This window comes from Triticum aestivum, chromosome 1B (assembly GCF_018294505.1).
Source record: "Triticum aestivum cultivar Chinese Spring chromosome 1B, IWGSC CS RefSeq v2.1, whole genome shotgun sequence".
In the NCBI taxonomy this organism is placed as follows: Eukaryota; Viridiplantae; Streptophyta; class Magnoliopsida; order Poales; family Poaceae; genus Triticum; species Triticum aestivum.
The window spans coordinates 693,539,540-693,611,628 of record NC_057795.1 but is presented as its reverse complement, the minus strand read 5'-3'; the positions used below and the strand labels follow the sequence as shown (position 1 = coordinate 693,611,628).

The 72,089-nt window shown below is 42.6% G+C and overlaps 2 protein-coding genes and 1 non-coding gene across 4 annotated transcripts; 1 reads left to right on the top strand and 2 right to left on the bottom strand.

The window, feature by feature from the left end:
- Nucleotides 1-47,217: 47,217 nt before the first annotated feature.
- On the top strand, nt 47,218-48,796 carry LOC123101807 (uncharacterized). The gene is made up of 4 exons (XM_044523093.1): nt 47,218-47,354; nt 47,458-47,634; nt 47,822-48,018; nt 48,348-48,796. Exons 2-4 carry the CDS (start codon nt 47,497-47,499, stop codon nt 48,484-48,486), a joined length of 474 nt encoding a protein of 157 aa, XP_044379028.1. The 5' UTR covers nt 47,218-47,354; nt 47,458-47,496; the 3' UTR covers nt 48,487-48,796.
- A 6,908-nt stretch (nt 48,797-55,704) lies between these two features.
- Nucleotides 55,705-55,812, bottom strand: LOC123150749 (U6 spliceosomal RNA). Its single transcript, XR_006475332.1, has one exon. It is a non-coding gene; the product is annotated as a U6 spliceosomal RNA (small nuclear RNA).
- A 4,592-nt stretch (nt 55,813-60,404) lies between these two features.
- LOC123101789 (uncharacterized) lies at nt 60,405-64,912 on the bottom strand. Of its 2 annotated transcripts, none has more exons than XM_044523083.1 (8): nt 64,525-64,912; nt 63,831-63,917; nt 63,567-63,627; nt 62,069-62,654; nt 61,856-61,971; nt 61,662-61,751; nt 61,334-61,554; nt 60,405-61,069 (listed from the first exon to the last, which is right to left on the bottom strand). In XM_044523083.1, the coding sequence occupies exons 2-8, from the start codon at nt 63,872-63,874 to the stop codon at nt 60,748-60,750; spliced, it is 1,440 nt and encodes a 479-aa protein (XP_044379018.1). In that variant the 5' UTR covers nt 63,875-63,917; nt 64,525-64,912; the 3' UTR covers nt 60,405-60,747. The 2 variants fall into 2 exon arrangements, with proteins under 2 accessions (XP_044379018.1, XP_044379023.1); XM_044523088.1 differs by having other exon boundaries at nt 63,831-63,914.
- Nucleotides 64,913-72,089: the final 7,177 nt, after the last annotated feature.

The window sequence follows — 72,089 nt, the reverse complement described above, 5'->3', positions numbered from 1 at the left end:
AGAGACTTAATGACAGAAATAGTACTTACAGACAGTAGCAAAAGACCGTTAATTTATCGAGGGCCTTTTGATTGAAGAACTCGAAGAACTCCTCAAATGGAACAGGCAACAGATCAGTTCCAACGAGGTCGTGCTCCTCTTTAATGTTCAGATACAAAGTATTCGTCCCCCAGACTCTCTGCAGGTTTTCATGTACCAATTATGGAATCTTCGCATCATCGTTGTTAGAGATTTTTCATCTTTGACGAGAGGCTTCCCGTACTCGTATCTGTGTAGGTACACCTCCATGAAATCAGGAAGTTGATCGTCAGGCAGGTAATCTGCAAGATTGCCATAACCGGTCACCGTCCCCAGAGCATTAGCGACGATGTCGCTGCTAGACACATTGAGCGGGGGGCACAATTGGTTTGCTTGTTCGCCGAGCTGGTCAATTTTTTTCGCAGCTGCTCGTTCTCTTGACCTTTGATGTCTGACAGTACTTCCCGACTGCTCCGCTTGGAGATATGTCTGTTTAGTAATGCGCTCATAGTTGGTTCTCGGCGGAGACTTTGCCGGTTTCCTCTGGGCATCGAGAGTGCGCTTTGCTTTCACCGGATCTACCTTCTCCTTCGGAGGTAGATGTCTCTTTGCTTTCAACCCTTCAAAGAAGTCGTCCACTTCGTGAAGGAAATATGCCCTAGAGGCAATAATAAAGTTATTGTTTATTTCCTCATATCATGATAAATGTTTATTATTCATGCTAGAATTGTATTAACCGGAAACATGATACATGTGTGAATACATAGACAAACATAAAGTCACTAGTATGCCTCTACCTGACTAGCTCATTAATCAAAGATGGTTATGTTTCCTAACCATAGACATGTGTTGTCATTTGATTAATGGGATCACATCATTAGGAGAATGATGTGATTGACATGACCCATTCCGTTAGCCTAGCACTTGATCGTTTAGTATATTGCTATTGCTTTCTTCATGACTTATACAAAGTTCCTGCAACTATGAGATTGTGCAACTCCCGTTTACCAGAAGAACACTTTGTGTGCTACCAAACATCACAACGTAACTGGGTGATTATAAAGGTGCTCTACAGGTGTTTCCGAAGGTACATGTTGGGTTGGCATAATTCGAGATTAGGTTTTGTCACTCCGATTGTCGGAGAGGTATCTCTGGACCCTCTCGGTAATACTCATCACCTAAGCCTTGCAAGCATTGTAACTAATGAGTTAGTTATAAGATGATGTATTACAGAACGAGTAAAGAGACTTGCCGGTAACGAGATTGAACTAGGTATTGGATACCGATGATCAAATCTCGGGCAAGTAACATACCGATGACAAAGGGAACAACGTATGTTGTTATGCGGTTTGACTGATAAAGATCTCCGTAGAATATGTAGGAACCAATATGGGCATCCAGGTCCCGCTATTGGTTATTGACCGAGAATGGTTCTAGGTCATGTCTACATAGTTCTCGAACCCGTAGGGTCCGCACGCTTAACGTTACGATGACAGTTTTATTATGAGTTTATAAGTTTTGATGTACCGAAGTTTGTTCGGAGTCCCGGCTGTGATCACGGAAATGACGAGGAGTCTCGAAATGGTCGAGACATAAAGATTGATATATTGGAAGCCTATGTTTGGACATCGGAATGGTTCCGGGTGAAATCGGGATTTTACCGGAACACCGGGGGGTTACCGGAACCCTCCCGGGGGATAATGGGCCTTAGTGGGCCAAGAGGGAGAAGAGGAGGGCCGGCCAGGGCAGGCCACGCGCCCGCTCCCCCCCTAGTCCGAATAGGACAAGGAAGGGGGGGCGGCGCCCCCCTTTCCTCTTTCCCCTCCCCCTTTCCTTCTCCACCAAGGCAAGAGGGGGGAGTCCTACTCCCGGTGGGAGTAGGACTCCTCCAGGCGCACCCCTAGGGGGCCGGCCGCACCTCCCCCCTCCCTCCTTTATACACGGGGGCGGGGGGCACCCCATAGACACACAAGTTGATCTACGGGTCGTTCCTTAGCCGTGTGCGGTGCCCCCCTCCACCATATTCCACCTCGGTCATATCGTCGCGGAGTTTAGGCGAAGCCCTGCGCCGGTAGAACATCATCATCGTCACCACCCCGTCGTGCTGACGGAACTCATCTCCGGAGCTCGGCTGGATCGGAGGCCGGAGATCGTCATCGAGCTGAACGTGTGCTGAACTCGGAGGCTCCGTACGTTCGGTGCTTGGATCGGTCGGATCGTCAAGACATACGACTACATCAACCGCGTTGTGCTAACGCTTCCGCTTACGGTCTATGAGGGTACATGGACGAACACTCTCCCCTCTCGTTGCTATGCCATCACCATGATCTTGCGTGTGCGTAGGATTTTTTTTTGAAATTACTACGTTCCCCAACAGTGGCATCCGAGCCTAGGTTTTATGCGTTGATGTTATATGCACGAGTAGAACACAAGTGAGTTGTGGGCGATACAAGTCATACTGCTTACCAGCATGTTATACTTTGGTTCGGCGGTATTGTGAGATGAAGCGGCCCGGACCGACATTACGCGTACGCTTACGCGAGACTGGTTTCACCGTTACGAGCACTCGTGCTTAAAGGTGGCTGGCGGGTGTCTGTCTCTCTCACTTTAGCTGAATCGAGTGTGGCTACGCCCGGTCCTTGCGAAGGTTAAAACAGCACCAACTTGACGAACTATCGTTGTGGTTTTTGATGCATAGGTAAGAGCGGTTCTTGCTAAGCCCGTAGCAGCCACGTAAAATTTGCAACAACAAAGTAGAGGACATCTAACTTGTTTTTGCAGGGCATGTTGTGATGTGATATGGTCAAGACGTGATTCTATATTTAATTGTATGAGATGATCATGTTTTGTAACCGAAGTTATCGGCAACTGGCAGGAGCCATATGGTTGTCGCTTTATTGTATGAAATGCAAATGCCCTGTAATTGCTTTACTTTATCACTAAGCGGTAGCGATAGTCGTAGAAGCAATAGATGGCGTAACGACAACGATGCTACGATGGAGATCAACGTGTCGCGCCGGTGACGATGGTGATCACGACGGTGCTTCGGAGATGGAGATCACAAGCACAAGATGATGATGGCCATATCATATCACTTATATTGATTGCATGTGATGTTTATCCTTTATGCATCTTATCTTACTTTGATTGACGGTAGCATTTTAAGATGATCTCTCACTAAAATTATCAAGAAGTCTTCTCCCTGAGTATGCACCGTTGCCAAAGTTCGTCGTGCCCAGACACCACATGATGATCGGGTGTGATAAGCTCTACGTCCATCTACAACGGGTGCAAGCCAGTTTTGCACACGCGGAATACTCAGGTTAAACTTGACGAGCCTAGCATATGCAGATATGGCCTCGGAACACGGAGACCGAAAGGTCGAATGTGAATCATATAGTAGATATGATCAACATAGTGATGTTCACCATTGAAAACTACTCCATCTCACGTGATGATCGGTCATGGTTTAGTTGATTTGGATCACGTGATCACTTAGATGACTAGAGAGATGTCTGTCTAAGTGGGAGTTCTTAAGTAATATGATTAATTGAACTTAAATTTATCATGAACTTAGTACCTGATAGTATTTTGCTTGTCTATGTTTGTTTGTAGATAGATGGCTCATGCTGTTGTTCCGTTGAATTTTAATGCGTTCCTTGAGAAAGCAAAGTTGAAAGATGATGGTAGCAATTACACGGACTGGGTCCGTAACCTGAGGATTATCCTCATTGCTGCATAGAAAAGTTACGTCCTGGAAGCACCGCTGGGTGCCAGGCCTGCTGCTGATGCAACTGACGACGTTAAGAACGTCTGGCAGAGCAAAGCTGATGACTACTCTATAGTTCAGTGTGCCATGCTTTACGGCTTAGAACCGGGTCTTCAACGACGTTTTGAACTTCATGGAGCATATGAGATGTTCCAGGAGTTGAAGTTAATATTTCAAGCAAATGCCCGGATTGAGAGATATGAAGTCTCCAATAAGTTCTATAGCTGCAAGATGGAGGAGAATAGTTCTGTCAGTGAGCATATACTCAAAATGTCTGGGTATAATAATCACTTGATTCAACTGGGAGTTAATCTTCCGGATGATAGCGTCATTGACAGAATTCTCCAATCACTGCCACCAAGCTACAAGAGCTTGGTGATGAACTATAATATGCAAGGGATGAACAAGACTATTCCCGAGCTCTTCGCAATGCTAAAAGTTGCGGAGGTAGAAATCAAGAAGGAGCATCAAGTGTTGATGGTCAACAAGACCACTAGTTTCAAGAAAAAGGGCAAAGGGAAGAAGAAGGGGAACTTCAAAAAGAATGGCAAGCAAGTTGCTGCTCAAGAGAAGAAACCCAAGTCTGGACCTAAGCCTGAAACTGAGTGCTTCTACTGCAAGCAGACTGGTCACTGGAAGCGGAACTGCCCCAAGTATTTGGCGGATAAGAAGGACGGCAAAGTAAACAAAGGTATATGTGATATACATGTTATTGATGTGTACCTAACTAGAGCTCGTAGTAGCACCTGGGTATTTGATACTGGTTCTATTGCTAATATTTGCAACTCGAAACAGGGACTACGGAATAAGCGAGCACTGGCCAAGGACGAGGTGACGATGTGCGTGGGAAACGGTTCCAAAGTCGATGTGATCGCGGTCGGCACGCTACCTCTACATCTACCTTCGGGATTAGTTTTAGACCTGAATAATTGTTATTTGGTGCCAGCGTTGAGCATGAACATTATATCTAGATCTTGTTTGATGCGAGACGGTTATTCATTTAAATCAGAGAATAATGGTTGTTCTATTTATATGAGTAATATCTTTTATGGTCATGCACCCTTGAAGAGTGGTCTATTCTTATTAAATCTCGATAGTAGTGATAAACATATTCATAGTGTTGAAACCAAAAGATGCAGAGTTGATAATGATAGTGCAACGTATTTGTGGCACTGCCGTTTGGGTCATATCGGAGTAAAGCGCATGAAGAAACTCCATACGGATGGACTTTTGGAATCACTTGATTATGAATCACTTGGTACTTGCGAACCGTGCCTTATGGGCAAGATGACTAAAACGCCGTTCTCCGGAACTATGGAGCGAGCAACTGATTTGTTGGAAATCATACATACTGATGTTTGTGGCCCAATGAATGTTGAGGCTCGCGGCGGGTATCGTTATTTTCTCACCTTCACAGATGATTTGAGCAGATATGGGTATATCTACTTGATGAAGCACAAGTCTGAAACATTTGAAAAGTTCAAAGAATTTCAGAGTGAAGTGGAAAATCATCGTAACAAGAAAATAAAGTTTGTATGATCTGATCGTGGAGGAGAATATTTGAGTTACGAGTTTGGCTTACACTTGAAACAATGTGGAATAGTTTCGCAACTCACGCCACCTGGAACACCACAACAAAATGGTGTGTCCGAACGTCGTAATCGTACTTTACTAGATATGGTGCGATCCATGATGTCTCTTACCGATTTACCGCTATCATTTTGGGGTTATGCTTTAGAGATGGCCGCATTCACGTTAAATAGGGCACCATCAAAATCCGTTGAGACGACGCCTTATGAACTGTGGTTTGGCAAGAAACCAAAGTTGTCGTTTCTTAAAGTTTGGGGCTGCGATGCTTATGTGAAGAAACTTCAACCAGATAAGCTCGAACCTAAAATCAGAGAAATGTGTCTTCATAGGATACCCAAAAGAGACTGTTGGGTACACCTTCTATCACAGATCCGAAGGCAAGACATTCGTTGCTAAGAATGGATCCTTTCTAGAGAAGGAGTTTCTCTCGAAAGAAGTGAGTGGGAGGAAAGTAGAACTTGATGAGATAATTGTATCTACTCCCTTATTGGAAAGTAGTTCATCACAAGAACCGGTTCCTGTGACAACTACACCAATTAGTGAGGAAGCTAATGATAATGATCATGAAACTTCATATCAAGTTTCTACTGAACCTCGTAGGTCTACCAGAGTAAGATCCGCACCAGAGTGGTACGGTAATCCTATTCTGGAAGTCATGTTACTTGACCATGATGAACCTACGAACTATGAGGAAGCGATGATGAGCCCGGATTCCGCAAAATGGCTAGAAGCCATGAAATCTGAGATGGGATCCATGTATGAAAACAAAGTATGGACTTTGGTTGACTTGCCCGATGATCGGCAAGCCATTGAGAATAAATGGATCTTTAAGAAGAAGACTGACACTGATGGTAATGTAACTGTCTATAAAGCTCGACTTGTTGCAAAAGGTTTTCGACAAGTTCAAGGGGTTGACTATGATGAGACTTTCTCACCCGTAGCGATGCTTAAGTCCGTCTGAATCATGTTAGCTATTGTTGCATTTCATGATTATGAAATTTGGCAAATGGATGTCAAGACTGCATTCTTGAATGGATTTCTAGAAGAAGAGTTGTATATGATGCAGCCAGAAGGTTTTGTTGATCCAAAAGGTGCTGACAAAGTGTGCAAGCTCCAGCGTTCCATTTATGGACTGGTGCAAGCATCTCGGAGTTGGAATAAACGCTTTGATAGTGTGATCAAAGCATATGGTTTTATACAGACTTTTGGAGAAGCATGTATTTACAAGAAAGTGAGTGGGAGCTCTGTAGCATTTCTGATATTATATGTAGATGACATATTGCTAATTGGAAATGATATAGAATTTCTGGATGGCATAAAGGGATACTTGAATAAAAGTTTTTCAATGAAAGACCTCGGTGAACCTGCTTACATATTGGGCATCAAGATCTATAGAGATAGATCAAGACGCGTAATAGGACTTTCACAAAGCACATACCTTGACAAAATTTTGAAAAAGTTCAAAATGGATCAGGCAAAGAAAGGATTCTTGCCTGTGCTACAAGGTGTGAAGTTGAGTCAAACTCAATGCCCGACCACAGCAGAAGATAGAGAGAAAATGAAAAATGTTCCCTATGCTTCAGCCATAGGCTCTATCATGTATGCAATGTTGTGTACCAGACCTGACGTATGCTTAGCAGTAAGCTTGGCAGGAAGGTACCAAAGTAATCCAGGAGTGGATCACTGGACAGCGGTCAAGAACATCCTGAAATACCTGAAAAGGACTAAGGATATGTTTCTCGTATATGGAGGTGACAAAGAGCTAGTCGTAAACGGTTACGTCGATGCAAGCTTTGACACTGATCTGGACGATTCTAAATCGCAAACCGGATACGTGTTTTTATTAAACGGTGGAGCTGTAAGTTGGTGCAGTTCTAAACAAAGCGTCGTAGCGGGATCTACATGTGAAGCGGAGTACATAGCTGCTTCGGAAGCAGCAAATGAAGGAGTCTGGATGAAGGAGTTCATTTCCGATCTAGGTGTCATACCTAGTGCATCTGGACCAATGAAGATCTTCTGTGACAATACTGGTGCAATTGCCTTGGCAAAGGAATCCAGATTTCACAAGAGGACCAGGCACATCAAGAGACGCTTCAATTCCATTCGGGACCAAGTCCAAGTGGGAGACATAGAGATTTGCAAGATACATACGGATCTGAATGTTGCAGACCCGTTGACTAAGCCTCTCTCACGAGCAAAACATGATCAGCACCAAGACTCCATGGGTGTTAGAATCATTACTATGTAATCTAGATTATTGACTCTAGTGCAAGTGGGAGACTGAAGGAAATATGCCCTAGAGGCAATAATAAAGTTATTATTTATTTCCTCATATCATGATAAATGTTCATTATTCATGCTAGAATTGTATTAACCGGAAACATGATACATGTGTGAATACATAGACAAACATAAAGTCACTAGTATGCCTCTACCTGACTAGCTCATTAATCAAAGATGGTTATGTTTCCTAACCATAGACATGTGTTGTCATTTGATTAATGGGATCACATCATTAGGAGAATGATGTGATTGACATGACCCATTCCGTTAGCCTAGCACTTGATCGTTTAGTATATTGCTATTGCTTTCTTCATGACTTATACAAAGTTCCTGCAACTATGAGATTGTGCAACTCCCGTTTACCGGAAGATCACTTTGTGTGCTACCAAACGTCACAACGTAACTGGGTGATTATAAAGGTGCTCTACAGGTGTTTCCGAAGGTACATGTTGGGTTGGCATAATTTGAGATTAGGTTTTGTCACTCCGATTGTCGGAGAGGTATCTCTGGGCCCTCTCGGTAATACTCATCACCTAAGCCTTGAAAGCATTGTAACTAATGAGTTAGTTATAAGATGATGTATTATAGAATGAGTAAAGAGACTTGCCAGTAACGAGATTGAACTAGGTATTGGATACCGACGATCAAATCTCGGGCAAGTAACATACCGATGACAAAGGGAACAACGTATGTTGTTATGCGGTTTGACCGATAAAGATCTTCGTAGAATATGTAGGAACCAATATGGGCATCCAGGTCCCGATATTGGTTATTGACCAAGAATGGTTCTAGGTCATGTCTACATAGTTCTCGAATCCGTAGGGTCCGCACGCTTAACGTTACGATGACAGTTTTATTATGAGTTTATAAGTTTTGATGTACCGAAGTTTGTTCGGAGTCCCGGATGTGATCACGGACATGACGAGGAGTCTCGAAATGGTCGAGACATAAAGATTGATATATTGGAAGCCTATGTTTGGACATCGGAATTGTTCCGGGTGAAATCGGGATTTTACCGGAACACCGGGGGGTTACCGGAACACTCCCGGGGGATAATGGGCCTTAGTGGGCCAAGAGGGAGAAGAGGAGGGCCGGCCAGGGCAGGCCGCGCGCCCCCTCCCCCCCTAGTCCGAATAGGACAAGGAAGGGGGGGCGGCGCCCCCCTTTCCTCTTTCCCCTCCCCCCTTTCCTTCTCCACCAAGGCAAGAGGGGGGAGTCCTACTCCCGGTGGGAGTAGGACTCCTCCAGGCGCACCCCTAGGGGGCCGGCCGCACCTCCCCCCCTCCCTCCTTTATATACGGGGGCGGAGGGCACCCCATAGACACACAAGTTGATCTACGGATCGTTCCTTAGCCGTGTGCGGTGCCCCCCTCCACCATATTCCACCTCGGTCATATCGTCGCGGAGTTTAGGCGAAGCCCTGCGGCAGTAGAACATCATCGTCGTCACCACGCCGTCGTGCTGACGGAACTCATCTCCAGAGCTCGGCTGGATCGGAGGCCGGAGATCGTCATCGAGCTGAACGTGTGCTGAACTCGGAGGCTCCGTACGTTCGGTGCTTCGATCGGTCGGATCGTGAAGACGTACGACTACATCAACCGCATTGTGCTAACGCTTCCGCTTATGGTATACGAGGGTGCGTGGACGAACACTCTCCCCTCTCGTTGCTATGCCATCACCATGATCTTGCGTGTGCGTAGGAATTTTTTTTGAAATTACTACGTTCCCCAACACTTCGGCCTGCACGATCTTCGCGTTTTCCTCCTTGGTCCTCTTGTACGGTAACTTCTCTAGAGGCTTGAGAGAAGGACCGTATCTATATTGCCTCCCGCCTCTAGCTGTACTGCTAGACGCCGGAGCAGACGGAGTGGCTGCGGCGTCTGTCTTCTTTCGTGCTTTCTTACGAGGCGGAGGAGAAGGACTAAGATGCGCCGGAGCTGCCGGAGCAGCGGCGGGTCTCTTCCACCCTTGCTGACGAGGCGGAGAAGGAGGATGCTGGCTGCTCGGGTGCACCGGCGCAGGCAGAGAAGGAGGCGGAGTGCCGCCACGCGCCGGAGAAGGAGCCGGCCGAGTGCCCTGATCGTCACTCGTCGGAGGAGGAGGCGGTGGAGGAGGCGGAGTTCCCTGACTCGCCGGAGGAGGAGGAGGAGGCGGAGGCGTCCAGTTCGGAAAGTTGATGAGATCCTTCCGCCATAGGCATGGAGTCTTCAGAGCAGAACCCAGTCGAGTCTCCCCTTCACCGGTAGGGTGGTCAAGCCGGAGGTCCTCAAATCCCTCTGTGATTTCATCCACCATCACCCTAGCATATCCTTCTGGAATCGGCCGGTAGTGAAAAGTTGCGCCAGATTTAGTAGGATAAACAGAGCCAACAGCCGCCTTGACCTTCAAATTCATCCATTGCGCCATAAGGTGGCAATTTTCAGCCTCTGTGATATCATCCACGAGATAGCTGGCAGGAGCCATCAAGGCATGCTCCGGCTGAAGCAGCTCGGTGGAAGCCACGCTGCTTCTCCGCTGAGATGGCGGGGTAGCTTCGGGGGAAGCTTCGGTAGGTCGTTTGCTGCGATCTGCTTCTCGTTCCTCTATCACTTGTACCCTTGCATGCAGCGCCTGCAGTTCGGTCTGCTGCACTTTCTTCCTCCTCTCCTGGCATTTGTAACCGCCAGCGTCCGGAAACCCAGCCTTCCACGAAACGGAGCCTGGCGTGCCTCGTGTCCGTCCAGGGTGCTTAGGATTCCCGAGGGCCATTGTGAGCTCGTCGTTCTCTCTGTCTGGAAAGAACGTCCCTTGCTGCGCTGCTTCGATATATTGCTGAAGCCTCTTGACTGGTATGTCCAATTGCTCGTCCGTCCAAATGCACTTCCCTGATACAGGGTCCAAGGTTCCACCAGCCCCGAAGAACCAAGTCCGGCAACGGTCTGGCCAGTTCATTGTCTCTGGTTCGATCCCTTTATCAAGCAGATCATTCTCAACCTTGGCCCACTTAGGCCGGGCTATGAGGTAGACACCTGACCCCATGCGATGGTGAAGCTTCTTCTTCGCGGCATTTTTCTTGTTTGTCGCCGACATCTTTTTACTCTTTTGCAATGTCTTGTGGGCCACAAATGTGGGCCAGTCATCTCTGATCTTCTCATATTTTCCCTTGAATTCTGGGGTCTCTTTTTTATCGACAAACTTATTCAGGTCTTTCTTCCAATTCCTGAATAGGTCTGCCATCTTCTTAAGAGCAAAAGACTTGATTAATTGCTCAACTGGCTTCTCCGGATCATCCTCTAGCGGTAGGGTGAAATTTGACTTCAGCTCAGTCCAAAGATCATTTTTCTGCATATCATTGACATAAGACACCTCAGGGTCGTTCTTAGGCTTATACCATTGCTGGATGCTAATCGGGATCTTGTCCCTAACCAGAACCCCGCACTGAGCAACAAATGCCTTCTTTGTCCGGATGGGTTCAATCGGTTGGCCGTCCCGCGCGATTTCTATGATCTCAAACTTTTCATCCGAGCTCAACTTTTTCTTCGGGCCTTGTCTCTTTACCGAAGTTGTGCTCGATCCAGAGGGCTAGAAAAAAGAACAAAGACGAGAGTTAATTAATATGTGTACATACCAAAACAATGAATGCATCAATTAGCTAGTCAGCACAGGCTTAACTAATATATATACCTGGCCGGACTCGGTTCGGTGATCACCGGAGCCGTCCTCACGGTCTACTTCTTCACCCTCTCCTTCTTGCACCGGCATTGGGTCATCGGAGCCATCATAATCATAGCCAGCTGCTTCTTCACCCTCTCCTTCCAGACCATCGGTGTCGTTGAGAAACATCAATGAGCAGACGGCATCACTTCCTTCTGCGATTATGTCCCTCAACAACGCTTCTTGTGCTTCGTCTCGGGGCGGGGTGTCCATAGTTTCTACAATTATTTACAACATGGCAATTATTATTCAAACATGACAGATATGGATATATTAGTGGCAAACGTAGAACTAGCTAGCTAATCACAATAAGCAATCATATTAATTAGTGGCCTCGACGCTACTTCTCTAGGGTTTCGGGTGGCCTCGACAACGCTTCAAGGGTTAGGGGTGGCCTCGATAACGCTTCAAGGAGGGGGTAATATCGACCCCCCCACGTGTTGAAGCTATCGGGAGGGGGTATATCGACAACAACGACATACGTACATGGGAAAATAATATGCTTGTTTTTTCCTTCTTAAAAATACATGAAGCTATCGGGAGGGGGTATATCGACAACAACAACGACGACACTACATCTATGTCCCACAAGTGACGTGGGCATCGACGCCCGCGTCACATGTGGGACGTGGATGTAGTGTCCGACACCGACGGCCACATGTATCTCACACCGACGATACTTGCTATTTAATTAGGGTTTCCTCTACCGCTTGGCGACCCTCGACGACCCTCGTTCTCGATAAAAGAAAGAGGAAGAAGAAGAAAAAAAAGAGGAGAATAAACTCCTCTATTCTTTCTTCTCCTCTTTCTTTTTCTTCTTCCTCTTCTTTTTTTATCCTCTTCTTCCTCTCAGGGTCAAGGGGTCGAGGATCGCCGAGGGGTCGGGAGGTTGCCTAGTGTCAAAGGATTCAACAAAACCATGTCTTCATCATTAGGCGAAAGTAACAGGTGCATGATGGTATGAAGCTCTCCAAAGTTATTTTGGAACAGAGTCCCAGATAGGATAATTCGCTTTTTGGTACAAAGTTCAGCAAGAACCTTCCGAATATCGTTATTTGGAAGGCCTTTGCTGAAATTCGTACAAAAAGGCAAATTATCCTATCCGGGACTCCATTCCAGAATAACTTTGGAGGACTTCGTACCATCATGCCCTCGTTACTTCCGGCTAATGATGAAGCCATGGATTTCTTCAATACTTTGACACTAGGAAACCTCTCTCGACCCCTCGGCGATCCTCGACCCCTCGAACCCTCGACGACCCTAGAACCCTCGACCCCTAGTCGACCCTGGAACCCTCGACCCTTGATCCATCGACCCTATAGAACCCTCGAACCCTCGACCCTGAAACCCTCGACCCTTGACCCCTTAACGACCCTTGACCCTCTACCCTAGTTCCCGACCCTCGACCCCTCGGCGATCCTCGACACCCTCGTTCCCGATAAAAATTAAGAAGAAGAAGAAGAAGAAAAAGAGGAGAAAAAAAACGGAGAAGAAGCTCCTCTATTCCTTCTTCTTCTCCTCTTTTTTTCTTCTTCTTCCTCTTCTTCCTCTCCTCGTCTTCTCCTTCTTTCTCTACTTATTTTTCGTTTTGCTCTCCTTCTTTTTCTTCTTCTTCCTTCTTCTTCCTTCCTCTTTTCTTCCTTTTCCTTATTTTACTTTTTCCTCTCCACTAACATAAAATGCACTAACCTAAAATGCAACAAACATAAAAGGCACTAAATCGATCAACTAACCTAAAATCAGTGATAAAATGCACTAACCTAAAATCGATATCTACTAACAACTTAAAAAAAATAATACATATATGAAAAAAATGCATATATGAAAAAAACATCATCATATCATCAAGAGAAAAAAATAGTATTTTTTCTAAAAATCTATCTTTTGCATATATACATCAACATATATATACACAGAGAACATATATATACATACATATATACATTTTTATAAAAATGCAAAAAACAAAAAATCTAAAAAAAGGACATATAAACAGATATACACACATACATATACTCATACAAATACATATAATCTTAAGGAAAAAACATATATATGTTTGCAAAAAAAAGGGGGAAGAGGGGGGCGGTGCCGGCCCTGACCACAGCGAGGCAGAGGCGACGGCGGCGCGGGGCAGCTGGGGCGCGGTGAGGCAGAGGCGACGGCGAGGCAGAGGCGGGGCGGCGACGGCGTCGGGGCGCGACGCGGGGCGCTGATGGCGTCGGGGCGGCGCGGGGAGACCGCGACGGCGCGCGGTGGCGCGCGGCGAAGGCGTCGGGACGGCGCGGGGTGGCGACGGCGTCGGGGCGGCGCGGGGCTGCTGGGGCGCGGCGAGGCAGAGGCGACGGCAAGGCAGAGGCGAGGCAGCGACGGCGTCGGGGTGCGACGCGGGGCGGTGACAGCGTCGGGGCGGCACGGGGAGACCGCGACGGCGCGGGGTGGCGCGCGGCAACGGCATCGGGGCGGCGCGGGGTGGCGACGGCGTCGGGGCGGCGCGGGACAGCGTCGGAGGCAGGGCGACGATGGCGACGGCGAGGCGCAGAGGGGCAGCCTGGCGGCGTCGTCGGGGCGGGATCGAAGAACTGAACGAAATTTTTCACAAGTCTTGCTTATATAGACGGCGCATTGGTCCCGGTTCGTGGCACAAGCCGGGACTAATGCCCCCCTTTAGTCCCGGTTGGTGCCACCAACCGGGACCAAAGGCCTCTTTTCAGCAGCGGCCTTTGGTCCCGGTTGGTGGCACCAACTGGGACTAAAGGGGGGCATTGGTCCCGGTTGGTGCCACCAACCAGGACCAATGCCACCTTTAGTCCCAGTTGGTGCAACCAACCGGGACCAAAGGCCTTGTGCGGCCCCGCGCCCAAATGTTTAGTCCCACCTCGCTAGTTGAGAGGGAGCCGCACCTGTTTATAAGGTGCGGTGCGCCTTCTCTCTCGAGCTCCTCTCTAAAGCAGGCTTTCGGGCCTAACCGTGCAATGTGTGTCTGTGGGCCTACTGGGCCTCCCGCGGGCCTGAATCCTGGCCCATGGTAGGGTTTCTAGTCGTATTCAGGCCGTGGGGGCCCAGTAGGTGGCACTTTTTTTTGTTTTTTTGTTGCTTTATTTAGTTTATTTTGTTTCTACTTACAACAAAATACTTATTGTTGCTATATTTATTTATTTTTTCCAGTTTTTTTGTTTTGTTTTCTACATTATTTATTTTCTTTTGTTTTTTGCTTTATTTTTTAATTCTTTTTGCTTTTAGTTTTAGAAAAATTATAGACTTTTAGTTAGTGCCATTAGTTTTCAAATTTGAAAACACTTTTTTTGTTTTTTTTTTGTTGCTTTATTTATTTTATTTTGTTTCTACTTACAAAAAAATACTTATTGTTGCTATTTTTTATTTTTATTCCAGTTTTTTGTTTTGTTTTCTGCATTATTTATTTTCTTTTGGTTTTTTGCTTTATTTTTTTATTCTTTTTGCTTTTAGGTCAGCAAAATTATAAACTTTCTGTTAGTGCCATTAGTTTTAGAAAAATTATAAACTTTCTGTTAGTGCCATTAGTTTTCAAATTTGAATATTTAAAATTTGAATTCTTTGAAAATTCGACGTAAATTCATAGCTTTCAAATGAACTCTAAAAAAGTTGGCATAGCATGTGCATGTACAAAACGGATAATGGTATCATACTCGTCTGTTACAAAGTTGGCATGGTATCATCATAATAGTTGCGGGAGAAAGTCTTCACTTTTTCTTCACTTGTGTCATTTGCTTATTGCGCTGTAACCATGGATAATCTTCATCGTTTATCAGGATGCTTGGGTCAGCCTTGACTTTGAAGGGAGGAATTTCATGAAACTTTTCATACTCTTCAGACATGTCTGTCTTGCCCTCCACTCCCAGGATGTCCCTTTTTCCTGAAAGAACTGTGTGGCGCTTTGGCTCATCGTATGATGTATTCGCTTCCTTATCTTTTCTTTTCGTCGGTCTGGTAGACATGTCCTTCACATAGATCACCTGTGCCACATCATTGGCTAGGACGAACGGTTCATCAGTGTACCCAAGATTTTTCAGATCCACTGTTGTCATTCCGTACTGTGGGTCTACCTGTACCCCGCCTCCTGACAGATTGACCCATTTGCACTTAAACAAACGGACCTTAAAATCTACTCCGTAGTCAAGTTCCCATATGTCCACTATGTAACCATAATATGTGTCCTTTCCCCTGTCGGTTGCTGCATCAAAGCGGACACCGCTGTTTTGGTTGGTGCTCTTTTGATCTTGGTCAATCGTGTAAAATGTATTTCCATTTATCTCGTATCCTTTCCAAATCATTACAGTCGAAGATGGTCCCCTGGACAACAAGTACAGCTCATCACAAACAGTGATGTCACCTCTGAGACGTGTTTCCAACCAAACAGTGTTGTCACCTCTGAGATGTTTCCAACCAACTGCTGAAAGTCCTGATGTGTTCACATGTAATCCAGTCGTCGCACTGCTCCGGGTGTTTGGAGCACAGACTGTTCTTGTGTTCATCGACGTACGGGGTCACCAAGGTAGAGTCCTGTAGAACTGTGTAGTGTGCTTGAGACCAAGAATATCCGTCCCTGCATATTATTGAGTCCCTTCCAAGCGTGCCTTTTCCAGTTAGTCTCCCCTCATACCGCGATTTAGGGAGACCTACCTTCTTAAGGCCAGGAATGAAGTCAACACAAAACCCGATGACATCCTTTGTTTGATGGCCCATGGAGATGCTTCCTTCTAGCCTAGCGCGGTTACTGACGTATTTCTTTAGGACTCCCATGAACCTCTCAAAAGGGAACATATTGTGTAGAAATACGGGCCCCAGAATGACAATCTCGTGACTAGATGAACTAGGACGTGCGTCATGATATTGAAGAAGGATGGTGGGAACACCAGCTCGAAACTGACAAGACATTGCGCCACATCACTCCTTAGCGTTGGTACGATTTCTGGATCGATCACCTTCTGAGATATTGCATTGAGGAATGCACATAGCTTCACAATGGCTAATCGGACGTTTTCCGTTAGAAGCCCCCTCAATGCAACCGGAAGCAGTTGCGTCATAATCACGTGGCAGTCATGAGACTTTAGGTTCTGGAACTTTTTCTCTGGCATATTTATTATTCCCTTTATATTTGACGAGAAGCCAGTCGGGACCTTCATACTGAGCAGGCATTCAAAGAAGATTTCTTTCTCTTCTTTCGTAAGAGCGTAGCTGGCAGGACCTTCATACTGCTTCGGAGGCATGCCCTCTTTTTCGTGCAAGCGTTGTAGGTCCTCCCGTGCCTCAGGTGTATCTTTTGTCTTCCCATACACGCCCAAGAAGCCTAGCAGGTTCACGCAAAGGTTCTTTGTCACGTGCATCACGTCGATTGAAGAGTAGACCTCTAGGTCTTTCCAGTAGGGTAGGTCCCAAAATATAGATTTCTTCTTCCACATGGGTGCGTGATTCTCAGCGTCATTCGGAACAGCTAGTCCGCCGGGACCCTTTCCAAAGATTACGTGTAAAACATTGACCATAGCAAGTACGTGATCACCGGTACGCATGGCGGGCTTCTTTCGGTGATCTGCCTCGCCTTTGAAATGCTTGCCTTTCTTTCTACATTTATGGTTGGTCGGAAGAAATCGACGATGGCCCAGGTACACATTCTTCCTGCAGCTTCCCAGGTATATACTATCGGTGTCAAGTAAACAGTGCGTGCATGCGTGGTATCCCTTGTTTGTATGTCCTGAAAGGTTACTGAGAGCGGGCCAATCGTTGATGGTCATGAACAGCGACGCCTTTAGGTCAAATTCCTCCTTTTTGTGCTCATCCCACGTACGTACACCGTTTCCATTCCACAGCTGTAAAAGTTCTTCAACTAATGGCCTTAGGTACACATCAATGTCGTTTTCGGGTTGCTTAGGGCCTTGGATGAGAACTGGCATCATAATGAACTTTCGCTTCATGCACATCCAAGGAGGAAGGTTATACATACATAGAGTCACGGGCCAGGTGCTGTGATTGCTGCTCTGCTCCCCGAAAGGATTAATGCCATCCGCGCTTAAAGCAACCCATACGTTCCTTGGGTCCTTTGCAAACTCATCCCAGTACTTACTCTCGATTTTTCTCCACTGTGACCCGGCAGCGGGTGCTCTCAACTTCCTGTCTTTCTTACGGTCCTCACTATGCCATCGCATCAACTTGGCATGTTCTCCATTTCTGAACAAACGTTTCAACCGTGGTATTATAGGAGCATACCACATCACCTTCGCAGGAACCCTCTTCTTGGGAGGCTCGCCGTCAACATCACCAGGGTCATCTCGTCTGATCTTATACCGCAATGCACCACATACCGGGCATGCGCTCAGATCCTTGTATGCACCGCGGTAGAGGATGCAGTCATTAGGGCATGCATGTATCTTCTGCTCCTCCAATCCTGGAGGGCATACGACCTTCTTTGCTGCGTATGTACTGTCCGGCAATTCGTTATGCTTTGGAAGCTTCTTCTTCAGTATTTTCAGTAGCTTCTCAAATAATTTATCAGGCACAGGATTCTCTGCCTTCCACTGCAGCAATTCCAGTACGGTACCGAGCTTTGTGTTGACATCTTCGCAATTGGGGTACAACCCTTTTTTGTGATCCTCTAACATGTGATCGAACTTCAGCTTCTCCTTTTGACTTTCACATTGCGTCCTTGTATCGACAATGACCCGGCGGAGATCATCATCATCGGGCACATCGTCTGGTTCCTCTTGATCTTCAGCAGCTTCGCCTGTTGCAGCATCACCATGCACATCGTCTGGTTCCTCTTGATCTTCAGCAGCTTCGCCCGTTGCAGCATCATCATGCACATCGTCTGGTTCCTCTTGATGTTCAGTAGCATCACCGTATTCAGGGGCACATAGTTGTCATCGTACTCTTCTTCTTCGCCGTCTTCCATCATAACCCCTATTTCTTCGTGCCTCGTCCAAACATTATAGTGTGGCATGAAACCCTTGTAAAGTAGGTGGGTGTGAAGGATTTTTCGGTCAGAGTAAGACTTCGTATTCACACATATAGGGCATGGACAACACATAAAACCATTCTTCTTGTTTGCCTCAGCCACTTCGAGAAAATCATGCACGCCCTTAATGTACTCGGAGGTGTGTCTGTCACCGTACATCCATTGCCGGTTCATCTGCGTGCATTATATATAATTAAGTGTGTCAAAAATCATTACAGAACATCATGAATAGATAATAAAGTGACCAAATTAATAGAAGTTCATCATCACATAAAAACCAAAGTACATACATAGTTCTCATCTAACAACATAAAGCTCTGCAGAGCATCTAAATTAATTAAACCATACATTGAAACTATGTAAAACATTTCAATGCAAAAACAAATGCGATCATAATCGCAACCAAGGTAACAACTGATCCAACAGCATAATGATACCAAGCCTCGGTATGAATGGCATATTTTCTAATCTTTCTAATCTTCAAGCGCATTGCATCCTTCTTGATCTTGTGATCATCGACGACATCCGCAACATGCAACTCCAATATCATCTTCTCCTCCTCAAGTTTTTTTATTTTTTCCTTCAAGAAATTGTTTTCTTCTTCAACTAAATTTAACCTCTCGACAATAGGGTCGGTTGGAATTTCTGGTTCAACAACCTCCTAGATAAATAAAATCTATGTCGCGTTGGTCGGCATAATTTTCATAAACAATAAATGAACCAATAGTTATGAAAAGATAATATATACCACATCCGAATCATAGACAGGACGAGGGCCGATGGGGGCGGAGACCAAAACCATCGCACTATATAAGATGCAATAATAAAAGTAAGAAAATAATACAAGTATCTATCTAAACATACAAGTAAGAATATTTTTCCTTTCAGAAAGAAGATAAGAACAAGAGGCTCACCACGGTGGTGCCGGCGATGAGATCGGCGCGGGTGATCGACGGTGGTGAAGACGGGGGCGGAGCGTGACGGACCGCTAAACCTAGACAAATATTGAGGAAAATGGAGCTTGGAGGTCGAGCTTGGAGAGGAGAAAGCTTAAGTAGTGTGGCTCGGGCATTCCATCGAACACCTTGTGTGCATAGGAGGTGAGCTAGAGCACCACCAAGCCCTCTCCCCTCGGCTAAGACAAAAAACATAGCAGTGTGCTCTGCTCTTACGCGGGGGGTATATATAGGCATCACTATTGGTCCCGGTTCGTGGCATGAACCGGGACTAGAGGGAAGCCATTGGTCCCGGTTCATGCCACCAACCGGGACCAATGATGGTGGGCCAGGAGCGAGGCCCATTGGTCCCGATTTGTCCCACCAACCGGGACCAAAAGGGCCAGACGAACCGGGACCAATGGCCCACATGGCCCGGCCGGCCCCCTGGGCTCACGAACCGGGACAAATACCTCCATTGGTCCCGGTTCATGGTAGAACCGGGACTAATGGGCTGAGCAGGCCTGGGTCATTGCCCCCTTTTCTACTAGTGCAGATCCAGAGCGTCCAGGGTACTTCAAGGGGTATAATTCTAAGCACGCCTAGACTCACAAAACATGCTTATGGGATCTGCCTTACTTCAAAGACCTCCTTTGCCCGCACAACATCGACGTGATGCACACTGAGAAGAATATCGCCGAGGCACTTTTTGGTACATTGTTCGGAATAGATGGGAAGTCAAAGGATAATACTAAGGCTAGAGTCGATCTGGAGGCGCTATGTGATAGGCCGTTACAAAACATGAAAGAACCAAAAGGAAAGCAGAACTGGACGAAGCCAAAGGCATGGTTCAATCTTGGAAGGCCAGCTATGAGGGAAATTATCTTGTGGGTGAAAATGCAGTTGATGTTCCCCGATGGGTATGTAACGAATCTAAAGAGGGGAGCGAGTCTTGATAAATTGAAGATATTTGGTCTCAGGAGTCATGATTGGCACATATGGATTGAGCGGGTAATGTCGGTGATGTTGCGTGGCTTCATCCCTGGGGATGAATGGCTAGTACTGGCAGAACTCAGCTATTTCTTCCGTGTTCTTTGTGCGAAAGAACTATCTCCTGGCGTGCTAGAAGAAATGGAAGAGTTGGCGCCGGAGTTGATCTGCAAGTTAGAGAAGATCTTTCCATCGGGCTTCTTTAATCCAATGCAACATTTGATTTTGCATCTCCCGACCGAGGCAAGATTGGGGGAGCCCATGCAAAATCGTTGGTGCTACCCAACTGAGAGGATGCAGAAGACGCTTCGAGAAAAATGTAAAAATAAACGTAGAATTGAAGCATCGATGGTTGAGGCATTCATCACTGAGGAGGCGGCAAACTTCGTGACAGCACACTATGAAGCCAAAAATCGTCATTTGCATAATCCGAAGCCTCGGTACAATGCTGACGAGCCTAAAAAGGGTGGATCCAACCTCAGCCTATTCAAAGGGAATCTCACACCAGCCAGTGTTTCAAATCCAGTATCTTTGGATAACGAAGAATGGCGGACCATTTCGTTGTATATCTTCAACAACATGATAGAAGTGCGGCCGTACATCGAGTAAGTTCTCGGTACATTGTTTCGCAACTTCTATGTCATTTGAACTGCTCTTATTCCTGGATATTTCATACAGTCAATACATAGCCCTATTCTCGTATGGAGCGGTGATCCAAAAGGATTCCATCGAAGAGTATGAGCTTCTCGCAAAGCAAGGAGGCGGCTATCCTGGTTTCATCTCTTGGTTCAAACAAACGGTAATTTCAATTAGACAATTTCATTTCATTCGCTAATTTGTGCATAATACAACAATCCTTTCATATTAAACTTGTAGGCTAATTCAGAGTCTATGGACGCCGAATTGAGACAAGTCGCTAATGGTTTTGACTATAAGGTTCGTTCATTTGACAAATACGACATCAACGGGTATCGCTTTCGTACCTATGGCAAAGAGCTATCTATGGTCGACCGAAAGTCTACAAATTGTTGTGTATCTACTATCGGTGAAGGAGGTACCGAGTATTATGGGAGAGTTGAAGCAATTTATGAACTTCTATTCTATGGTGAAAACCCACCGAATGTCGTAGTCTTCAAATGTTATTGGTTTCAGTCGAAGGAGACTAGAAGGACTCATGAACATATAGGGCTAGTTGAAATCAACCAAAGCACCCATTTAGATGTTCCTGATGTCTATATTACGGCTCAACAGGCAACCCAAGTATTCTATCTACCGTGGGCCTGCCAAACTAATCCAAATCTGAAAGGTTGGGATGTCGTTTATGAAGTGCCGCCACGTGCTAGACTATCTCCCCCAAAGGAAGAGGATTATGAACCTCACATTAACCCAGACACATATGAAGGAGAATTCTTCCAAGAGACACGTCTTTCCAAAAAGCGTTTCAAGAACCGCTATACTTCACCCCAAAACATTGAAGTAGACAGCAACAGTGAATCACACATCACCCCAGAGGAGGAACAAGAAGAGGTTACTGCTGCGGATGACCTATCGATGCTTGATCGATTACATAAAGGTGGCCTTTCACATGTTGATGCCACTTAACCCTATGAGCCTGTCATTGATTATAGTGATGATGATGATTATGCATTTATTGATGATACTGATCGAGATTATTAGTAGTGTCAGGTATTCAATTTTTTTATGTTGTACTTGATGATGATACACTTAAGTGATATACATATTATTATTCATGTCGGTATTTTTTTATGTTGTACTAATTTCGTTTACTCTTTGTCATGGAAGGTGTTGAAAGATGGAAGGGGAGCCGACTGAGGCCAAGGACAAACGTGCCCAAATTGAAGGTGTGCCACACCATCAAGGTAGCTCCAGCTTATATCAGTTCGGGCGGAACTGGGTATGTGGTTTGCTTCATGATTAATGCAATTCATTCATCATGCTAGCTTGAGCCCTTTAATTACTAATTTACTTTGTTTCTCTCTTTCAGGCATGCTACAATAAGACGGATAAGGTGCCAGAGGGGTACGACCTGTATGCCATGGCCCACACTGCCTCTTACAAGCAAGTCAAGGGGAAGGCGAGGAAAGGGGAGGAGTTTAACCCGAGCCAGATTCCCATTGATCCAGAGCAGGTGATGATATCTGGTGGCAGGAGGTCCCATGGCTCCATAGCCATTGATCCAGAGATTCCTCCTGAGACCACGGTGAGTTTAATTTGAATGGACGTTACTTGCTAGTCTTAACATTTGAGTGTCATCATGCTAACGAAACATTGGAAATGATCTTTGGTGCAGCTTAACTCCACACAAGCATCACACGATCCTTCTCCAGCTACTGGCACGAGCCAGCCCGCTCCTACACCTCCATGATCAAGGTAAGTTTCTCTAGTTTTTTGCTTAACAAATGCATAAAGACCTAGACTTAGCTTTATTTCCTCCAATATGCTTACCTTAATGACCTAGAGTTAGCTTATTTTCCTCCAAAATTACTTAATAAGCTTACTGACCTCCAAAACCAGCCATTTTACCTAAGTTAGCTCTAAATCGATCCATACTTAGCTTTGTTTCCTCCAAAATGACCTAAGTTAGTTATAATATGCTTAGTTAACTAGGTTTGCTCAATAATGACATGTACTTAGCTTACTTATATAAAAAAACGGCATAATTAGCTTAGTTAGCTCATAAACGATCCATTTTACCTAAGTTAGCTCTAAAATGACCCATTTTACCTTAGTTAGCTCATAAATGATCCATTTTACCCAAGTTAGCTTTAAAATGACCCATTTTACATAGATTATCTCCAAAATGATCCATTTTACCTAGATTATCTCCAAAATGATCCATTTTACCTACGTTAGCTCTAAAATGACCCATTTACCTACGTTAGCTCCAAAATGACCCATTTTACCTACGTTAGCTCCAAAATGACCCATCTTACCTACGTTAGCTCTAAAATGACCCATTTTACCTACGTTAGCTCTAAAATGACCCATTTTACCTACGTTAGCTCCAAAATGACCCATTTTACCTACGTTAGCTCCAAAATGACCCATTTTACCTACGTTAGCTCCAAAATGACCCATCTTACCTATGTTAGCTCTAAAATGGTGCATTTTACCTAAGTTAGCTCATAAATGATCCATTTCACCTAAGTTACCTCACAAACGATGGCGTGCTTCTTCTTCTAGTCTTCTTCTTCTAGTCACCTTTTCCTAACTTTCTTATTTTCCATTTTGCAGATTTCATTCACTTCTCAGAAGCTAGCTTGCTATGATGGAGTGCTTGTTTTTTACTTCATTCTCTTCTAGTATTCTTCTAGCTTGCTACGATGGAACTTGCTATCTTGATGAAACTTTGCATTGTAATATGTTGTGCAACTTCCTAATGGTTGCAACTTATGTGTATGTGCAACTTGCTATGTATGAATGGATGGAACTATATATGTATGTGAACCGGCTTTTGGAAGGGGTGGAGGCACCTACCTCGAAAGACAGGGACCTCCTTTTAAAAATGTATGGAATTGCGCTCGGAAACGCACAGGCTTTGCTTTTTGAAATCACAAAAATGGTAGAATTATACGATGAAACTTATGTGCTGGATATGTCATATGTTTGCTATTAAATAGCCCTATGAAATATATCTATATATGTCATATATATTTGCTGTGAAAATTGTTGGATTTAAAAAAACAGAAAAAAGAGCCAATATGCAGGCTCTTTGCCGTCCGCCACCGACGGCAATGGGCTCTTTGCCAACAGCCGCGGACGGCAAATAAGACACGGGACAGCCAACTGTGCTTCCTAGGAGCTGGCCCATTTAGTCAGTTTGCCTACAGTGGCAGACGGCAAAGATTGTCCTGCCTTTGCCGTCAGCGGCCGCCGCAAAGTCCTGCCGTGTAGTGACGTCTAGCTGACATCATACGGCGGACGGCAAAGGCAGGACAAATTTTGCCGTCAGCGGCGGACGGCAAAGTCCTGCCGTTAGCCACCTAACGGACTAACAGCAAAAATTTTGCCGTCTGTGTTCTTTGCCGTCCGCTGCTGATGGCAAAGGCCCCTTTGCCGTCAGCCACCAAAAGCAGGCAGCAAAGTAGCTCTTTACCGGACCTTTCTTTGCCGTCCACTTTTCCCGTCCGTGGCGGACGGCAAAGACCTTTGCCATCCGCCATTCATGCCTTTGTCGTCCGCCGTGGCAGACGGCAAAGTAGCCGATTCCTGTAGTGTTGTAGGAATTGCAATAATGTCAACTTTCCTCTCTATGTGCTTAAAATCTTGAAGTTATGCTTGTTTTACCTTCCTATGCAAGTTGATTATTGTTCCCATAAGTTGTTTGCTCACAAAATCCCTATGCATAGGAAGTGGGTTATATTTAAATGTGCTAGTCATATTCTTCATGATGCTCTATTTATGTTTCAATTCTTATGTTTTATGTGAGCAACATTGAAATCGTCATGCCTAGCTAGGGGCGTTAAACGTTAGCGCTTGTTGGGAGGCAACCCAATTTTACTTTTTTTCTTGATTTTTGGTTCTGTTTAGGAATAAATAATCCATCTAGCTTCTGTTTAGATGTGGTTTTATGTTTTAATTAGTGTTTGTGCCAAGTAGAACCTTTGGGAAGACTTGGCTGAAGTCTTTATGATCATGCTGTAAAAAAACAGAAACTTTAGCGCTCACGATATTAGCTTCAACTTTTTACTGGAGAGTGATATTTAGTTGATTATTTTTGCAGATGATTACTAGTAAAATTCCTCAGGTCCACCAGTTTATTTTAGAATTTTTGGAGTTCCAGAAGTTTGCGTTAGTTACAGATTACTACAGACTGTTCTGTTTTTGACAGATTCTGTTTTCCGTGTGTTGTTTGCTTATTTTGATGAATCTATGGCTAGTAAAATAGTTTATAAACCATAGAGAAGTTGGAATACAGTAGGTTTAACACCAATATAAATAAAGAATGAGTTCATTACAGTACCTTGAAGTGGTGTTTTGTTTTCTTTCGCTAACGGAGCTCATGAGATTTTCTGTTAAGTTTTGTGTTGTGAAGTTTTCAAGTTTTGGGTAAAGATTCGATGGACTATGGAATAAGGAGTGGCAAGAGCCTAAGATTGGGGATGACCAAGGCACCCCAAGGTAATATTCAAGGATAACCAAGAGCCTAAGCTTGGGGATGCCCCGGAAGGCATCCCCTCTTTCGTCTACTTCCATCGGTAACTTTACTTGGAGCTATATTTTTATTCACCACATGATATGTGTTTTGCTTGGAGCGTCATTTTATTTTCTTTAGCTTTGCTTGATGTTTGAATAAAATACAAAGATATGAAATCCTTAAATGGGAGAGTCTTCACATAAGTTGAATAATTATCCGACTACTCATTGATCTTCACTTATATCTTTCGGAGTAGTTTTGTTATTGCTCTAGTACTTCACTTATATCTTTTTAGAGCACGGCGGTGGTTTTATTTTGAAGAAATATATGAACTCTCATGCTTCACTTAGATTATTTTGAGAGTATTAAATAGCATGGTAATTTGCTTAAATAATCCTAATATGCTTGGTATTCAAGATTAGTAAAAAAATTCTTATGAGTGTGTTGAATACTAAGAAAAGTTTGAAGCTTGATAATTGTTTTGAGATATAAAGATGGTGATATTAGAGTCATGCTAGTTGAGTAGTTGTGAATTTGAGAAATACTTGTGTTAAAGTTTGTGATTCTTGTAGCATGCACGTATGGTGAACCGTTATGTGATGAAGTCGGAGCATAATTTATTTATTGATTGTCTTCCTTATGAGTGGCGGTCGGGGACGAGCGATGGTCTTTTCCTACCAATCTATCCCCCTAGGAGCATGCGCGTAATACTCTGCTTTGATAACTTGTAGATTTTTGCAATAAGTATATGAGTTCTTTATGACTAATGTTGAGTCCATGGATTATACGCACTCTTCTTCCTTCCACCATTGCTAGCCTCTCTAATACCGCGCACTTTTCGCTGGTATCATACACCCACCATATTCCTTCCTCAAAACAGCCACCATACCTACCTATCATGGCATTTCCATAGCCATTCCGAGATATATTGCCATGCAACAACCAACGTTCCGTTTATTATGACACGCTTCATCATTGTCATATTGCTTAGCATGATCATGTAGTTGACATCGTATTTGTGGCAGAGCCACCATTCATAATTCTTTCATACATGTCACTCTTGATTCATTGCATATCCCGGTACACCGCCGGAGGCATTCATATAGAGTCATATTTTGTTCTAAGTATCGAGTTTTAACTGTTGAGTTGTAATAAAATAAAAGTGTGACGATCATCATTTTTAGAGCATTGTCCCAAGTGAGGAAAGTATGATGGAGACTATGATTCCCCCACAAGTCGGGATGAGACTCTGGACGAAAAAAAAGAGAAAAAAAGAGGCCATAAAAAAGGCCCAAACAAAAAAACAAAAAAAGAGAAAAAGAGAGAAGGGACAATGCTACTATCCTTTTACCACACTTGTGATTCAAAGTAGCACCATGATCTTCATGATAGAGAGTCTCCTATGTTGTCACTTTCATATACTAGTGGGTATTTTACATTATAGAACTTGGATTGTATATTCCAATGATGGGCTTCCTCAAAATGCCCTAGGTCTTCGTGAGCAAGCGAGTTGGATGCACACCCACTTAGTTCCTTTTTGAGCTTTCATATACTTATTGGTCTAGTGCATCCGTTGCATGGAAATCCCTACTCACTCACATTGATATCTATTGATGGGCATCTCCATAGCCCGTTGATACGCCTAGTTGATGTGAGACTATCTTCTCCTTTTTGTCTTCTCCACAACCACCATTCTATTCCACCTATAGTGCTATATCCATGGCTCACGCTCATGTATTGTGTGAAGAGACAATTGCTTGGCTTCTCATCGGGGGTGTGCATGATTTAAATACTTTGAGTGGTGAAGATAGAGCATAGCCAGACTATATGATTTTGTAGGGATAACTTTCTTTGGCCATGTTATTTTGAGAAGACATAATTGCTTTGTTAGTATGCTTGAAGTATTATTATTTTTATGTCAATATTAAACTTTTGTCTTGAATCTTATGGATCTGAATATTCATACCACAATTAAGAAGAATTACATTGAAATTATGCCAAGTAGCATTCCACATCAAAAATTCTGTTTTTATCATTTACCTACTCGAGGACGAGCAGGAATTAAGCTTGGGGATGCTGATATGTCTCCAACGTATCTATAATTTTTGATTGTTCCATGCTATTATATTATCTATCTTGGATGTTTATGGGCTTTATTTTACACTTTTATATTATTTTTGGGACTAACCTATTGACCCAGAGCCCAGTGCCAGTTCCTGTTTTTTCCCTTGTTTCAGTGTTTCGAAGAAAAGGAATATCAAACGGAGTCGAAACGGAATGAAACCTTCTGGAGAAGTTATTTTTGGAAGGAAAGCAACCGGGGAGACTTGGAGTCCACGTCAAAGAAGCAACGAGAAAGGCACGAGGTAGGGGGCGCGCCCACCCACCCCAGGGCGCGCCCTCCACCCTCGTGGGCCCCTCGTGGCTCCCCTGACGTACTTATTCCTCCTATATATAACCATATACCCTAAAAACTTTGAAGAATAGAATAGATCGGGAGTTCCACCGCCGCAAGCCTCTGTAGCCACCAAAAACCAATCGGGACCCTGTTCCGGCACCCTGCCGGAGGGGCGAACCCTCACCGGTGGCCATCTTCATCATCCCGGTGCTCTCCATGACGAGGAGGGAGTAGTTCACCGTCGGGGCTGAGGGTATGTACCAGTAGCTATGTGTTTGATCTCTCTCTCTCTCTCGTGATCTTGATTTGGCACGATCTTGATGTATCGCGAGCTTTGCTATTATAGTTGGATCTTATGTTTCTTCTCCCCCCTCTACTCTCTTGTAATGGATTGATTTTTCCCTTTGAAGTAATCTTATCGGATTGAGTCTTTAATGATTTGAGAACACTTGATGTATGTCTTGCCATGCGTATCTGTGGTGACAATGGGATATCACGTGATTCACTTGATGTATGTTTTGGTGATCAACTTGCGGGTTCCGCCCATGAATCTATGCATAGGGGTTGGCTCACGTTTTCGTCTTGATTCTCCGGTAGAAACTTTGGGGCACTCTTTGAGGTTCTATGTGTTGGTTGAATAGATGAATCTGAGATTGTGTGATGCATATCGTATAATCATACCCACGGATACTTGAGGTGGCATTGTAGTATCTAGGTGACATTAGGGTTTTGGTTGATTTGTGTCTTAAGGTGTTATTCTAGTACGAACTCTAGGGTTGTTTGTGACACTTATAGGAATAGCCCAACGGATTGATTGAAAAGAATAACTTTGAGGTGGTTTCGTACCCTACCATAATCTCTTCGTTTGTTCTCCACTATTAGTGACTTTGGAGTGACTCTTTGTTGCATGTTGAGGGATAGTTATATGATCCAATTATGTTATTATTGTTGAGAGAACTTGCACTAGTGAAAGTATGAACCCTAGGCCTTGTTTCCTAGCATTGCAATACTGATTACGCTCACTTTTACCACTTGTTACCTTGCTGTTTTTATTATTTCAGATTACAAATATCCTTATCTATCATCCATATCGCACTTGTATCACCATCTCTTCGCCGAACTAGTGCACCTATACAATTTACCATTGTATTGGGTGTGTTGGGGACACGAGAGACTCTTTGTTATTTGGTTGTAGGGTTGCTTGAGAGAGACCATCTTCATCCTACGCCTCCCACGGATTGATAAACCTTAGCTCATCCACTTGAGGGAAATTTGCTATTGTCCTACAAACCTCTGCACTTGGAGGCCCAATAACATCTACGAGAAGAAGGTTGTGTAGTAGACATCAGTTATTTGCTCACAAAGTCCCTATGCATAGGAAGTGGGTTAGACTTAAATGTGCTAGTCATATGCTTCATGATGCTCTCTTTGTGTTTCAATTCTTATCTTTTATGTGAGCATCATTGAAATCATCATGCCTAGCGAAAAGGCATTAAAGAAAAGCGCTTGTTGGGAGACAACCCAACACTTTTACCTACTGTTTTTGTGTGTTCACATGATTAGGCTACTGTAGTAATCATGTTTTATTGCTTTTGTTTCAATAAAGTGCCAAGTAAAGCCTTTAGGATCTTGTTGGGTGATAGTTACTTTGATCTTGCTGAAAAACAGAAAATTCTGCGCTCACGAAAATAATTCTAGTTTTTAACAGAAGAGTGCATTTGAGTTAATTATTTTTGAATAAGATTAATATACAAATTTCCCAGGTTTTCCTAATTGTTCAGAATTTTTGGAGTAGCAGAAGTATGGTTGGAGTACAGATTACTACAGACTGTTCTGTTTTTGACAGATTCTGTTTTCAATGCATAGTTTGCTTGTTTTCTAGTTTCTATGGCTTATATTGCTCAATATAAATTGTAGAAATGATATGATACTGTAGGCATTGTGTGAGAACAATTATGAATCTTGTCTTTGACAGTACCAAAAGTGAAATGGTTTGCTCTTTATCATACTATAGCCTATCTCACAAGGTTCCGTTAAGTTTTGTGTGATTGAAGTTTTCAAGTTTTGGGTGAGATGTTGATATGAGGAGAATAAGGAGTGACAAGACCCTAAGCTTGGGGATGCCCAAGGCACCCCAAGTTAATATCCAAGGAATATCCAAGCAACTAAGCTTGGGGATGCCTCAGATGGCATCCCCTCTTTCTTCTTCAACATTATCGGTAACCTCACTTGGAGCTATGTTTTCATTCTTCACATGATATGTGTTTTGCTTGGAGCATCAATTTATTTTGTTAGGATTTTCTTTCTGTTATTTAGAATAATTTTTTGCACCTTTTATTTCAATAAAAGTGACAATGATAGCCTTTGTCATGCTTATTTTGCAAGTATACATGTTGCTGTTTGGAAACAGAAAGTTTACCGCTGTTGCAAAAATTCCCTAGAAAAGTCAGAATGTGATAAAATTTTGAATTTTTTTGCAAAATGAGATCTGATAAATTCTCTACAGTGTGGTAAATTTTCATAATTTTTGGAGTTAAAGAAGTATTGTTACTCTTGCACTCTTTACAGACTGTACTGTTTTGGCAGATTGCTGTTATATTTGCATTGTTTGCATATGTTTGCTAGTTTGATGATTCTATTTGAGGATAGGAGTATTAAATATGCAGAGGCATTTAGTATGCAATGTTGAATAATAATTTTAGTGATTTGCTACAGTAGAGAATGATAAGGTTTTTGCATTGGTTTATACTAACTTATCTCATGAGTTCTTGTTGAGTTTTGTGTGAATGAAGCTTTTAAGATTTAGGAAAACCGTGATATGAGAGGAATTAAGGAGACACAAAAGCTCAAGCTTGGGGATGCCAGCCCAAGGCATCCCAATATAATATTTCAAGAAGCCTCAAGCATCTAAGCTTGGGGATGCCCCGGTAGGCATCCCACCTTTCTTCTTCAACAATTATCGATTAGTATCGGTTGAGCCTAAGTTTTTGCTTCTTCACATGAGTTATGCTATTGTTGGAATGTCATTTTATTTTCTTTTGCTTGCTGTTTTAATAATATACTTAGATCTGAAAGTTTTTAAATAAACTAGAGTCCTCAAATAATTGCCAGGGAGGCTATGTAAGTGACATTCACATCCCGTCAACGAAGCTCTTTTCTATGTCATTTACTCTTGTGCTTCACTTATATCCTATGAGTAAATTGTTGAATAAATTGAATGTCATGAAGTTGAAATCATATCATGCCTAGTGGTAGCTTCACATTGGGTTTAGAAAGTGAAATCTTTTGAGGCTTGACAATCACAATATTGGTCATACAAGCAATTCACGAATAATTAGTATAAGGAAGAGAACTTTCACGTATAAATACACTATCTTAGAAATATTTTGTGATTGTGAGCCCCCATCAAAATATTATATGCCAAAATTATTGACATTGGACAAGGAAGACAATGTAATGATTTATGTTTGTTCATATTCACACAGAAGTTATATTGTCATAGATCCTTCAACATGTGGTGCTTGCCCCCATCTTTGCTAGCCAAAAATTCCACACCAAGTAGAGATACTACTTGTGCATCAAAAACCCTTAAACCCAAATCTTATTTTCAAGAGTCCACTATACCTACCTATATGCAGTATTCTTTTGCCGTTCTAAGCAAATTTTGTATGTGCCATCTCTAATTTTCAAAATAAATTTCTCTTTTGTGTGCTCGTACCGCTCGCGAGGCGGTGAGGGGTGGCCAATATTTTCCATGCTAGATGTGTTATTCTCACGATGAGTGCTTATTCACTTGTCATTACACGAGAGTAAGGCAAAGGTATTAGGGATGCCCAGTCCCGAAATGAAAAATGAATTTACTTTATGTTGTCAAATAATAAATTCCTTGGAAAGTGTTGGTATGGAGGGCACCCGTGGATACGGTTAGCCATGGAAAGTGAAAGTATGATGGAAAAAGGAATAAACTTTATTTTCTGTTTGGGAACTGCCTATGATATATCTAGCATGGAAAGTGTTGGGAGCTCTAAGTCATTTTAGTTGGTGGGAAAAGTATGCCTCTCAAAATGTTTTTATCTCTCAATTTTCGCTTTGAGCTCTAGCACCTCTACAAATCCCTACTTCCCTCTGTGAAGGGCCTATCTTTTACTTTTCAGTATTTACTTTTATGCAAGAGTCAAAGTTTTTCTCTCTATTCCTTTTTATTTTTCTATTTTGGCAAGCATCATGTGGTGAGGAAAGATCTAGGCACATATGTCCAGTTGAATATGGGTAGCATGAGTTATTATTGTTGACATCACCCTTGAGGTGAACACGTTGGGAGGCAAAACAATAAGCCCCTATCTTTCTATGTGTCCGTTGAAACGTTTTGCTCATGTGTACAAGGCGAGTGTTAGCAATCATAAAAGACTATATGATGGTTGAGTATGTGGAGCTCTTACTTAAACTCCGTTGAATAAGTTGAATTGCAATTACTTGGTGACTAAGAACAAAGGTTGTTGAGTTTCAAGAGAATTCATTGTTTGGACCTTAACATGTGAATTGGTTGCCACTATAACATGAGAAGTTTTATATGAAAGAATTGTTGTTATGATGCTAGGAAAAGTGATTGAAAGTATCATTGATCAAAATTGTGCATTTTGCTAGCATTCACACTTCGTAAATTATTTCTTTTATCATTTACCTACTTAAGGACGAGTAGGAATTAAGCTTGGGGATGCTGATACGTCTCCAACGTATCTATATATCATGAAGTATTCATGCCAATATATTATCATTCTTGGATGTTTTACAATCATTTTGTAGCAACTTCATATCATTTTCTGGGACTAACCTATTGACCCAGTGCCCAGTGCCAGTTGCTATTTTTTGCTTGTTTTTTACATCGCAGAAAATCAATATCAAACGGAGTCCAAACACCGCGAAACTTTTTGTGGATTTTTTATGGACCGAAAGGAACCCAATGGGCCAGAGCGGCACCTGGGGGGTGCCCCTAGGGGGAACAACCCACCAGGGCGCACCAGGGCCCCCTAGCGCGCCCAGCTAGGTTGTGCCCACCTCGGTGGCCTCCCGCACCCCCTCTTTGCTCTATAAATTCCCAAATATTCCGAAACCCCTCGGGGTTAACCTAGATCAGAAGTTTCGCCGCCGCAGGGCTCCGTAGCCACCGAAAACCAATCTAGACCCATTCCGGCACCCTGCCGGAGGAGGGAATCATCTTTGATGGCCATCTTCATCATCTCGGCAGCCACCACGATGAGGAGGGAGCAGTCCACCCTCGGGGCCAAGGGTTTGTACCAGTAGCTATTTGTTTAATCTCTCTCTCTCTCATGTTCTTGAGATGTCACGATCTTGATGTATCGCGGGCTTTGTTAATATAGTCGGATCATATGGTGTTTTCCCCTCTCTATCTTGTTGAGATGAATTGAGTTTTTCCCTTTGAGATCTTGTTTTCATCGGATTGAATACTTTCATGGATTTGAGAACACTTGATATATGTCTTGCAATTGAATACTCGTGGTGACAATGGGGTATCGTATTGATTCACTTAATATATGTTTTGGCACTCAACTTGCGGATTCCCACGATGACTTTGGGGTAATCTACGCATAGGGGTTGATGCACGTTCTTGTCCTTGTTTCTCCGGTAGAAATCTTGGAGCACTCTTTGTAGTTCTTTGTGTGGATTGGGTATTATGAATATGAATATGCTTTGGTGTTATTCTAGTATGAACTCTAGGATAGATTGAACGAAAACAATAGCTTTGTGTTATTTTAGTACGAACTCTTGAATAGATCGATCGGAAAGAATAGCTTTGAGGTGGCTTCGTACCCTACAAACAATTCCTATCTTTTGTTCTCCGCTAATAGGAACTCGGGAGTGATTCTTTGTTACACTTTGAGGGATAATCATATGATCCAATTATGTTAGAATTGTTGAGAGATTGCACTAGCGAAAGTACGGACCCTAGGCCTCATTTTTAAGCATTGCAATACCGTTTTTGTGCCCGTTTACTATTTGATACCTTGCTGTTTTTATTTATTCAGATTATAAAAATATATTTCTACCATCCATATTACACTTTTATCACCATCTCTTCACCGAACTAGTGCACCTATACAATTTGCCATTGTATTGGGTGCGTTGAGAACACAAGAGATTTCTTGTATTTGGTTGCAGGGTCGTTTCAGAGAGACCATCTTCATCCTACACCTCTCATGAATTGATAAACCTTAGGTCATCCACTTGAGGGAAAATTGCTACTGTCCTACAAAACTCTGCGCTTGTAGGCCCAACACGTGTCTACAAGATTAAAGTTGCATAGTAGACATTAGTGGCCCAGGCGTGTTTTCCCCTTGCGCCGGAGCCCCGAGCGCCCCCAGTGCGTTGGGTTTGGCCTGCGATCGCCGGGCCAAATAAGGGGCCGAGCCGGCGGATTTCGGCATCTTGGGGGCGCGAGTGGGAGTTTTTTTTCGGCGCCGGCATGTAAAAAGGCGCCTGAGGGGCCTGTTGGGGGCGCGGCTGGAGATGCTCTAACTGCAGTTCAAATTCGAGGTAGTAATCACATCGCCACATCTCCACCTTCTTGTGCATGCTCTATGTATGGAAATTTTTTTGCCCTAGTATTCTAATTGTTTTTCCTATGGACTTTGATTGATCTAGGCTATGGAACGATAATTTCATGCGGGCTCGTCAGGTCATCCGTTAGACGTAAAATGTATCAACTGTCGCTGCAAAATAGTCTCCCAAAGTCTTCCATTCAGGAGAAATTAATTTAGATAAATTGCCTTATGATTCAACTTATAAAAGAGAAATTGCGAGTCTAAAGTTATTTGTGCATACAAATGAGCACGTTTTTTTAACTTTGGTGTCTATCAAATCTAAAGCTAGTGTTGATATTGCCAGTTGTCACAACATCTGTGGAGAGATGCTTTTAAGCTATGAATGTTGTCAAGAAAAAGTTGGGTAATAAAATGAGTGGCCAGTTCATGAGTAATTGTCTAATTTGCTATGTGGAGAAAGACATATCTTCTACCATTAGTAATGATGATGTGTTTGAATGGAAGATCAAAAGGGATGCCAATGGAGTGACTTTACATGATTCTTTCACATGATGGTACTTCTATTTTAAGCTTTTCAACCTAACTTGTTATTTTCTTCAATGATTTTAGGAAGACAAAAGTTGTACCTGAAGCTAAGAGGTTATTTTAGAATTACTCAAGTGATTTTATAATTTCATCAAATCGGTATGTCTTTCATCTTTAAATTTTAATATAACACCTACTTGTGATAAGTAATATCATATTCCTATTCATTATGATTTCTTTGACTGCTATAATCTTGTTGTGATATGGCGTAAATTTGGATCTGGTTCAAACCAAATTTGCACAACTAGTCAACGAGTGAACTCAATGGCTAAATTTTCTGGCTCCACCCCTGAGCGAGATGCAAGTCATGTAATAGCATAGGTGGATGAGGAAAGTAGCTTGTACGCTCTTTATATTCAAGCTTGTTGTTCTTCTCCTACCAATGTTAATGAATCAACACACAAAGCTCTTGTGTATTCTGAAAAAATACTACTACTAACCCTTTTCTCTCAACAGGTTGAAATAGTTCTCTTTGATGCCCAACTTTGGATGTCCATTTCACTAGATCTTTCTACAAGCAGCCAAGGTTACTTATCATGATATTGAATCCATTGATCATTCTTACAACAGAAACCTTAAGTGGATGCATGAGCTGTGTATTTCTATGCGTGTTTATGTCTACCGTTGACCGTCCACATGTAACATATTATGATATAAGTGATGTCCTGGACCTCAGTTAGTCATAAGTATTTCGTAACCTCCTTACACATGCAACATTCTTTCGCTGCAAAAATTATTTAAAGTTCCAGCGAACAACTTCTTTATTTGCCATGTTTTCTTCTACTAATTCGTTATGCGCGTTTTTTTTCCTTATGAGTTTGTTATGTAATTTCAAGACAGTGTATTACCATACACCCGATACTTTGCTTGGCTTCTTCCACAATTCACAAACCACACCATTCCCACGAATGGCTCACCCATTAAATTTCCCTCCACCCAACATGGACAACCTAGTATGGAGGATTTGCACGTTGTTGGGGTTCATTTTTTACACCGCGAGGAGCGAAGGCAAGGAACCCTAATCCCAATCTGAACCCTCAAAAACATTTTATACATTTTCTATACATGTTAAAAATATTTAAAGTACACAATTAACAATTTTCAGAGTAAATGTTTTGGTGTCTATACTTTTTTGTATACATCAAGAACATTTTTATACACATTTTTATTGCATGTCTATATTCATTTATACACATTTTTATTGCATGTCTATATTCATTTATACACATCAAGAACATGCAATTTTGAAAAAAAAACACGGGTTTCAAAAGAAGTTTGCGGAAAGGAAAAGAAGTTTGTGGATTTGGATATTTTTGCGTGTTTAAAAAACACAAATTTGAAAAGCGGGTTCCTCGGATTTGAAAAAAGTTTGCGGATTTCAAAAATAATCCATGGATTTAGAAAAATCTCATGAATTTGAATAACTATTTGTATTTGGAAAAAGTTTGTGAATCTGAAAGACATTCAAGAATTTGATTTTTTTTCCTACTTTTAAAAAGTGCACGAATTTGAAAAAAGGAGAACGGAAAAGTGGAAAAGAAAAACCGCCTTACACATGCAACATTCTTACGCTGCAAAATTTATTTAAAGTTCCAGCGAACAACTTCTTTATTTGCCATGTTTTCTTCTACTAATTCGTTATGCGCGTATTTTTTCTTACGAGTTTGTTATGTAATTTCAAGCCGGTGTATTACCATACACGCGATACTTTGCTTGGCTTCTTCCACAATTCACAAACCTCACCATTCCCACGAATGGCTCGCCCATTAAATTTCCCTCCACCCAACATGGACAACCTAGTATGAAGGATTTGCACGTTGTTGGGGTTCATTTTTTACACGGCGAGCAGCGAAGGCAAGGAACCCTAATCCCAATCTGAATCCTCAAAAACATTTTATACATTTTCTATACATGTTAAACATATTTAAAGTACACAATTAACAATTTTCAGAGTAAATATTTTGGTCTCTATACTTTTTCGTATACATCAAGAACATTTTTATACACATTTTTATTGCATGTCTATATTCATTTATACACATTTTTATTGCATGTCTATATTCATTTATACACATCAAGAACATGCAATTTTGAAAAAAAAACACGGGTTTCAAAAGAAGTTTGCGGAACGGAAAAGAAGTTTGTGGATTTGGATATTTTTGCGTGTTTAAAAAACACAAATTTGAAAAGTGGGTTCCTTGGATTTGAAAAAAGTTTGGGGATTTCAAAAAAAATCCATGGATTTAGAAAAAGCTCATGAATTTGAATAACTATTTGTATTTGGAAAAAGTTTGTGAATCTGAAAGACGTTCAAGAATTCGATTGTTTTTCCTACTTTTAGAAAGTGCACGAATTTGAAAAAAGGAGAACGGAAAAGTGGAAAAGAAAAACTGTCTTACACATGCAACATTCTTTCGCTGCAAAAATTATTTAAAGTTCCAGCGAACAACTTCTTTATTTGCCATGTTTTCTTCTACTAATTCGTTATGCGCGTTTTTTTTCTTACGAGTTTGTTATGTAATTTCAAGCCGGTGTATTACCATACACCCGATACTTTGCTTGGCTTCTTCCTCAGTTCACAAACCTCACCATTCCCACGAATGGCTCCCCCATTAAATTTCCCTCCACCCAACATGGACAACCTAGTATGGAGGATTTGCACGTTGTTGGGGTTCATTTTTTACACCGCGAGCAGCGAAGGCAAGGAACCCTAATCCCAATCTGAACCCTCAAAAACATTTTATATATTTTCTATACATGTTAAACATATTTAAAGTACACAATTAACAATTTTCAGAGTAAATGTTTTGGTGTCTATATTTTTCGTATACATCAAGAACATTTTTATACACATTTTTATTGCATGTCTATATTCATTCATACACATTTTTATTGCATGTCTATATTCATTTATACACATCAAGAACATGCAATTTTGAAAAAAAAAACACGGGTTTCAAAAGAAGTTTGCGGAATGGAAAAGAAGTTTGTGGCTTTCGATATTTTTGCGCGTTTAAAAAAGACAAATTTGAAAAGTGGGTTCCTCGGATTTGAAAAAAGTTTGCGGATTTCAAAAAAAATCCATGGATTTAGAAAAGGCTCATGAATTTGAATAACTATTTGTATTTGGAAAAAGTTTGTGAATCTGAAAGACGTTCAAGAATTCTATTGTTTTTCCTACTTTTAAAAAGTGCACGAATTTGAGAAAAGGAGAACGGAAAAGTGGAAAAGAAAAACCGCCCCAGAAAAAACCTGTGGAACCTTCTACCCGTGAGATGAGAAAAACAAAAACCGGTGCGAACGTGGACAAACCCTATTTGGCGCCTTAAGCGCCCGATATAGGGTTAATGGTACAGGGTACACACCCCCTTGTCCACGCTGGGCCGGCCCACGGTCCTTTCTTTCGGCTTTAAAGAAAGCAAAAAAGAAGGCCGATACTTTACTTGGCTTCTTCCACAATTTACAAACCTCACCATTCCCACGAATGGCTCGCCCATTAAATTTCCCTCCACCCAACATGGACAACCTAGTATGGAGGATTTGCACGTTGTTGGGGTTCATTTTTTACGCCGCGAGCAGCGAAGGCAAGGAACCCTAATCCCAATCTGAACCCTCAAAAACATTTTATACATTTTCTATACATGTTAAACATATTTAAAGTACACAATTAACAATTTTCAGAGTAAATGTTTTGGTGTCTATATTTTTCGTATACATCAAGAACATTTTTATACACATTTTTATTGCATGTCTATATTCATTTATACATATTTTTATTGCATGTCTATATTCATTTATACACATCAAGAACATGCAATTTTGAAAAAAAACACGGGTTTCAAAAGAAGTTTGCGGAATGGAAAAGAAGTTTGTGGATTTGGATATTTTTGCGTGTTTAAAAAACACAAATTTGAAAAGTTGGTTTCTCGGATTTGAAAAAAGTTTGCGGATTTCAAAAAAAAATCCATGCATTTTGAAAAAGCTCATGAATTTGAATAACTATTTGTATTTGGAAAAAGTTTGTGAATCTGAAAGACGTTCTAGAATTCGATTGTTTTTCCTACTTTGAAAAAGTGCACGAATTTGAAAAAAAGAGAACGGAAAAGTGGAAAAGAAAAACCGCCCCAGAAAAAACCTGTGGAAACCTTCTACCCGTGAGATGAGAAAAACAAAAACCGGTGCGAACGTGGCCAAACCGTATTTGGCGCCTTAAGCGCCCGATATAGGGTTAATGGTACAGGGTGCACACCCCCTTGTCCACGCTGGGCCGGCCCACAGTCCTTTCTTTCGGCTTTAAAGAAAGCAAAAAAGAAGGCCGATACTTTGCTTGGCTTCTTCCACAATTCAGAAACCTCACCATTCCCACGAATGGCTCGCCCATTAAATTTCCCTCCACCCAACATGGACAACCTAGTATGGAGGATTTGCACGTTGTTGGGGTTCATTTTTTACGCCGCGAGCAGCGAAGGCAAGGAACCCTAATCCCAATCTGAACCCTCAAAAACATTTTATACATTTTCTATACATGTTAAACATATTTAAAGTACACAATTAACAATTTTCAGAGTAAATGTTTTGGTGTCTATATTTTTCGTATACATCAAGAACATTTTTATACACATTTTTATTGCATGTCTATATTCATTTATACACATTTTTATTGCATGTCTATATTCATTTATACACATCAAGAACATGCAATTTTGAAAAAAAACACGGGTTTCAAAAGAAGTTTGCGGAATGGAAAAGAAGTTTGTGGATTTGGATATTTTTGCGTGTTTAAAAAACACAAATTTGAAAAGTCGGTTCCTCGGATTTGAAAAAAGGTTGCGGATTTCAAAAAAAAATCCATGGATTTAGAAAAAGCTCATGAATTTGAATAACTATTTGTATTTGGAAAAAGTTTGTGAATCTGAAAGACGTTCAAGAATTCGATTGTTTTTCCTACTTTGAAAAAGTGCACGAATTTGAAAAAAAGAGAACGGAAAAGTGGAAAAGAAAAACCGCCCCAGAAAAAACCTGTGGAAACCTTCTACCCGTGAGATGAGAAAAACAAAAACCGGTGCGAACGTGGACAAACCCTATTTGGCGCCTTAAGCGCCCGATATAGGGTTAATGGTACAGGGTGCACACCCCCTTGTCCACGCTGGGCCGGCCCACAGTCCTTTCTTTCGGCTTTAAAGAAAGCAAAAAAGAAGGCCGATACTTTGCTTGGCTTCTTCCACAATTCAGAAACCTCACCATTCCCACGAATGGCTCGCCCATTAAATTTCCCTCCACCCAACATGGACAACCTAGTATGGAGGATTTGCACGTTGTTGGGGTTCATTTTTTACGCCGCGAGCAGCGAAGGCAAGGAACCCTAATCCCAATCTGAACCCTCAAAAACATTTTATACATTTTCTATACATGTTAAACATATTTAAAGTACACAATTAACAATTTTCAGAGTAAATGTTTTGGTGTCTATATTTTTCGTATACATCAAGAACATTTTTATACACATTTTTATTGCATGTCTATGTTCATTTATACACATTTTTATTGCATGTCTATATTCATTTATACACATCAAGAACATGCAATTTTGAAAAAAAACACGGGTTTCAAAAGAAGTTTGCGGAATGGAAAAAGAAGTTTGTGGATTTGGATATTTTTGCGTGTTTAAAAAACACAAATTTGAAAAGTTGGTTCCTCGGATTTGAAAAAATTTGCGGATTTCAAAAAAAATCCATGGATTTAGAAAAAGCTCATGAATTTGAATAACTATTTTTATTTGGAAAAAGTTTGTGAATCTGAAAGACGTTCAAGAATTCGATTGTTTTTCCTACTTTGAAAAAGTGCACGAATTTGAAAAAAGGAGAACGGAAAAGTGGAAAAGAAAAACCGCCCCAGAAAAAACCTGTGGAACCTTCTACCCGTGAGATGAGAAAAACAAAAACCGGTGCGAACGTGGACAAACCCTATTTGGCGCCTTAAGCGCCCGATATAGGGTTAATGGTACAGGGTGCACACCCCCTTGTCCACGCTGGGCCGGCCCACAGTCCTTTCTTTCGGCTTTAAAGAAAGCAAAAAAGAAGGCCGATACTTTGCTTGGCTTCTTCCACAATTCAGAAACCTCACCATTCCCACGAATGGCTCGCGCATTAAATTCCCTCCACCCAACATGGACAACCTAGTATGGAGGATTTGCACGTTGTTGGGGTTCATTTTTTACGCCGCGAGCAGCGAAGGCAAGGAACCCTAATCCCAATCTGAACCCTCAAAAACATTTTATACATTTTCTATACATGTTAAACATATTTAAAGTACACAATTAACAATTTTCAGAGTAAATGTTTTGGTGTCTATATTTTTCGTATACATCAAGAACATTTTTATACACATTTTTATTGCATGTCTATATTCATTTATACACATTTTTATTGCATGTCTATATTCATTTATACACATCAAGAACATGCAATTTTGAAAAAAAACACGGGTTTCAAAAGAAGTTTGCGGAATGGAAAAGAAGTTTGTGGATTTGGATATTTTTGCGTGTTTAAAAAACACAAATTTGAAAAGTTGGTTCCTCGGATTTGAAAAAATTTGCGGATTTCAAAAAAAATCCATGGATTTAGAAAAAGCTCATGAATTTTAATAACTATTTGTATTTGGAAAAAGTTTGTGAATCTGAAAGACGTTCAAGAATTCGATTGTTTTTCCTACTTTGAAAAAGTGCACGAATTTGAAAAAAGGAGAACGGAAAAGTGGAAAAGAAAAACCGCCCCAGAAAAAACCTGTGGAACCTTCTACCCGTGAGATGAGAAAAACAAAAACCGGTGCGAACGTGGACAAACCCTATTTGGCGCCTTAAGCGCCCGATATAGGGTTAATGGTACAGGGTGCACACCCCCTTGTCCACGCTGGGCCGGCCCACAGTCCTTTCTTTCGGCTTTAAAGAAAGCAAAAAAGAAGGCCGATACTTTGCTTGGCTTCTTCCACAATTCAGAAACCTCACCATTCCCACGAATGGCTCGCCCATTAAATTTCCCTCCACCCAACATGGACAACCTAGTATGGAGGATTTGCACGTTGTTGGGGTTCATTTTTTACGCCGCGAGCAGCGAAGGCAAGGAACCCTAATCCCAATCTGAACCCTCAAAAACATTTTATACATTTTCTATACATGTTAAACATATTTAAAGTACACAATTAACAATTTTCAGAGTAAATGTTTTGGTGTCTATATTTTTCGTATACATCAAGAACATTTTTATACACATTTTTATTGCATGTCTATGTTCATTTATACACATTTTTATTGCATGTCTATATTCATTTATACACATCAAGAACATGCAATTTTGAAAAAAAACACGGGTTTCAAAAGAAGTTTGCGGAATGGAAAAAGAAGTTTGTGGATTTGGATATTTTTGCGTGTTTAAAAAACACAAATTTGAAAAGTTGGTTCCTCGGATTTGAAAAAATTTGCGGATTTCAAAAAAAATCCATGGATTTAGAAAAAGCTCATGAATTTGAATAACTATTTTTATTTGGAAAAAGTTTGTGAATCTGAAAGACGTTCAAGAATTCGATTGTTTTTCCTACTTTGAAAAAGTGCACGAATTTGAAAAAAGGAGAACGGAAAAGTGGAAAAGAAAAACCGCCCCAGAAAAAACCTGTGGAACCTTCTACCCGTGAGATGAGAAAAACAAAAACCGGTGCGAACGTGGACAAACCCTATTTGGCGCCTTAAGCGCCCGATATAGGGTTAATGGTACAGGGTGCACACCCCCTTGTCCACGCTGGGCCGGCCCACAGTCCTTTCTTTCGGCTTTAAAGAAAGCAAAAAAGAAGGCCGATACTTTGCTTGGCTTCTTCCACAATTCAGAAACCTCACCATTCCCACGAATGGCTCGCCCATTAAATTCCCTCCACCCAACATGGACAACCTAGTATGGAGGATTTGCACGTTGTTGGGGTTCATTTTTTACGCCGCGAGCAGCGAAGGCAAGGAACCCTAATCCCAATCTGAACCCTCAAAAACATTTTATACATTTTCTATACATGTTAAACATATTTAAAGTACACAATTAACAATTTTCAGAGTAAATGTTTTGGTGTCTATATTTTTCGTATACATCAAGAACATTTTTATACACATTTTTATTGCATGTCTATATTCATTTATACACATTTTTATTGCATGTCTATATTCATTTATACACATCAAGAACATGCAATTTTGAAAAAAAACACGGGTTTCAAAAGAAGTTTGCGGAATGGAAAAGAAGTTTGTGGATTTGGATATTTTTGCGTGTTTAAAAAACACAAATTTGAAAAGTTGGTTCCTCGGATTTGAAATAAATTTGCGGATTTCAAAAAAAAATCCATGGATTTAGAAAAAGCTCATGAATTTTAATAACTATTTGTATTTGGAAAAAGTTTGTGAATCTGAAAGACGTTCAAGAATTCGATTGTTTTTCCTACTTTGAAAAAGTGCACGAATTTGAAAAAAGGAGAACGGAAAAGTGGAAAAGAAAAACCGCCCCAGAAAAAACCTGTGGAACCTTCTACCCGTGAGATGAGAAAAACAAAAACCGGTGCGAACGTGGACAAACCCTATTTGGCGCCTTAAGCGCCCGATATAGGGTTAATGGTACAGGGTGCACACCCCCTTGTCCACGCTGGGCCGGCCCACAGTCCTTTCTTTCGGCTTTAAAGAAAGCAAAAAAGAAGGCCGATACTTTGCTTGGCTTCTTCCACAATTCAGAAACCTCACCATTCCCACGAATGGCTCGCCCATTAAATTTCCCTCCACCCAACATGGACAACCTAGTATGGAGGATTTGCACGTTGTTGGGGTTCATTTTTTACGCCGCGAGCAGCGAAGGCAAGGAACCCTAATCCCAATCTGAACCCTCAAAAACATTTTATACATTTTCTATACATGTTAAACATATTTAAAGTACACAATTAACAATTTTCAGAGTAAATGTTTTGGTGTCTATATTTTTCGTATACATCAAGAACATTTTTTATACACATTTTTATTGCATGTCTATGTTCATTTATACACATTTTTATTGCATGTCTATATTCATTTATACACATCAAGAACATGCAATTTTGAAAAAAAACACGGGTTTCAAAAGAAGTTTGCGGAATGGAAAAAGAAGTTTGTGGATTTGGATATTTTTGCGTGTTTAAAAAACACAAATTTGAAAAGTTGGTTCCTCGGATTTGAAAAAATTTGCGGATTTCAAAAAAAATCCATGGATTTAGAAAAAGCTCATGAATTTGAATAACTATTTTTATTTGGAAAAAGTTTGTGAATCTGAAAGACGTTCAAGAATTCGATTGTTTTTCCTACTTTGAAAAAGTGCACGAATTTGAAAAAAGGAGAACGGAAAAGTGGAAAAGAAAAACCGCCCCAGAAAAAACCTGTGGAACCTTCTACCCGTGAGATGAGAAAAACAAAAACCGGTGCGAACGTGGACAAACCCTATTTGGCGCCTTAAGCGCCCGATATAGGGTTAATGGTACAGGGTGCACACCCCCTTGTCCACGCTGGGCCGGCCCACAGTCCTTTCTTTCGGCTTTAAAGAAAGCAAAAAAGAAGGCCGATACTTTGCTTGGCTTCTTCCACAATTCAGAAACCTCACCATTCCCACGAATGGCTCGCCCATTAAATTCCCTCCACCCAACATGGACAACCTAGTATGGAGGATTTGCACGTTGTTGGGGTTCATTTTTTACGCCGCGAGCAGCGAAGGCAAGGAACCCTAATCCCAATCTGAACCCTCAAAAACATTTTATACATTTTCTATACATGTTAAACATATTTAAAGTACACAATTAACAATTTTCAGAGTAAATGTTTTGGTGTCTATATTTTTCGTATACATCAAGAACATTTTTATACACATTTTTATTGCATGTCTATATTCATTTATACACATTTTTATTGCATGTCTATATTCATTTATACACATCAAGAACATGCAATTTTGAAAAAAAAACACGGGTTTCAAAAGAAGTTTGCGGAATGGAAAAGAAGTTTGTGGATTTGGATATTTTTGCGTGTTTAAAAAACACAAATTTGAAAAGTTGGTTCCTCGGATTTGAAAAAATTTGCGGATTTCAAAAAAAATCCATGGATTTAGAAAAAGCTCATGAATTTTAATAACTATTTGTATTTGGAAAAAGTTTGTGAATCTGAAAGACGTTCAAGAATTCGATTGTTTTTCCTACTTTGAAAAAGTGCACGAATTTGAAAAAAGGAGAACGGAAAAGTGGAAAAGAAAAACCGCCCCAGAAAAAACCTGTGGAACCTTCTACCCGTGAGATGAGAAAAACAAAAAACCGGTGCGAACGTGGACAAACCCTATTTGGCGCCTTAAGCGCCCGATATAGGGTTAATGGTACAGGGTGCACACCCCCTTGTCCACGCTGGGCCGGCCCACAGTCCTTTCTTTCGGCTTTAAAGAAAGCAAAAAAGAAGGCCGATACTTTGCTTGGCTTCTTCCACAATTCAGAAACCTCACCATTCCCACGAATGGCTCGCCCATTAAATTTCCCTCCACCCAACATGGACAACCTAGTATGGAGGATTTGCACGTTGTTGGGGTTCATTTTTACGCCGCGAGCAGCGAAGGCAAGGAACCCTAATCCCAATCTGAACCCTCAAAAACATTTTATACATTTTCTATACATGTTAAACATATTTAAAGTACACAATTAACAATTTTTAGAGTAAATGTTTTGGTGTCTATATTTTTCGTATACATCAAGAACATTTTTATACACATTTTTATTGCATGTCTATATTCATTTATACACATTTTTATTGCATGTCTATATTCATTTATACACATCAAGAACATGCAATTTTGAAAAAAAACACGGGTTTCAAAAGAAGTTTGCGGAATGGAAAAGAAGTTTGTGGATTTGGATATTTTTGCGTGTTTAAAAAACACAAATTTGAAAAGTTGGTTCCTCGGATTTGAAAAAATTTGCGGATTTCAAAAAAAAATCCATGGATTTAGAAAAAGCTCATGAATTTGAATAACTATTTGTATTTCGAAAAAGTTTGTGAATCTGAAAGACGTTCAGGAATTCGATTGTTTTTCCTACTTTGAAAAAGTGCACGAATTTGAAAAAAGGAGAACGGAAAAGTGGAAAAGAAAAACCGCCCCAGAAAAAACCTGTGGAACCTTCTACCCGTGAGATGAGAAAAACAAAAACCGGTGCGAACGTGGACAAACCCTATTTGGCGCCTTAAGCGCCCGATATAGGGTTAATGGTACAGGGTTCACACCCCCTTGTCCACGCTGGGCCGGCCCACAGTCCTTTCTTTCGGCTTTAAAGAAAGCAAAAAAGAAGGCCTTTACGTAACGCGAATCGAACGTGAGATCTCCTGGACAAACGTTCGCTGCACTAACCAACCGGCCATCTGCATTTGCCATGTTTAGTTGTAGGTTTTCACCCTTTTCTTCTTTCTCTCCTCCTTCTTTTTTTCTATTTTTATTTCATTTCCATTTTATCTTTTTCTATCCTGTTTCTATAATACAAGAACGTACGTTTCAAATTCATGAACTTTATTCTAATTCGATGCTTTTTTTCGAATTCAATCTGATGAAAATTTTCAAATTCAATGACATTTTTTCAATACTGATGAATTTTTTTTCCAAATTCGATGAACTTTTTTCAAATTCATTGAACTTTTTCGAATTTGATGAACATTTTTCAAAAAAGATGATTTTTTTTTCAAATTCTATGAACTTTTTCCAAATCCGATGAACTTTTTTTCAAATTTGATGAACTTTTTTTAAAGTCGATGAACTTTTTTCAAACCGATGAACTTGTTATCGAATTGGATGAAGTTTTTTAAAATTCAATGAACTTTTTCAAATTCGATGAACCTTTTTTTCAAATTTCGGGAAATATTATGAAATTATTGTACAGTTTTTAATTCATGTTTTTTTCGTTGTTTTTGCGGATTTTTTATTTTTTTAATCAACAAGGCTTTATTGACCAGCGCTTGCAAGAAAATAAAAGGCTACGAAAGGAGCAAGTAGCGATCGAGCGAGCGAGCAGCAGGTCGAGCGAATGGGCCACGGCCCACTAGGGGCGCGCGTGAGCGCCAGGACAGCGATCAGGCGCTGAAGGCGCTAACGAGGAGGTCTCGCGAACGTGTGTATGATGCAAACAGAAAGTATTTCTTGTACACGGGCCGGGCCGTTCCAAGCTTGTACCGGCGCTTCTTATAAGGCGGAACAACCGGCACCCGTAAACCCGACGAAAGAAAAAAAGAAAAAAGCGGCGGCGTCGAGCGAGCAGCGAAGGCGAGGAACCCTAAATCCCAATCGGAATCCTCAGGGGATCCGGCGGCGGCGGAAGGTGCGTCGTCGTATAATTTGCTATGCACATCTCTCTCTCTCTCTTGATTGATTGATTGATTGATTGATTTCCCTTACGTCGTGTGTATCTATTGTATCGCTAGTGCTAGCTAGGATTGGAGAGGCTCGGCGGGGATCAGGCCATGGCCACGGCGCTTCGCCACGCGGCGAGGAGGTTCGGAACCAGAGCGGCGGCGGAGGCGGAGGCGGAGGCGGAGGCTATCATTGAGCGTAGTCCGCTGTACACTAGCACACGGATCGTCGATTCCACCACAGGCCGTGTACGTACGGCAAAATCAACATCCTCCCCCGCCTCCCCTCCCAAGCTTTGCTAATACAGTACTACTAATACTAATATACTACAGCTTTGCTATCTAGAAAAAGCATACAAGAGCCAATAGATGCATTAGCATGATGATGATTCTGGCCGGCCAATGCCTTTGCTAATGTACACACTGCCTGCCGCAGGACCTCACGCCCAATCAGAGGAAAGATGCCATCTTCCGCTTGGCTCAAATCCATGCTCAGAAAGAGGACCTCTACAACACAATCGCTGCCTGGCAAGCTGACTACACTGCTAAGGGCAATGTAGTGACCCGGAAAAACAACCTTTTGCTCAAACAACTCTCTCAGCATGTCAAACCTAGACCCGATGACCCCCGCTGGTATCTCTCTCCCCCTTCACCTCACCTGGCTAATAATGCATATATTAAAACAAAAACAAAAAAACCTTTTTTCTTTTTGATCTATCCAGGGCAAAATCCCCTGATTAAACCGTTACTAGCACCCTTATCAAGCATTCTAGAAAAGACATCCACTACATGATTTAAAAGGATCTATTAAAACTTGGAATTGGCCTAAACTTTCTCATGCTCCTAGCATCGCCTTCCTTAGGAATTAGAGCCGGCCACCCTACCAATCATTACTTTATCTATCCCATGTTCTTGATTTTATTGCTACCACCTACCAGTTAACTGTATCACCTGATCTGCAGGCGCTCAAGTCAGCGGGCAGTATACTTTAATGATTTCCTCAAATTCACGGGGGCAGTTTTGATCGGCAAAATGGCAGGGGATGCCTTTAGTCAGTACAAGGCAAAACAAGATCATGATGGCCACAAGGGATCAAGCTAGCTTGCTGCATACAAGTCAACTAGTTAGTACCTGGTCTTGCAGAGAACCAAATCATAGGGCATATATCATATCTACTAGCTAGCTTCTTATCACAGTTGTAAGAATGTTGTGAATGTGCCTACCGCCGTTGTCGTCTCTGTTTAATTATGTTGCCTCCTTCTATCAGTGTGTGTCATATCTGTTTTGCTCATGAGTCAGTCTCGTCGAATTAAATAACTAGCTGTTGGTCGCTGTATATATGTGTTTCCTCTTTCTTGGAACTCAGTGAGCCTTCATGTCTGTTTGCTGTATGTATGTGTTTCTGGTGTCACCTCTGTTTTAATATTGTGTTTGCTTGAGGAGCTTATCTCCATCTATCTGTGAGTGTGCTGTTTCTCCTGCTTATATTAAATAAGCAGCGCTTATCTCCCTCTATCTGTGAATGTTATTTCTGTTGCTGATTAGTTGGTCTCATCCTGATTAAATAAGTAGACACTGGTTGCTGTATATATCTATTTCCTCTTGCTTGGAACTTGGCGGTCTTCCAAGATATGCTTGGTTTTGCAGTGGTTCTCTTGGTAGTCTTTGTTTCAGAATTTGTTCTTAGGTTGCCAGCAAAACCTGTGGACCTACTCAGCTTTGGTGTGAACTTGTTCTAGTCAATACTCATCTCAATATTGTGACTGATCCTAATATGCCCTTCTAGCCGGATTTTGCCTTGAGTCTTTACTGTCCACAGTCATGTTTCTAGTCATTTGAACACCGTTAGCACCACAATCAACTCCAGCAGGACATGTTTCGGAGACAGAAACTCCAGATTGCTGAAGATTTCTATAACCAAGCATTTGCTTATACTGAATCACAGGAACACCGTGTTTCCGAAAATCCCTGCTGCAGAAATGACGTGCACACAATGGGCCCTCCCGTCAATTTCCACTAAATAAACTTCCGAACAGTTTCCTAATAGGCAGAACATTTACGAAAACCAAAACTAAGCAGGCACATGCTTAAGAAGAACAAAACGGTATCAGGGGGACACTGGACGGCTCACAAACATGACACGATACTTAAGTCTCCCAAGCACAAAGCACAGCATGATTCTTCATGTCGATGGCGCCGTTTCCATGATCCTTATAAGGGGCACTCAGTGCCACATACTTATAGTATTCTACAAATACTATAAGTTGCTGTCCAGAACCATACGAGGAGATCCTGGAAACGAAGAATTTGGATATGGAGTAGGAGTAAGGATCAATTAAAATTATGAACCTCCCTGGCTCCATTTTCTCATAGAAAAAACGAAACTAGTCAATACAGAGGCCTCGACCCAAAGCTGCCAGAGCACCGAAAACACACAAAAAAGAAAGTAACATGCTAGGTTCTAGGTCTGCAAGACCTTATAAATGTGTTGATTCCACGGTCAAAGGTACGGTATCATAATCTGCTTCTAAGGGTCTGTTTGGATGGTTAGTTTTTGGTCTAAATTACTCCCTCCGTAAACAAATATAAAAGCGTTTCTTATATTTCTTTACAGAGGCAGTACAATGTAAGAAAAACATAACTGATTTTTTTTTCCTGGCTATAGATTTAGCGGGGCAAAATATGAGTGAACATCATATGCCATAGTTTTGTCCTCAAGGACAATGGCCTTTTCAGACTTCAGATGCTCCCTGACGGTTTTTTAACATTGCTTAGATTTAGTTATTCCCTGATTACAGGCTTGCAAAGTGGTGGACAAATGATGCCATGATAATACTGTTATGTATAAAGAAGTACTCCCTCCGATTCCAAATTAGATGACTCAACTTTGTATTAACTTTGTACTAAAGTTAGTATAAAGTTGAGTCATCTATTTTGGAACGGAGGGAGTAGGTGGCAGCACATTGCCTTTAGTTCGTAAGGTGTAGAAAAGATCCCTTTGAACAGAGAGGAAACACGTAAACCACTTGACATAGGCTGTTCTTCTTTTATTTTCTATTTGCTTACTTGAGAGGTGAGAGCCTATAGTTGTATAGCTTAATCTGTTTTCGGACTGAACATGCCCCTCAATTGATAATATAAATCTGTCAGGGAGCATATGATAGGTGATGAATGCCTTATCATCTCGGGTAAGAAACCTCAGTTGAATGCAGGTAAGCCTACCCTTACTTCCTTAAACAAACTCTTGCCTCCTTAAGTTTGTGCAATTTCAGTCTGCTTTTAAACTATGAGTAACAGTTCTTCCTTCATGTTCGGTTAAAAATAAATAAAAAAAACCATGCTGTACTACAAAGATAAATGCATGTGTATTGCTGATAACCTATTTTGAAAAGTTAATCAACTATATGTCAGCTGCATATGACACGCTCTGAAAACCAGGATGTAGTGTCATGGTGTTTAATTCATTGTAGAGTTGGACTACATGATTGTACAATCTATTATCCGCTCCTTAAAATTTCCATGTCCATCCTGTGAGATGGATTCAGGTTGGATTTTACATGTATCTTTCTAATTGATCAAGCTGCATATTTTAAATACATTAATATGTTTTTCCCACCAGTTGGCCACCTATGCCTCTTTTACATGTATCTTTCTAATTGATCAAGCTGTATCCACCTTTGCCTAGCATTAGATAAAGGATCCAGGTTTTTGCTGTCGAGGTTGTGCCTATTAGTGATGTACAATGAGCAATTACTCTGCTCTTGATACATACCCATTCTTGTGCAGTGTCAATGTTATCTCCTTTATGTGACTTTTGGTCCGCACTTTGGTATCCACTAACATGAGAATTAGGAATATGCTTGCTTGCACAATATGCAACTACTTTTTTGCTCTAAATTCAGGACATACGCATGTTGGTTACTAATTTCTGATTTTTTAGTGCTCATCCATGTCATATACGTATCAAATAGGCAGCAGGGGAAAGGTGGACGTATTTTGCTTCAGTTTGCTATACAAAATTCAATAAATGCAATTTAATAGCTTGTTGTTCTCTTCCATGGTCGGAGTTTTGTACTGTACAAAGTAAAGTAACTTGTATTGACATGTTTATGTAGGACTTAAAATGTTTAACTTCTTGAAGATATTCAGTTGCATTTTGCAAATCTCTGTTCACTTGCTCAAAGCTTACGTGGCAAACTATTTTGGTTAGTATGTGTTGGCATCCATAGTGGGAATCTTTTTAAGTGATAACACAAATTGACGTTGATTGATAGCATCCATAGTTACCAATGTTTGGTTTTAACTTTTTTTTTAGGGAATGTTTGGTTTTAACTAGCATGCCTTCTCCTTGCTAGAGGCTGCTGTTTTTTCGTGTACACAACTGTAAGTTGCTATCTTGTATATTTAATTATTTATGGCCCTGATCGGTTTTGAATGGTCGAATGTTTGTGATTCCCGAGATGGGCTCTTGTGTCGCTATGAACTTGTTAGCTCCATAGCAATCAGGACATGTTCTTCTCCTATTCCACTGTTTGGTTATGTCCTCTGAGTTGTCTGAATTATTTTGGCATACCCAATGTTTTCTGTGAAATCCCTAAAAACTCTATGCTCCTTGGAATCTACTCGAGGCCCGGGAGCACTCCAGGGAGGGCGTGGGGTGGAGCTCAGCTCAGGGAGGTGCGGCGTTGCTCGAGGCAGGAACGGTGCCCGGCCCTGGCGGGACATCCCCTTGAGGCTTCGTTCGGTTATACCCAACCCCGCCGGGATTGGGCACCAATCCCCCCTGATCCGCGTGGATTCCAACCGACCGGGGTCCAATCCCGGTCTGCCCCCTATGTGCCTTCGGTTAGCCCCTGCCGGGATGAAACCCCGCTCAAACCTCTCCCAAACCACGTGGAAATGACCGGGAAATAACCCTCTCCTCCCACCCCGTGGAAAGCAACCCCCACTCGATTACTCTCTCTCTCTCTCTCTCTCTCTCTCTCTCTCTCTCTCTCTCTCTCTCTCTCTCGCCCCAACCCGTCTCTCCCTCTTTCGATTCGTGGCGGCGCCGGCGCCGGAGAAGGAGGTTCAACGACAGCGCTATGGGAGGAGACGACAGCGGCACTTCCCCCTCCCCTCCCTCTCCCCTCTCCAACGAGCAACACCTCATCCAACAGCAGCGGCGGCGCGAGGCGACCTGGAGCAGAACCACCGCGAGCTTTATGGCGACCACAACGATCCAATCGCCGGCGTGCTTCTTCCCCGACAGTGGACCGGTAAGCCCGCGTTCCTCCTCCTATTTTTCCTTCCCCTCATCCTCTAATTTCTAGGGTTCTTAGTCTGCTTCTTGGATAATGACTTCTGGTTGCTGGGACTAACCGAACAGACAATATTATACAGGGATTAGAAGGGATTGTGAGTTAGGGGATTGGGTGACGGGGCGGGTGTCACCAAATCCCTACGTGGGTATATTCCTCTGGAGGTTTGGTTCCCATGGAACCGAACAAAGCCTGATGGTGGTAACTTCCTGTTGGGAGGATTTACCAGTGAAGACGACGGTGGGCGTACTTTGATCTGGACCTTGGAAGAGGGAGGAGTTGCACGGACGCGGCAAGGCTACGGGCGAAGCTGGGTCGCGCGGCGCAGCGGTGCCATTGCACGCGGCTGTGTCCGAGGGAGAGGCCGGCCATGTCATGCAGCCTACCTGGGCTGGTGGGCTTGCAAGCGTCGGTGGGGCATGGCGGCGCACTTGCCAAAATCATCAAGTACTTTCTTATTGGTCCTCCAATTATTCTCTGTACCGAAGAATCATGCTCATCTGCTGCAGGTTCTTCCGTTACTTTCTCCAACAATTTCGCTTTAAATTGATTGATGGTTTTTTGAAAAGCCTTTAAATTGATGGTTCATGTGTTCAAAGTTTGGATGTCTGAAGTTTGTTGCAATACTGTGTAATCACCAGTTAAAAGTCCGTTTGTGCTCTCGGGCGAGGGCGCGCATGTTCCTCCGCTGTCGTTTCTTCACAATGCTTGCGCGGATGGCTTCCTCCTCTGCGGCCGCCTGCGTCGCCGCATCAGCCGCCGCTATTTCCACCACGATACAGGCCTCGGCGGCCCTTATCCTCTCCTTACCACGGCGGGCTGCCCGTTCCCGATGGGACTCATAGTTTGCCTGACCGGTGATGGGGAAGGAGAGATTTTCTGGCTGCCGGGACCGCGATGATCCAGCCCCAGAGGACTCGAGCGCCCGTTGAGCCGACGCTATGGAGTCATGCCGGACAGATCAATCCGTTGGCCGGGCTCTGTCCTCTCGGGAGCGGCGGAGTGCAATGCGGACCGCCATTGCCTCTTCCAACCCGCACGGGATGACACCCCAGTCGACAGATCCGGACTGGTCAGAGTCTGATCCGCTGTCCGCCATGCGGGAGACGACCGAAAATCGCCGGAGGTGAGCTCGGGTAGTAGAGGGAGTGGGGGGAGAGGAGTGTGAAGTGGCTAGGGTTTGACCCGGCGAGCAGATGGGGACGAATATACATGGGGTAGGGTGGGCCAGCGTGGGGGCTCTGACGTGGCGGACGTGCCCGGGCGCCCCCATATCCGCCCCATAGTTGGGCTGGATATGAGGGTGCTGGACAGCCCGGGCGTTCGAGGCGTCCATCTGGGTCGAAATTTTTGACCGGACGGGCCGCCCGGGCGTTTGAGCAGGGTTTGAAGCGTCTGGTTGTAGATATGGTCTAACAAAGCAGAAGAAAACTATTAGTCTTTGCAATTTCTAGTGCAAAGAAATCTTTGCACCTGGTCACATGGTTAGGATATGCTCCTTCTAGTGACAATTTAAATAAAGGTGTGTCTAGATCTCAGTCCAGTGAGATTCTCGGTAGATGAACTCATCCATCTTTCTTTTTTTCATAGCAGCGCCCTCCATCTTTGTAAGCAGCGTGTTATCCATGCACCTGTACGAGCCCGTTGCTTTCATTTCTTGTCTTGAGCTGGGCCCGTCTCTCTCTCTCTCTACCATTTTCTTCTTTTATTTTTTCAATGGACTTGTCTTGCTGCATAATTTTTTTAGGGTGTTTTGTCTATTTGTTTGGTTTTCTTGTATATTTATTTGTGATTTTTCTTGTTTTGTTGACTAACCATCGGGAGGACCAAAACATATTCGCTCACTTGTACACATAAGCTGAAGAAAAAGGTAAACAATGGGAAAAAAACACCGGAGGAAAAGGAAGTACGAGTTGAATCATTTTGTATCATTAAAAAAATCCTTTATCTAACAAACCAATAAAAAGCAAACAAAAAGTAGTAAAAAAAGAAAACTGTGTACACTAGTTTTCTAAATTAAGTTGCGCACTAACAACGGAAATGCAACCGCATCGTATTCGACGTGTTTGTGTGATGTGCGCGCGTGCGCAACCAGGTGGTGATACTAAAAAAAAGAAAATGTATAAAAAACAAAAAGACATATTGCACCCATGGTGTGTGTGGTGTTTGTATGTATCGATTGGACAAAAAAAGTTAAGAAATGTTTATGAATTTGAAAAATTGCTCATGAATTCAAAAATTGATCGCAAATTTGAAAAGAGTTCACAATTATTAAAATTTTACAAAAATCACATATTTTAAAAAAGATCACAATTTAAAAAAAATTCATGTTTTGTCTTAAAATTGAAAACAAAAAATGAAAATAAAAAAGAAAGAAAATGCAAGAACATTTAAAAATGTTGTGAAAACGTAACCGAAGACAATGCCCTCTCACCATGAGTTGCAGATGTGTTGGGAGTTATACAATTGTTGACGGGTTACAACACTTCCAGCTGCATGTCTAGGGATGGACATGCAATTGGCTGACAAACCGCGTATCGACCTAGTTGGTGTCGCACTGTGGGCTACGCAGTTGCTGTTGCACTAAGGTCATGCAGTTTAAGTTGAGTCCCAACACTGGCAGTTGCATGTCTCATGTTGGACATGCAGCTGGCCAACAACCCCCTACTAGCTCAATTAGAGTCGCGTTGGGGGCCATCAAGTTGTAGCCGGGTTTCAACACTTGCACTTGCATCGCCTAGTGATGGACATCAGCTGGTCGACAACCCCCTACTAGCCCAGTTGCAGTCTCGTTGGGGGCATGCGGTTGCAATTGGATTCCAACATGCAACTAGTCGACAACTCCCCTACTAGCCAAGTTGCAACCGTGTTGGGGTCCATGCAGTTGCATGTCTGGTGATGGACATGCAACTGGCTGACAGCCCCCTACTAACTCAGTTACAGTCGCGTTGGGGGGCATGCAGTTGTAGTCCAGTTCCAACACTTGCAGTTGCGTGTATAGTGATGAACATGGACGACCAAATATATTTTTCTTTCTTTCCAAATTTGTGTGTGTGTCATCCTTACACAGGGGCCATATTAAACTTCTCTATATCATTCCAATTTTATCGGATGTCCCCAAGGAGACAACAATATCCTTTTCAATTTGGCTAAAAAGATGATAAAAAAAAGAGGTAATAGTGTCAAGAATGCATGGCTACCGAATCAACTGAGATATCACTAGTTCTCCATCTATCGATAAGATGACAGAATATATATATTTACATAAAGTGGGGGGAAATATCACAAAAAAGAAATGTGAATAAAAAAGGAACATATAAATGAAATAAAAGTAAAAATAAGAAAAAAAAGGAATATAAAAAGGGAACAAAATAAATGAAAATAGAAAACAGGGGAGATGAATTGACAACAGTAACGCATAAGAAGGGACGAATAGTTCTCAAGCGCCCCCCCCCCCCTTGAAAAAATTAGTCTAAAAGGAAAAAGTCCAACCAGCAAAAAGTTTTAAAATTTTAAAAAAATTTGCTTAATAAAAAGTTAAATATTAAAAATCATGTCATTAGGAAGAAAATATTTAAAGAGCAATAAAGAGAAAAAGGAATAAATAAAAAGAAAAACAAGAAAATGTTTAAAATACAATTGCAAAATAAAATCAACGACAAAATCACAAGGTGAAAAGCACTAACAAAAAAGGTACAGGAAAAACAAATAAAAATAAAGAAACGGGAAAAAAAATGAAAACCAGAAAAAGCAACACACAAGCCATCCAGCCCGTCACGCATATCCCTGCCCGGCACCCAGAAAAAGCAACGACAAGCCGGCCGCAACATAAAATAGCCTGATACAACATGCAAACACACATCGTTTCACTAATCTTCAAGCTTTATTGGTCCAATTTCGCACGATGATTGACACTTCGTTAAATCTTAGTCGACTGAGATTTAGGTGATCAATAAAATATTTGTGTGTTGGTGTCAGACATGCAACAACCCCTTTGTCGATAAAATAACACAAAATTGCAGTGATGTTGAAGACATGCTGTTGCAGTCGTGGCGACACTTGCTGTTGCATGTTGTGGTAGACATGTGACTGCCCCTCCCCCGATAAAACAACACCAAGTTACAGTTGCGTTGACGACATGCAATTGCAGTCGGGCCGACATTTACAGTTGTGTGTTGGTGGGAGACATGCAACTGCCCCTTCCCCGACAAAAGCACACCAAGTTGTTGTCGTGTTGAAGACATGCAATTGCAATCGGGGGCGACACTTGTAGTTGCGACTTGGTGGCAAATATGTAACTGCCCCTCGCCCGAACAAACATCACTAAGTTGCAACAGCGTTAAAGACATGTAGTTGCAGTCGGGGCCGACAATTGCAGTCACGTGTTGGTGGCAGACATAAAACTGCTCCTCCCCGACAAAACAACATCAAGTTGTAGTTGCGTTGAAGACATGCAGTTGCAGTCAGGAGCGACACTTATAGTTACATGTTGGTGGCAGACATGCAACTGTCCCTCCCCCAACAAAACAATAGAAAGTCGCAGTGGTGTCGAAGACATGCAATCGTAGTCGGAGGCGACATTTGCAATTGCATGTTGGTGGCAAAGATGCAATTGCTCCTCTCTCGACAAAAAACACCAAATTACAGTGTTGAAGACATGCAATTGCAGTCGGGGGCGACCCTTGCAGTTGTGTGTTGGTGGCAGACATGCAATTGCCCCTACCTGAACAAAACAACATCAAGTTGTGGTCACGTTGAAGACATGCAGTTTAAGTCAGGGACGATACTTGCAGTTGCTTGTTGGTTGCAAATATGCAAATGCCCTCCTCGATAAAACATCACTAAGTTGCAAGCGCTTTGAAGAGAAGCAGATGCAGTCGGGGGAAATTGTGCAGCCTGATGACAAATGTTTTCAAATTCCAAAACCAAAAGTTATTATCTAATAAGTATTTAGATAAAAATAGATAGCAAGAATATTACTGTTAGGAAGAAAAAGGTCTAAAAATATCATTAAAAACAAGTGAAGGTGATAAGACATACAAAAACCAATATCTTGAAAAATATCATGTTAAACGATATGAACCAAACAAACTAAAAAAAGTGTATGGAGGAAGGATATACCAAAATGGAAAATATATTTGCATATATACATACATGTGAAATAAACATGGTTATCCTGTATTTAAAATAAATTATGCACAAAAAAATGTCCAGTTAAAAAGTCTGTATACGTTAAAACTACTGCACATTTTAAGAGAATCCATACATTCAACCCCCAGCTCCCTAACTTCTTGCGGTCAAACAGCCCAGGTTTACTACAAAAGGCAGTCGGCAACAAATAAAGAAAAAAATGCAAAAACGGAAGGAACAAAAGACAAAAAGAAAACTTTGGGCCCGTCCAGCACTCCCCAACCAACAACAGCCCGATAGAAAAATAGAATCTAAAAGAATAAAAAAGAAAGAGCCCAAGCCGAAAAGAAACAGAAGAAAAAAAAGCGAGTTGGTCGCACGCCTTAGCATGCCGAAACGAGAAAAGTCACACTCCAATGCGATTCTTAAAGCAAGTAACGCAGACGGTTGGCGACTTTGTGAAGTCTAAGTCATCTGAGATTTAACATGACCGAAAATAAAAGAATACAAAATGCGTGTCATGATGTCCATTCTAAAAGAAATTAGATCTTCCATTTTTATAAAAAGAAAGTAAAAACTTTAAAAATAGAAATACAAGTGAAAAAGTTTTATACAAATAAAATGATTAATAAATACACTAAAATACGACAGGAAAAGGAAATATAAAAAACAAAAAGGTACGTGTATACACAGAGTGAACTGCACCAGTGAACTTCCTACTGTACACACAAGCCCAACAACAAAGAAGGAAAATACAAGATGTTCGCATGAGAGACCTGTGAGTGAGAAAAAAAAGAGAGAATTTGGAAAGGACCTCAAGCCGCAGCCCACGGCCACATACTGAAATTTGGAAAGGACCTCAAGCCGCATGAAACTAAGCATCGACATTTATTGTAGGGCAGCGATTTGCGCCGGCGCACCGGCCCAATCGTTGGGCCGGTCAAGCCCCAACCGTCAGATCTGACCCCCCCCCCCCCCCGAGCCGTCAGATCCCTTCGTCCCCAACATCTCCCATCTTCAACCTCCCGCACGGAAAGGGGAGAGGCCCGCCTTCGCATGCGCCAACTACCTCGCCTCGCGTCCTCACCGCCGGTCACCCTCAACGCCAGTCGCCGCCCTCGCCGTTGGTCGCCGCCCTCACCTATGTCGCCTTCATGCGTTTCTCACCTCAGTGGATGCAGCAGCGTGCAACCATGGTTGCACTCGTGGTTGCAGGCTTGCAGCTTCGGGGGAGATGGCCACAGCTCCGGGGGAGATGGCCGCATCTCCGGTGGCGCCGGCTGACGGCCGCAGCACCTGTCGTTGTGCTCGTGTTGTACCTTGCCGTGTGCCCATCTGAGGCTCTTGCTGGTTCCAACAAAAAACGACGCCGGTTGTAGCAAAAAAGATTATCGCTTCCAGCAAAAAAGCTTACCACTGCAGCCCGCCGTCGTCATTGTAGCAAAAATGTTAACCGGATGTAGCTTCTGTGGTTGCCGATTGCAACAAAAAAATGATGTGGTTGTAGCAAACACAAAAAAAAGGCTTCAGTAAGACCTGCGACCGAGAAAAAGTTTCCATCGTTTTCAGAAAAGCTTCGACTGTGGTTTGGAAAAGCTTCAATCGTGTATAAAAAAGCTTCATCCGTTAAGAAAAAAAAGCTTCAACTAGACCTGCGACCAGAGAAAAAGTTGCAAACATTGACAAAAAAAGCTTCAATCGTACCGGATGTAGCTTCTGTGGTTGCCGATTGCAACAAAAAAATGATGTGGTTGTAGCAAACACAAAAAAAAAGCTTCAGTAAGACCTGCGACCGAGAAAAAGTTTCCATCGTTTTCAGAAAAGCTTCGACTGTGGTTTGGAAAAGCTTCAATCGTGTATAAAAAAGCTTCATCCGTTAAGAAAAAAAAGCTTCAACTAGACCTGCGACCAGAGAAAAAGTTGCAAACATTGACAAAAAAAGCTTCAATCGTATATAGGAAAAGCTTCAACCGGCTACCGGCAATGGAAGAGCCGTGGTTGCAGCCCGCGGTCACCTCGCCGTCACACACCCCGGCTTCCGCGGGGTTGCATCAGCGTCGCCATGGTAGCACCCCGTCGCCCCGGTGGCAGCATCTCCCGTGGTCAGCCACCTCGGTCGCTGGCGAGATGGGATGGTCACCGCGCAGAGCCATGGCGAGCTTCGAGCGGGAAGGGAAGGCGTGGTGCTGCGACCGGGGGACGGGGGCGGGTGGAGGAGAGGGGATGGGGAGGAGGGGGCAGAAGAAGAGGGCGGCGCGCCCCCGGCGAGCTGCGCGAGATGTGGGGGAGCTGCGTGAGATGTGCGGAAGATGCGGGGAGACGCGAGAAAAAGGGAGCGACCGGCCCAATGTTCCGCCGGTGCCCCGGCCCCAAACGTTTCTTTTTATTATAACAGCTCCCACGGCAGGATGTACTTGAGATGATATTGGCAAAGTTATCCCTTTCTTTCACTGCTGTTTTCTTATGTCACAAAAACAATGGGGGCATATACATATGAAGACGTTTTATTGTCTTTCATAACCGAAAAAACAAACATAGATCTCTTAGCAGGTTTCGAATTTCTCTTGCAATCCAAGTTTTCCACTCGAGTTGAAGAAATGGTGTTTATAGATCAAATCCAAACTAATGGACACAGGTTTGTATACAACTTTGTCAATTAAAAAGGATCAGCGGAAATTCCAGATTGCAGCATACAAGGAAATAGGGATAAGCTCAGATAAGATAAATCAATTCAGTGGGGCTAACAAACAAAGGGTTACGACAGTGGATCATTCGCATCCCAAATCAATCTTCCAACATTGCCAACCAGTCAATGTGACAGCAAAATTTCATCCACCAAAAGTCATCACTCTACCTAAAATCCATGCAAAATCTCATCCACCAATAGTCACTACCTAAATTCCATGCAATCTAAAGTTTACACCCGCACGACTCACTTGAAACTGACGGAGAAGCCAACCTTGGGTCCCTTGCTCACCTCGTACAGATCAGCATGGGCAGAGGCCTTCAGCTTGGCACGCCCTTCCCCTGCAACCTCAACAACTGCAGCAACTGCACCATTGGAGCTGACCCTCCCCTTCACAAGCACTTTCTCGTCGACGCGCAGCGCGACGCCACCCGTTGCCAGCACCTTGCCTTTCTCGGCATCAAATGCCACATCGGCAGCAAAACTGAACCTTGGATCGACCTCCTTGGAGTAGAGAGCCCGGATCTTTCTCAGCTTCTTCTTCTTCTCGCCCTCAAGGTCCAAAACACTACACAGGAAAAATGATAATCCATAAGATGGGCAGCATCCATGCATGCACACACAAGCAAGTTTTGCAATTTTTGCAAACACGTTTGAATCATATTCAAGTCTTGTATAAACAAGTTTTATGAGCCTACAATCTATGGGAGAAACTAAACATACTACTCCCTCCGATGCAATATTTAATACACAGCATCAATTAACATCGCTCATAGGGCGTAGGACATTTCAAACCACCAAAAACAGACTGTTGATGATATAGAAAACTTACAAGCTCCCAGAAACAGATGCATTCCCCCATTCACTCCTGAGGCAGTTCACCCCGAGATCAAATCCTTTAACCAGGCCAGTCTTGGTGCTAAACGACATCTCAAACCCACCATCGACGCCAAAGCCTGTTCCAACCATGGCAGACAAGTAAACCTCCGGGCTGGCATGGAGCCCAACCCGAACACCAAGAAGGGCCTTCTCATAAGCATAACGCAGCTTTGCCTGCATATTCAAACATGGAGAAACATCATCATCATCAACACTGCAACAAAAACAACAATGCTAAACCATTGAACAACAACGCAAAGAAAACCGCATGAACAACCTACCATGGAAGTATCCGAGAAAGGATAGATGAACAACAGCGACCCTTGCACGCCATTTCCAAGAAAGTCGACCGCCTTGATGCTTGTCGTCACCTAAATATCAAATAGCAGGAGATGGTCAACAACAGTGCTGCACTCAAGCATACGCACAGTATTATCCTTGTATCAGAACCACAAATGCAAGTTTTCAAACTTACTGCCTGGGAGGAACTTATAGTGGTACGCATCACAGGAAACAATCTTTCCGACGACTTCAAGCAGAATGTAGCATCAGCCGCCCAAGGGAGCTCATTGTAACCACCATAGAGGACATCTATGTCAAAGAAGAACAACAAGAAGAGGTCAGTAGGCACACAAGCAATATAACAAAAAGAAGACGACATAAAACACACACCCAGACAGCCTCTTACCGATGGCAGTCTTCCCAAGCTTTTCAAAAGACGGGACCTTAAGCGCAGGCTTCACTTGGCATTGTTCCGGCAGCTCAGTTGGATTAGGTGCAGCCAGTTCCTCGGCAGGTGTTGGAACCTTTGTCTCCTGCTCTGGGGCAGGGGTGTTGCCCATCACAGAGGCCAAATAGGCAGCCACTGTGGCAGACAGAGAACCAACGACTTCCTCCATTTCCTTGTATTGGCCGTATACCTTAAATGGTATATTAGCAGTTTTAGCAAGTTCTTCAATTTCCTTCAAAGCCTTTGATAGCTCACTGTTGTTCAGCTTCTTGACCTTCTCTGTGAACTCAGCTAAGAATGAGACGGGTGGAGGGGACTCAGGAGACGCCTTCTCTGCAGATTTCAAATAGCTGGCGAGATCACTTTCCATTTTAGAGACCACATCCTTCACCTCTTTCAGAACAGATTGTCCCTCAGGTGTGTTGACTTCAATCTTTGACAATGTCTTCATATACTTTGCAAGCTCTGCCCTAAGCTGTTTCGAGTTCTTGAGTATGGCCTCTGCGGCTGGGCGGACAGCCTGTGGCCGGATAAAATGATCGCCCTGGAATGCAAAAGCATCAATGTCGACTACGGTTAGGTTTTGCATTAAAAAGCACATCTAATTTAAAGGGAAGAATATACTAGAAACACACAACAGTATGCTCAAGGGAGTAACATGTGTTATAATCAATAGAGTATTAAGTATACTGACGATAAGATTATACATATAGTAGATATTTCACTTGACAATCATAGCCACCAACAAACTGATTTTAAAAAATATTCATTTTACACCATTTAAAGCTATTTTGCAAGTACATATAAAAAGAAGCACACAACAAAACTAACTAGGGCATACAAAAAAAAGAATCAGCAACGTAAGGGTGTACAAATGTAACTTGTTACTCCCTCCATCCGATAAAATAATAGCGTTTTTCACACTAGTATAGTGTCAAAAGCACTCTTATATGATGGGACAGAGGGATTAGAATACACTACAACAACTTCAGGACATGCAAGAGCAGTTGAATGCCTCTTACAAAAATTCAGTATAACACTTCTAGACAGCAACGCCAGGGCAATGTTAAATGACAGAAAGCACGCTTCATCAAGAGCAATGGCATCATGCAAGAAGCAGTACACATGTTAAATGGCATCATGCAAGAAGTAGTAAACAGAGTTTTATACTAAACTAAGACTATAGTTAGAAATATTGCAAGAAGCCAGAGCCACTGACAGCTACTGATAAATGTAACTACTCAATACAACAATTACGCTATGGTGAAACTTGTGATATCAATGTAAGTAAGCATTGCTCCCTCTGTAAACTAACATAAGATCGTCCAGATCACTAATTTAGTGATCCAAACAACCTTATATTACTCTACGGAAAGGGTAGCTTCCACAGCAATGCTAGAGGCCTAGAGCAAGGTTAGAAGCAGTAGAAAAGAGTATGTAGAATAGAAGTAAATACCATGCCAAACAGGTTCATCTCCACGGCCTTCTGAAGGGCCGCATCTTTCACATCCTCAGACCTAAGGGGCAAAATTGCGAGTGTATGAAGTGAGAATGCCAGTACAGAAACAGTTCTATAACGCACTAGACCAAACAGAATACAAAACGCTGCTCAAACAAAGTAGGACAACCTCAAATATGACAGTTAGAATTACCATGGGTTAACAATGAAAAGAGGAAGAGATAGATTTGTACAAGATGAAAGAATATTTTTTGGACATACCACTTCTCAAAAGCCTCATAGAGTGTTGGTACCGTCGTATACATCGCCACAGGGAAAGGACCGCGTAGTGAATGATCAGCATGGCTACTGCATTACCAAGAAACAGTAAATAAGAAAAGCTAAACCATTTTCATGCAGAATTTGAATGGTAACAGTGGGCACATGATATAGTACACTGACAGAACAGTATGCATTTTACATTGAAAGGCAACATTGGCAACGCAGTAGACATAGGACAATAGGCAATCTGCACCTAGATGCACTTCCCTCTGACAGGTACATATCTTGGGGTGGAAGAACACCTAGGTTTGTTAACCGCATTATCCCTACCACATATCTTCGTTGCCAAATTAATCAAATGGACATATCACACATTCTGACTGGCAAAGCAATTTACAGTACTTGAAATTGACTATGAATAAAGAAAAAGAGCAGAGCATAAATTTAACATTCAGAAAGGTAAAACAGTCACACGATTTAACATGAAAAATAAACAAGCATCTGAGCATAGTTTTTACATTTGGAAGATAAGAATGTCATATGACGACCATGAATAAACAAATGGCACAGCATACAAGATGTCATCTAAGATGTTGCATATAAAGCAATTATAGCAGATGATAGATTTCATTTCGCTCTGGAAAGGTGCATAGGGATTTCATCATACAAACAACTAGAGATTGTAGCTGCGTACCTAGCGTGTCATGGTGGCCATCCATCCATCCATGAATCCTGCTTCTGCCTTGTTGTCTTGAAGACAAGAGAGGCCGCCATCCATCCATGAATCCTGCTTGTGCCTTGTTGTGATGAAGGAAGGATCCATCCATTGCTTGGCTGTGTTTCAATCAGCAATCAAGGAGAGAATAAGAAGAAGAAGAGGAGGAGGAGGAAGATTGGGGCGGCTAGGGTTGGGTTGGATTGGGAGAGAGGCAGGGAGGGAGGGGAAAGAGGCCTCTTGCTTTTGCCTTCTTGTGATGAAGAAAGGATCCATCCATCCATTGCTTGGCTGTGTTCCATGGAGATGGAGAGGAGAAGACGAAGAAGAAGATTAGGGCGGCTAGGGTTTGATTGGGTTGGGTCGGGTGGGAGGCAGAGAGGGAGGGGAAAGAGGCGAGGCGACCCAAGGTATATATGGCGGCTGAAGCTGAATCAGTAGGAGAGCTCACTCCCACTCCCTGACCCACGCGCCAGCGACACAAGGGCCGTGTCAGTCAGATGGGCTGTCCACGTCGCGGGGCCCACACGGTTTCCTGGTTGCGATTTTTTTGGGAAATAAATCTTTCTTTTAGTACGGTATGGAAATTAAAACCAATTACCCGCGATTAACTCCAAATCTTTTTTACAACGCGAGTGCGTCGGTGCAATCACCCGCTAGCCTACAACCGCGCAAAATCATTTTTTCTTTCCTGGTAAAATAAAATCCTTCCTGGGACGGGACGTTTCCTTCAAGAAAAGAAAAATGAAAAGAATAAAAGGCAACAGTAATTAGTACTTTCCCTCATGAAAATGAATGAAAAATAGGCAACAGAAATTAATTACTCACCTTGATTTACCTCGGACGTTTCCGCTTATGTCCATACATGAATGCCGCCGGTGACGCATCCAGCCTCCAGTGGAAAAGTGCTGACGACGCTGCCCAACGGTTTTTATCCTTTACCACCGACGGATGCTAGACCTCCTCTCCCTGAAACGTGGGCCTCCCTCTCGCCCGTGCCCCACAAGTCCGTGACTGCCCATGCCCACCGTTCGTTTCGTCAACGTCCCCCATCCAACGCCCACAAATTACACCATCCGTGTGTGCTCGTGCCCCATTCGCTCTCGTCTCTTCACCTTCACCTTGCTACTTTACTTCAAGGTTCTTCTTCTTCTTCTTCTTGTCACGTTACTTTTTTTTTTGTTCTTCCTGTTGTCACGTTACTTTAAAAGACAATCAAAAAAACTCCACCGAACGTGCATGTACCGCACACACCATACAATCTCTTTTTACTTAGTATATATCTATATCTATACTACTATATAGTGTACGAGTTTTGAATTGTAACAACAACATCAATCTTAGCCGTTGGTCTCATAAATCTAACGGTTGAAACTCAAAGGATTCGCAATGAACAGTAGCCCACAGCTGCATCTGCTGGTTTCTAGAACAATCGCGTCACATCTCTCTTCTAGCCATGTTGCATGTGCCGGTGCATCAGGCAAAGAGCCCAGACAGGGGCGGAGACATTTTTAGCCAGCTGTATATACTGTACATCGGCTAATGGCCGCAGCTAATTGCATCATTAGTCCGGATAAAAAAAATTATAGAATCAAGTACACCAAATATAGAGAAGACCAAAGCCCAGTAGCCCATACATGTAAGTGTGGTTAATTATTGTTTTGCTCTTGGACAATTAATCCATCCGATCGGATTGATCGATCTAAGTGCGTGTTCGGCTGGACTACTTAGGGCGTTTTTCGCTGCAGCCCAGTGCAATGTAAAAGACCACTACAATATATAGATATTTTATTAGCAGAAAATCATCACTTCATAATTCATGGTAATATTTACTTTTGCTCTGAATTCATTGCAAAGTACTATATATGATTTTCTTCCTTTTAATAGAATCAAAGGAGCAATATTGTTAAGACGTGCATTGCACGTGTATAAATACTAGTAAGTACTAGTATATCTCAACATATACATAAATTTATTCCTCAAAAAACAAATAAATAAATACAATGTCGACAACACAAACTCCAAACCTACATGACACATTGAGAACCACACGATAGCAGAGGAAGAAATCATCGTGCCGCCACGCCCCTTCGTCACGCCGACGAAGAATGGGCATATGATGCCAGCCAAGCTTCAACCGAGCGTGCCAACTGCCTGGGTCGACAAGTGTCTCGCCCAGGTTCGTCCAATGAGTTTTGGGGCCCCACCATTGACTTGCTTGTATGTGCTCTCTCATTGAGGCTAAGATTGCTGACCATGCCAACCTCTTGCGCAATTTCCTATTTCTCTGCCTACCAGGCACACCACCTTCGAGCCTTGGGCATGTGATGATCTGCTTCACTTGCTGGGCAAGAAGCCCAGGCCTAAGAAGGCGCCTGCTTCAACTGTTGCTACTACTGAGACAGGTAGCCCCTCCTCACGGGGTGTCACTACACAGGATCCCATTAGGTTTGCTCACACTATTGCTTCCTCTCCTTCGTTCGGTAAGAAGGGAAAGAACATGCCTTTTCGTGGATTCAACAACTTGTTCAAGATGTGCCATTCTATCGTCAGGCGTCGCGTCTGGGACGTTAGCTTCAGTAAGAAGATGGTGAGAGCATAAGGCGGCTAAGGCACTCGAAAACTGGAGAGGCTCAAAATTTAACAATATGTTACTTGGCCCTTTTTCTTTTCTATCAAGTCATGTAATGTGAACAAACTCAACAGACTCCAAACGTCGTGACACATTGGGAACCACAAGTATAAGAGGTAGAAATCATCGTGGCGTCACCCTACTCATGGCTACCATGATGGTCGCACAAACTACTCATGTAGGTTAATGATTTTTTTGGAGCTCCTTGGCCCCCTTGACAGGTACGTCTAATGAGTTTTGGGGCCCCACCATTGACTTGCTTGTATATGCTCATGATGAGAAGAAGGTTGATGTGCTAGATTTCATGTTTGAGGAGACGAGGACTCTTGTGTTTGACAACAAGTCGGTTGTGTGTGCTCCGTTCATCCATGCTCTCCCATTTAGGCTAAGATTGCTGATCATGCCAAGCTCTTGCGTAATTTTCTATTTCTCTGCCTGTCAGGTACACCAACTTCGAGCCTTGGGCGTCTGATGATGTGCTTCACTTGGTGGGCAACAAGCCCAAGCATAAGAAGACGTCTGCTTCAACTATTGCTACTACTGCACTGGATCTCACTAGGTTTGCTCGTACTATTGCTTCATCTCCTTCGTTCGGTAAGAAGGGGAAGAACATGTTTTTTCGTGGATTCAACAACTTGTTCAAGACTACTAAGATGCTCGTGCTACGCTACGGGATAAAAAAAGGTTAGCTTAAGTTATAGTTCGATCCCATATGCTGCTGCTGACAATAAAAAATATACAGTCATTGATCAAAGTAATGATGTGTTATCAATAGGTACATAAATATCAAGCACAATCAAACATATGGCTTCCAATCCACAAACCCATGCGTCCAAGCCAAACAGTTTCTTCTCCATCCCCGCCTCCCTGAAAGACTTGTTGTACTCCATACTGAGTTTTATCATTGCTCGCTCTATCCTATATCAAGTTGATAGAGATCATGCCGCAGATAGAAAATCTGTTCACACACATGTGGCAACAACGGCGACACTGAATCCAAATCGGTCTAACTTCACGACTGGCCAGCTTTATCTCTGAATCCAAATTGGTCTGATTTCAAGTCCTCTTTGCATCACATGGATGCCACCTCCATCCCACACACCATTTTCAGCTAAAAATGGTAACAAATCAAGCACCTCATTTAAACTTAACCTTAATATCAATAATGGAATGACATGATGCGACATATCGATATTTGTCCCCACAACTCAGTGCAATGGAAGTGCGACTGGCACCGACTTCATCCACCGGTCCTAGTCCGATAGGTTCAATCTATTATAGCACACATCCTGGCCCATCACCCGACGCCCCGCGCATGTCATCTCTCCATATATGTGAGCACAATGCAACATGTCACTCGTGGGTAAAATTTAGTGATAAATGACATCTAAAATAAAGTGATGCTGTAATGAGTACCAACCCACTTTGCAAGATTTTAAGAAAAAAGTATCATATTATATTCCAAACCAATGTGGTTAATGTTTAACCATGATGATTATCCGTTGGGATCATCTAATATGCTTTAACATAGTACCACATGTACGGTATTTTCACCGGACAAAGTTGGCACTGGTTTACAAAATATAGCCTTCAAAGAAGATGGTTAAAGTGGAAAAATAATGTATTGCCAACACAGGCTGCACTCACTAATCACACATACTTCAACAAAGATACAGACCTAGCCCGTTTAACACCGTCCTGACAGAACCCCTCAGCTCGTTTTCCTCCTCCCACCACATATGCTATATTCACCTTGTTGACGCTTCTCATCCATGTTTCCTTTCCATAACCCCATTCTATGGCCGCCTTCTTTCTCTGACTTAACGTGTTACCTGTCATGTTCAACACAAAACTAATCTAAGGTGAATTGCATAGAACTGAAAGAGAAGGTGAAAGAATAACAGGGTTGTCTTCCGAGCCTTTGGTTTCTAAGTAGTGGATTGATTATTGAGAAATTTAATTCTATGGAGCAAAAAGATGATGAAACAGAAGTAGAGATCGATTATCGACAAATTTAGTTTTGTTATGTCTCAAGTGATAAACATGTTGAAAAAATTGGAGGGGTTTGAAACCTTTCCAATACAATGAAGCATTTACAACTACCAAGACGATTGTAGTGTAAAAACAATAGACCTCTAGTTCTAACTGAACTATTTTCATATATCCAACAGAAAACCTCTGTGATATGCGCTTTAAAATGCTGGGCTTCAGATTATTTCTAAAGATATCTACACCACCTGAATGTTGTCCTTTCACTATATTTGTAAGTCAAATGGAATTTTGTTAAAAACCCATTAATGGCCTGACTTTGATAAAGCCACATGACACTATAGGGTTAAAGGATAGTTTTCATCAAGAATATGTGCATTGGGATCCATGCACATGTTAGTAAATCAAGAAACTACATATGTTCCTATCTAGAGGCACCCATTCGTATTGCAAGCAAGACACTGAACAACAATAGCAAGGATCTATGCAGTAGAGTAGGACCGATTAATGGCTTAGGATATACCTTGTGTGCCGGTGAACCTTAGATCTGAAAGCTCATGCAGCTGTCGAACAGAATGATTATTAAGAGAAGGATTTCAAAGTAACAATACCTAACAGAATGATTTTAAAGCAACCAGGTACATAACAAACACAATGAATGTCTACATAGTACCCCATCTCTCTGAATACCGAATACATGCAGGCTCATTTTGAAGTACATTTTAGGAGCAATGGAAAACCAGGAAAATAGAAACAACTCACAATGAAATTAAAAACTAAATATTGCACGCCGTCGAGACCAATCCGCGGTGCAACATCTACTGCAGGAGAAGGACATCAGGGTCAATCATGCAACAATGTAAGGGCACCGTCGGACAGTTCACAACTTCAGGAGGTGCTTACTGTTGGAAATATGCCCTAGATGCAATAATAACTTAGTTATTAATATTATATTTCCTTGTTCATGATAATCGTTTATTATCCATGCTATAATTATATTGATAGGAAACTCAGATACATGTGTGGGTACATAGACAACACCATGTCCCTAGTAAGCCTCTAGTTGACTATCTCGTTGATCAATAGATGGTTACGGTTTCCTGACCATGGACATTGGATGTCGTTGATAACGGGATCACATCATTAGGAGAATGATGTGATGGACAAGACCCAATCCTAAGCCTAGCACAAAGATCGTGTAGTTCGTATGCTAAAGCTTTTCTAATGTCAAGTATCATTTCCTTAGACCATGAGATTGTGCAACTCCCGGATACCGTAGGAATGCTTTGGGTGTACCAAACATCACAACGTAACTGGGTGGCTATAAAGGTGCACTACGGGTATCTCCGAAAGTGTCTGTTGGGTTGGCACGAATCGAGACTGGGATTTGTCACTCCGTGTGATGGAGAGGTATCTCTGGGCCCACTCGGTATGACATCATCATAATGTGCACAATGTGACCAAGGGGTTGATCACGGGATGATGTGTTACGGAACGAGTAAAGAGACTTGCCGGTAACGAGATTGAACAAGGTATCGGCATACCGACGATCGAATCTCGGGCAAGTACAATACCGCTAGACAAAGGGGATTGAATACGGGATTGATTGAATCCTCGACATCGTGGTTCATCCGATGAGATCATCGTGGAACATGTGGGAACCAACATGGGTATCCAGATCCCGCTGTTGGTAATTGACCGGAGAACGTCTCGGTCATGTCTGCATGGTTCCCGAACCCGTAGGGTCTACACACTTAAGGTTCGATGATGCTAGGGTTATAGGGAATAGATATACGTGGTTAACGAATGTTGTTTGGAGTCCCGGATGAGATTCCGGACGTCACGAAGAGTTCCGGAATGGTCCGGAGGTAAATATTTATATATGGGAAGTCCTGTTTTGGTCACCGGAAAAGTTTTGGGTGCTATCGGTAACGTACCGGGACCACCGGGAGGGTCTCGGGGGTCCACCAAGTGGGGCCACCGGCCCCAGAGGGCTGCATGGGCCAAGTGTGGGAGGGTACCAGCCCCAGGTGGGCTGGTGCGCCCCCCCACCAGGGCCCAAGGCGCCTAGGGTTTGGGGAGGGGCGCCTCCACCTTACTTGGGGGGCAAGTTTCCCCCTCTCCCCCCTTGGCCGCCACCCTAGATGGGTTTTGGGGCTGCCGCACCCCTTGGGGTGGGAACCCTAGAGGGGGCGCACCCCCTCCCTCTCCCCTATATATAGTTGAGGTCTTTGGGGCTACAAACACAAGAGTTTCCACCTCTCCCTGGTGCAGCCCTACCTCTCTCCCTCCTCGTCTCTTGCGGTGCTTGGCGAAGCCCTGCTGGAATGCCATGCTCCTCCACCACCACCACACCGTCGTGCTGCTGCTGGACGGAGTCTTCCCCAACCTCTCTCTCTCTCCTTGCCGGATCAAGGAATGGGAGACATCACCGGGCTGCACGTGTGTTGAACGCGGAGGTGCCGTCCGTTCGGCATTAGGATCTCCGGTGATTTGGAACACGACGAGTACGACTCCTTCAACCCTGTTCTCTTGAACGCTTCCGCTTAGCGATCTACAAGGGTATGTAGATGCACTCTCCTTTCCCTCGTTGCTAGTCTCTCCGTAGATAGATCTTGGTGACTCATAGGAAAATTTTGAATTTCTACTACGTTCCTCAATAGTGGCATCATGAGCTAGGTCTATTGCGTAGATTCTATGCACGAGTAGAACACAAGTTGTTGTGGGCGTTGATTTTGTTCAATATGCTTACCGTTACTAGTCCAATCTTGTTTCGACGGTATTGTGGGATGAAGCGGCCCGGACCGACCTTACACTTACATGAGACAGGTTCCACCGACTGACATGCACTTGTTGCATAAGGTGGCTAGTGGGTGCCAGTCTCTCCCACTTTAGTCGGATCGGATTCGATGAAAAGGATCCT

What these genes read in the sequence shown, in the direction of transcription:
- LOC123101789 (XM_044523083.1), bottom strand. Translation starts at nt 63,874, where the DNA reads ATGTATACGACGGTACCAACACTCTATGAGGCTTTTGAGAAGTG. An exon ending in GCTTGGGAAGACTGCCATCG is followed by an intron (nt 61,972 to 62,068) that starts GTAAGAGGCTGT and finishes TCTTTGACATAG; the next exon opens with ATGTCCTCTATGGTGGTTAC. An exon ending in CTATAAGTTCCTCCCAGGCA is followed by an intron (nt 61,752 to 61,855) that starts GTAAGTTTGAAA and finishes TTTGATATTTAG; the next exon opens with GTGACGACAAGCATCAAGGC.
- LOC123101807 (XM_044523093.1), top strand. Translation starts at nt 47,497, where the DNA reads ATGGCCACGGCGCTTCGCCACGCGGCGAGGAGGTTCGGAACCAGAGCG. An exon ending in TCGATTCCACCACAGGCCGT is followed by an intron (nt 47,635 to 47,821) that starts GTACGTACGGCA and finishes TGCCTGCCGCAG; the next exon opens with GACCTCACGCCCAATCAGAG. An exon ending in AGACCCGATGACCCCCGCTG is followed by an intron (nt 48,019 to 48,347) that starts GTATCTCTCTCC and finishes CCTGATCTGCAG; the next exon opens with GCGCTCAAGTCAGCGGGCAG.